This window comes from Lactuca serriola, chromosome 8 (genome assembly GCF_051521515.1).
Source record: "Lactuca serriola cultivar US96UC23 chromosome 8, Lser_US96UC23_V15, whole genome shotgun sequence".
Classification (NCBI taxonomy): Eukaryota; Viridiplantae; Streptophyta; class Magnoliopsida; order Asterales; family Asteraceae; genus Lactuca; species Lactuca serriola.
This window is the reverse complement of record NC_136415.1, coordinates 90,179,652-90,251,740: the sequence shown is the minus strand read 5'-3', so window position 1 is coordinate 90,251,740 and position 72,089 is coordinate 90,179,652. Positions and strand designations below refer to the sequence as shown.

The window sequence follows — 72,089 nt, the reverse complement described above, 5'->3', positions numbered from 1 at the left end:
TTGCAACATCCTAGGAGTATTGGGCTGAAGGATGATATTAGCATAGATTAGATAGTATTAGAAACGTGTAATAGATAAATGTAATTAACATTTGATGATTAAGTAAAGGAGTATTATTTATGAGTAATGTTACTGTCTTATGTTAATTGTTTAACTATTGTTTCACTTTGCATGTTTTGACTTCCAGAATAATTGAGTTTATTAAGAATAATCGAATTATTCAAACTATCCACAATCGTTCATATGTTGGAAGTAGGTATGAATGAAGATTGTCATGAATTGGTGTGTAGATTGTCTAAATGGTATTAGACATAGCAAAGGGTTGCTGCAACGTTCATGAGTGCTTATGAACTATTTTTGAGCATTGGAACAAACCCGCGCTTGCTGGAATCACCTTATGGAATGTGATAAAAGGGGTGATCGCAAGACGATAATATCATATGGTCTTAAAACCTAGATATATTGTTTGTTATTTGTTAATTGGTTGTACATTGATAATGCGAAACCGCATCAGTAACTTGATGTTATAAAACGCATTGTTGTGTATAAATGATTAATGAATAAGTAAATGCATATAATTCGAAGTTTATCTGTTACTTTTATCCTAAGAGGGTAAAAGCGATATGTCGGTCGCACGATGATTTGATTTGACTTATGTGCCGGGCCCGGTCAGAACTAAATTGATGTTTTCGATTAAGTTCTATGTCGAATAAATCTGAGATCGAGAAACCAACTGCTGGACAATTAATTCCATAAGAATTGTCTGCATGATATCTAAACAGAGGACTGTACGATCCCTTATCTAAAGGACAAGATTGATAAGATCAGAGTTTAACAGCGTCTTTGAGAGCTACGATTGCTAATCAAATTATAATTGTGTATATAGTTACTAGACTTATCCAAGTGGGAGACTGTTGGAATAGTGTCTAAGGCTGCAACTATATTTGGCAAGTATTTGACCCGATTGTGCATGGTCCTTTTAGGTTGCCTTCACCATAGCAACTTGACAGGATGATTTATAATGAGAGAAGAAAAATTATTAATATATTATGAGAATAATATAAGGAATAATAATATTGTTATTTGATTGATATAAGTCATAAATTAATTAGGAATTAATTTGGTGACTTAAAAAGATTAATTAAATAAAAGGGCATAAACTGTCAATTGTATGATAGTTGTACTTTGGGCTATAATCCCTTATGGATAAGGGGTGGACGATTTTAGGGTTAGGATAGGCCTAGAAATCGTCCAAGGCTTATCATAAGGAGATTGGATTGCTTAGGGCCTAAGTTATCCAATTAGGGTTTAAGGGTGAAACCCTAGGAGCCTCACAAGTATAAATAGACCCATGGGGTCAAGGAAATCGGCACTCTTGCCTTTGAAGAAACCCTGGCCGACTTCCTGCCCTCTTCCCTCTCTTTCTAATCATCCTCTTGCTAAGTTGGTGTTTGTAAGCCATTAGAGGAGTGACATTTGTGACTCTAAGCTCCAAGGACAAGAAGATTCAAGCAAGAAACTTAAGGTAATCTTTTAGATTTGTTTTTCCTTATGTTATTATACTAGATCGATTATAAAAGTCTTGGATACATTGCATGTTCAATTAGAGAAACCTAGATCCAAGCATTAGGGTTTGTATGTGCACATAGGAATGTTCTTATGGCTCAAACCCATCAGCTGTAACTGAAGAACTTGAGACTTTGAAAACTAAGTGTGGAAAAACAGATGTTTGTTTCAAAAATTATACCGCGTCAAGTCAGACAGTTGAGTCCTTATTTAAAACCCAATTAAAATTCAAAGATAATCAAAACAAGGGTCTAGGGTATGTTAGTGTTCCTCAACCTTTCAATCATAACTACACATCCATCCCTATGACATAGGAAGAAATTGACCGGGAGGCACATCTTCAATATGGAAAACCAGCTGGATTTGTGTCAGAAGGTATTCAGGTTGAAAATACTAATGTTTCTACTTCATGTGCAGGTAAAGTAGCAGAAGATGAGAACAAGGAGAACACTACTGAACAAACCAACGACTCCTTGAACTCAAAATTTGTTGCTTCGAATTCTGTTACTCCTAACAAACCTACCGTTGAGAAATACAAGCCACCAATTCCAACGCAACAGAGTGCTTGTTGCAAGTGTGCATGTGGGATCAACAAGAAACGAGGCAAGGATACGCCACCAGGGGCAGGAAGAAACAACTTCACAATGAAGAAAAATACATGTTTTCACTGTGGAACACCTGGACATATTGCCCGAAACTGTCCAAATCGTGCATACGTTCCCTACTACGCACAAGGATGGCAAAACGCGCCAAGTGGGAGATACTTCAAAAGAAACCCTTCTAGGTCACATTCAGACAATGGTTAATGGAATGCGCAGAAGGCCAAGAATCAAACCCACAAGGCAAAGAATCCAAATCCCAATGGCAAGAAGGAAATGTCAGCCAAGAAGCCCAATCTAAGAGATGCTCCAGTGAAACAAAGACCGGTTAGGTCAAATTCATTTCAACGGCCGACATCAAGATCAAAAGCAAGCGCTGAGCCACCCATCAGATCGAAAAATAAATGGGTTAAACCTAACTACAAATGGGTTCCAAAGGCTCACTCTCCCAAATCTTGTAATGCTTCTAATATTTCTACATCTTTTGTTTGTGATAACCAGGATATGTCATGGGAGATAGTACCCTACATTGATGACAAAGGTCGACCCAGTTTCAAAATGGACTGGGTTCCAAAGACCAACTAATCCCGCTCTATGCTAGAGCAGCTATCGAGGCATATCATCAGACTTCAGTTTATTAGTAGTGGCTATTCCAGGCATATGATAGGAGGTATCTCTCAACTGTACAACACTCGGAATTTTGTTTGAGAGTATGTGTCCTTTGCGGGAAGGGAAGAAAGGAAGGAGTCACTCATGGGGTTTGTGCTTAACAACCTGAAGAATTTTTGGATCTGTTCTGATATTATGTGTGCTGTTCTCAGACCTTCTGGATGCAAATTCAATCGGTGAATTATGGTTTGCGTTTTCTTCTCTATACTCCTGAGTTTATCTTACTTTGATTCGTTTTAAAAGAAAAAATTTCATTTTCTTAACAGTTTTTGTTTGTAAGTATTGTTTGGGAAGTGATATCAAGAAAGTGATAGCGGGCAGTCTAAAACATGTGTAAGGGACTGAATCTGAATTGTCTAGACTCTGTGTTCAATGTGCTGGTAGGCACAAAGGATTTGATAGTGTGGATTTAGATAGGATTGTTTGGACTGACCATACGACGCTCGGGTAGATTGGGAAGTGAGATAGACATGGGAACCTACAGGATACACTAAATTAATACGCATCTAGAATAGTGGTTCAAATTTTCCTTGATGTTCGAACTTATGTCCTTAATTCTGGTTCTGATAGGGCAGCCGGGGGGTGCTGATAAAGTAGGTCTGTAGGAAATTATTTTTTGCTTTCTATCTGTTAGTCATAAGTTGCTTCCTTTGCGTGATTGGAAGAGATCCGACCTGGAATGCAACATATGCAACTCTATTTCTACGCACCTCCTTATCTATGAAATTCTTTCTATCTGTTAGCCATATGATGTCCCCTTTACGTGATCGGAAGATCGGACCTAGGACACAACATATGCAACATTCTACCTCTCAATCCCTCTATCCTAGTTAGCCATATGTTGTCCCCTCTGCGTGATTGAAATATATCCGACCTGGGGCACAACATATGCATCTATCTCTAAATCTGACTTCCTCCTTAATAATTGTTTATACACCTAAAGTAAGGAGTTCTTTGGAAGTTCTTGATAACCAGGGTATATCGGGAAGTGAGGAACACATTCTAGTGAAACTAAAATTGAACCATTTAGAGGTTGTCCGTAGATCTCGTTGCTTAATTTAAGTGGACAACAATACTCGTGGTCGTTGTCAGCTAAATGGTATATTTGGAAAATTTTGTCAGTATACTTCATTTTTAAATGGACCACAATACCAGCAATTGACCATATCTATTCACGAAGGTGAAGGTTCTGATAAACAAGTTCAGGCTGTCTCATAACTTTGATCCCAAATATTTTTGTTTTTGTTAAATTTGTTCATAGTTTTCCTCTATGCACAAATTTAGGGGGAGAATTAAAAAAATCAAAAATCAAACAAAAATCAGAAAATAAAAAAATAGTGTTATTTCTGTTTTATTTCTTGTTCAGAAAAATCAAAAATCCAAAAATATTTTTGTTTCTGTTTTATTTTTCCAGAAAATATGAAAAATCCAAAAATATTTGTGTGCTAAGTTTTCTTTTTGTTTTGTTTTTGTCTTGAAAAGTGATTTCATGTATAGATAAGACTCATGGAGACTGTATTGAATATTTTCTGAGCCAAGGCTTCATCCGTGATCATCGAAGAATTCTCATTTGAAGGAGCAAGAAACGAAGATTATTCTTTTAACATTCAATCTTCCAACCCCAGAAGCAAGGTGAAGCTGTTCTTGAAGACTATGTGATAGATTGCATTGAAGCCTCCTCAATCAGTCTGCTGCTATCTTGAATCTGTTGAAGTGATCTAGAAGATTTTTTCTCTCTTATGTTCTCTCTGAAGATTCTCAAGCTGAAAGCGCTATCTTTCAAGAATTTTTTTTCAAGAAGCCTCCTCACCCAATGCACGTTCAATATCAAATTCTACAGAAAATCCCATCTGTTTAAGATGAAGTCATTCATTGAAGATTCATCAAGTTCATCTTGAAGTCATGAAGAATTTGTAGATTAATGTTGAAGCCAAGCTCTCGATGAAGATTGACAAGAAAAGCCAGCTACTTTTGTTGGGTCAAAAATATGTTTATACTTTACTTTTCTAGAAAAATTTATTTTTGTGTCTTGGACCATAAACAGCTTGGTATTTACGGTCGTATACGTGTTTACGGTTGTGTTTACGGCCGTGAACAGGTTTATGGCCGTAAACCCATTCACGACCCATGTTCACCAAGCCCATGTTTCTTATGTATAAATATAGGTGTAAGGGGTGAGGAGTAGAGTGATGATTGATGAACGTGAGAATAGAATAGAGGAGCTTAAGTGTGTGCATTTGAAGGTGTTCTAGAGAGAGAGAGAGAGAGAGAGAGAAAAGAGAGTGTGTGTTAGTGTTTGTGAATCTTGTATCCGGATCTTCATTCATCTCAATACATACAAGATTCATCATATTCTTCTTCTCCTTCTCTTTTATTTGATCTGACATCATCCGTTTGATTGGGATTTCGCACCATTAAACGGATCTGATTGATACACAAGCAGATTGGGGACTTACAAATTCTCATAACTGATGGGTTTTGGCCATATGAACATTCCTATATGCACATGCAAACCCTAATGCTTGGATCTAGGTTTCTCTAATTAAACATGCATTGGATCCAAGACTTCTAATAGCTAATGGAGCATAAGAACAATACAAAATCAGAGTTAGAAGCTTAACTTGAAACACTTGTTTGATCTTCGTGTTCTTGGAGCTTTAGAGTCACAAATATCACTCCTCTAATGGCTTACAAACACCAACTAGCAAGAGGATGATTTGAGAGAGAGGAGAGGGAATAAAAATCCGCCAGGGTTTCTTTGCTTTAGCAGAGGTGCCGATTTCCCTTGCCCCAAGGGTCTATTTATACTTGTAAGGCTCCTAGGGTTTCACCCTTAAAACCTAGTTGGATAATCTTTACTCAAAGCAATCCAAATCCTTTCCATGATAAGCCCTTGGACGATTTGTGGCTTATCCTAAGCCCTAGAAATCATCCAACCCTATCCAAGAAGGATTTACAGCCCAAAGTGTAACTATCAAACAATTGACAGTTTATACCCTCTTATTTAATTAATCTCTTTAAGTCACCAAATTAATTCTAATTAATTTATGACTTATATTAATCAAATAACAATATTGTTATTCCTTATATTATTCTCATAATATATTAATAATATTTATTCTCTCATAATAAATTATCCTGTCAAGTTGCTATGGTGAAGGCAACCGAAAAGGACAATGCACAATCGGGTCAAATACTTGCCTAATATAGTTGTAGCCTTAGACACAATTCCAACAGTCTCCCACTTGGATAAGTCTAGTAACTATATGCACAAGTACAATTCGATTTGCAATCGTAGCTCTCAAAGACGCTGTCAAACTCTGATCTAATCAATCTTGTCCTTTAGATAAGGGATCGTACAGTCCTCTGTTAGATATCATGCTGACAATTCTATGGAATAATTTGTCTAGCATTTGGTTTCTCGATCTCTGATTTATTTGACATAGAACTTAATTGAACACATCAATTCAGTTCTGACCGGGCCTGGCACATAAGTCAAATCAAATCATCGAGCGGCTGAGATATCGCTTTTACCCTCTTGGGATAAAAGTTACAGATAAACTTCGACTTATATGCATTTACTTATTCATTAATCAACTATACACAACAATACGTTTTATAACACCGAGTTACTGATGCGTTTTCGCATTATCAATGTATAACCAATTAACAAATAACAAACCATATATCTAGGTTTTAAGACCATATGATATTATCGTCTTGCGATCACCCTTTTATATCATATTCCATAAGGTGATTCCAGCAAGCGTGGCTTTGTTCCAATGCTCAAAACTAGTTCATAAGCACTCATGAACGTTGCAGCTACCCTTTGCTATGTCTAATACCATTTAGACAATCTACACACCAATTCATGACAATCTTCATTCATATCTACTTCCAACATCTGAACGATTGTGGACAATTTGAATAATTTGATTATTCTCAATAAACTCAATTATTCTGGAAGTCAAAACATGCAAAATGAAACAATGGTTAAATAATTAACATAAGACAGTAACATTACTTATAAATAATACTCTTTTATTTAATCATCAAATGTGAATTACATTTATCTATTACACGTTTCTAATACTATCTAATCTATGCTAATATCATCCTTCAGCCCAATACTCCTAGCATGCTGCAAGTGTTTAACCCTACTCAGTCCCTTCGTAAGCGGATCTGCTGGGTTATCTTCTAATGATATCCTCTTCACTACGAGTTGTCCTTCTTCTACACGATGTCTAATAAAGTGATATTTTCTGTCGATATGTCGTGATCTACCATGATCTCTCGGTTCCTTGGTCAAGGCAACCGCTTCTTCATTATCACAGAAAATCTCCATGGGCTCCTTTATGGCAGGTACAACTCCAAGATCACCGATGAATTTCTTCAACCATATTGCCTCCTTCGACGCTTCGCTCGCTGCAATGTACTCTGATTCGCACGTTGAATCAGCTACGGTTTCCTGCTTGGAACTTTTCCAAGTTACTGCTCCTCCATTTAGGGTAAAGACCCAGCCCGACTGCGAACGTTAGTTGTCCCTATTGGTTTGAAAGTTGGTGTCATTATACCCTCGCACCTTCAAGTCATCACTTTGTCCGAGGACTAAGAACCATTCCTTTGTTCCCCGAAGGTACTTAAGGATATTCTTGACCGCAATCCAATGGGCTCTGCCAGGGTTCCCTTGATATCTACCACTCATGCTCAAAGCAAAGGCTACATCAGGGCGAGTACAAGTCATAGCATACATGATTGAGCCAACTGCGGAAGCGTATGGTACTCGGCTCATTTATGCTGTTTCAGCTTCGGTACTCGGACTTTGAGTCTTACTCAACTTGGCATTACTTTGTATCAGTAATTCTCCCTTCTTCGAGTTTTCTATACTAAAACGTTTTAGTACTTTATCTAAGTAAGTGTTCTGACTAAGTCCTATTAGTCTCTTACTTCTCTCTCTTACTATCCTTATTCCCAAAATATAGGAAGCCTCTCCGAGGTCCTTCATAGCGAAGCACTTCCCGAGCCAGGACTTAACCTCCTGCAGAGTCGGGATGTCGTTTCCTATGAGTAGTATGTCATCGACATACAAAACAAGGAAGCTAACTATGCTCCCACTGGCTTTGACATATACACACGATTCATCTTCGCTTCGTACAAATCCAAACTTTTTGACTTTCTCATCGAAGCAAAGATTCCATGTGCGAGACGCTTGCTTAAGCGGTCTTGACATCCATTTGCCAAATCTCATAATCATGAAATGCGGCAATAACTAGCATCACTCTAATAGACTTTATCTTCGCAACTGGTGAGAAGGTCTCATCATAGTCAACTCCGAGAGTTTGAGTAAAGCCCTTCGCGGCCAATCGCGCCTTATATGTGTGTACGATTCCATCCACGTCGGTCTTCTTCTTGAAGATCCATTTGCACCCAACGGTCTTACGTCCGGGCACATTATCAACCAAATTCCAAACTTGATTATCATACATGGATTGGATCTCGCTATCCATTGCCTCTTTCCATTTCGCAGACTTCGGGCCTGCCATGGCTTCCTTATAGCTATTAGGTTCATCAAGGTTTATTAGTGTACCATCACTAATATACATGTCCCCTTCGGTAGTAATATGAAAACCATAAAACTGGGGTTGAACTCTAACTCTTTCGGAATGTCTAAGAGGTAAGGATTCGTCAATCGGTTCAACCGGAGTTTCCTCCTCGGGTTGAGTACCAGCGGTATAGGTTCCTTCATCTATTGACTCTTGAATCTCTTCAAGCTCGATTTGCCTCCCACTGTCTCCTAGGCTTATGAGTTCTCACTCTCGGAAAACTCCTATCCTCGCAATGAAGACAACATTGTCCTTCGGTCTATAGAAGAGATATCCAAAGGATTTCTGCGGGTAGCCGATGAAAATACATCGCTCACTACGAGGTTCGAGCTTGTCGTGAGTATCTCGTCTTACGAAAACCTCACGACCCCAAACCTTGATATGTGCCAACAAGGGAGCTTTCCCTGTCCACATCTTGTGAGGTGTTTTAGCAACCTTCTTAGTAGGGACTCGGTTAAGGATATGGGCGGCAGTCTCTAAGGCATAACCCCAAAAAGAGATTGATAGTGAAGCACGACTCATCATAGAGCGAACCATGTCCAACAAGGTTTGATTACGCCTTTTTACCACACCATTCAATTGTGGTGTCCTAGGTGGCGTCAATTGTGAAACTATTCCACACTCCTTGAGATAATCGTAGAATTCAAGACTTAGGTACTCTCCTCCTCGATCGGATCGAAGCATCTTGATTTTTCTGCCCAATTGATTCTCCACTTCATTCTTAAACTCTTTGAACTTTTCAAAAGTTTCTGACTTTTGCTTGATTAAGTAGATATACCCATATCTACTATAGTCATCGATAAAAGTCACATAGAAGCGGTTCCCATCCTTCGTGGTTGATCTAAACGGTCCACATACATCGGTATGTATTAGGTCCAATAGACCCTCGCCCCTTTCACACGTACTTGTGAAGGGTGAGTTAGTCATCTTTCCAAGTAAACAAGATTCGCATGTGTCATCTTCCCTAAGGTCGAATGACTCCAACACTCCATCCTTTTGGAGTTGGGCTATGCGTTTCTTGTTGACATGTCCAAGACGACAATGCCATAAGGATGCTTTATCCATACTATTGGAAGAATCCATGCATAAAACATCATTTCCTAAGTTATCTACAATCATAACGGTTTCATAAATTCCATTACATGGTATAGCTTCAAAATAAAAGACACCATTTAGATAAGCCAAAATAGAACCATTCTCATTATTAAAAGAAAATCTAAAACCTTGTCTAAACAAACCATGAAATGAAATGATGTTTCTAGCCATTTCTGGCGAATAGCAACAATTGTTCAAATCTAAAGACAAACCATTCCTAAGCACTAAAGAATACACTCCAATCTTGGTCACAGGCGACGATCTTCTATTCCCCATGATTAGATTTATTCTTCCATGCTCCACGTCTCTATTTCTTCTTAGTCCCTGCACATTAGAAGAAATGTGGTAACCACAACCGGTATCAAGAACCCAAGAAATATCATGAGATGAATCGTTAGATTTAATTATGTATATACCTGCGAAAGATGGCTTGATCTTTCCTTCCTTGATGGCTTGTAGGTACTCTGGGCAGCTTCTCTTCCAATGTCCTATCTTGTGGCAGTGGTGGCACTCTGCCTCCTTTGGGTTAGGGCAGGGTTTAGTAGGATCAACTTTGGTCCCACTAGAAGAGGCACCATCTCGGGGCTTAACCTTGCGATGGTTCTTAGACGAAGTCTTCCTCTTCTTTCCCCTTCCTTGTCCAATAGCCAAAACAGGAGCAGCGGGTGGATTGGGAGTTGATTCAACAGACTTGTCCTTGAAGTTGCTCTCAGCGACCCTCAAGAGACCTTGGAGTTTGCTAAGGGTGACCTCTTCTTTGTTCATGTGGTAGGTCATCCTAAATTGATTGTAACTTGGAGGCAAAGAGTGAAGCACCATGTCGATTGCTAATTCTTCCCCAAAGTCAACATTCAACTTGCAAAGACGGTCGACATACCTTTGCATCTTTTGCAGGTGCATAGTAAGAGACTCTCCATGACCCATTTTAGCGGAAATCATGTTAGTGAAAATCTCATAACACTCTTGTCTCGCGTTTTGGTGGTATCTCTCCAACAAGTCTTGGTGCATCTCGTACGGGTACATGTCCTCATAGGACTTTTGGAATTCGGAGTTCATAGTGGCTATCATGATGCAGTGTACCTTCATTGCATCACGCTCGTGAGTTTCAAAAGCGGTCATTTCAGCCGGAGTAGCAATTTCAGGGTTGATTTTCTCGAGCTTCTCATCGAGGACATACTCTTTGTCCTCATAGCGAGCAATAGTGCGAATGTATCTTATCCATTCGCTAGAGTTCGTCCCATCGAAAGTGACCTTTTGACAAAGGCTCATCAATGTGAATGAACTAGCAGTAACTTTGTTTGCGTTCGACATCTACAAATAGAAAGGACAAAGATAGATTAGAATATGAATCCCTAATTATAACCCAATAAGAAAATTAGGGCTAGGATCCAACAACAATATTTACATATTAGAAAATGGATGCCGTAATCTAACATGCAAACAATTTAAAGGTAAGTGAATGACGATTCACTAATTCTCCACCATGAAAACCTAACTTTAAGTTCTAAATGTATTTGAGAATTCCTAGGTTTAGATAAGATTCATTGAAACATTTCAATGGCATGTTTAAATCTCGATATGCCCCTCTTGTTTGTGATTGGGATACCGAGGATCACAAAGCGGGTGTGAATTACCATGCAAATTTACATGGTGCATTCATTGTAACGATCACCTATTCGATGTGCCGGTAAACCACACACGCTCCATCGAAGTATGATAAACAATGAATCACCCTTTGCCACCTTCGCTTATAACCAATTAGTGTGCCGGTAAACCAAACACGCTCCACTAACTTCTTAGCAAGGTGCTAAGTGTAATTTCATGGGATTGCATCAATTCACTTTTCCTAAAGTAACTAAGATTGGGAAATTTTTGAAATACATGTAGTTACTTTGTATTTCATATTATACTTTTAATGAGAGGATGAGGTTGCCCTATCCTACCCGTTCGGCTAACGACCCTCCACCGATCAAGCAAGCGGTGGGTGTGAGTGTACACCCATTAAGCGCCATTTTATAGGCCGCAACCTTATACCCACCTTATAGATCGGCTTCGTGAATGAGGCCTACTAACGGTAAGACTAGCATTTTAGTTATACATATATATACATATTAATCTTGTAATATTATATTAGTATTGGGTTGAATTTTTAAACTTGTAAAATTCTAGGGTTTGAAATTTAAATTGTCTAAATTAAGCTTTTAATCACAAAACATAAATTTCAAAACTTGAGGGCAAGTTTTAAACATTTAAAACATGGAGGATCAAATAACAAATAATCTTAATTAACAATTAATTCCATAATTATCCATATTTGATTTATTTAATGATTTCTTGCAAAATAATTTACCAATTTAATCAAATAATTAATTAATTATCACATAAGGAAATTAAATATTTTATTAATTGATAAATATCTTTAATTAGATCATGATTATAGCCATATATACCAAAAAATCGGATTAGGGTTGATCTAATATGATAAAGGCAAGTTTCCATAAGATAAATATCAAAAAATCCAGATTTTGGCCCTTCCTGACGCTCGGACTCGCCGAGTTCCCAACTGGACTCGTCGAGTCAGGCCAACTCGTCGAGTTCATGACACAGAAACACAAAATTCGAATTTTGCAAGTAAGAAATAAACAATCAAGCATCAATTTAATAGAAACCAATCTAGGCTCTGATACCACTGATGGGTTTAAGCCATATGAACATTCCTATGTGCACATGCAAACCCTAATGCTTGGATCTAGGTTTCTCTAATTTAACATGCATTGGATCCAAGACTTCTAATAGCTAATGGAGCATAAGAACAATACAAAATCAGAGTTATAAGCTTACCTTGAAACACTTGTTTGATCTTCGTGTTCTTGGAGCTTTAGAGTCACAAATGTCACTCCTCTAATGGCTTACAAACACCAACTAGCAAGAGGATGATTTGAGAGAGATGAGAGGGAATAAAAATCGGCCAGGGTTTCTTTGCTTTAGCAGAGGTGCCGATTTCCCTTGCTCCAAGGGTCTATTTATACTTGTAAGGCTCCTAGGGTTTCACCCTTAAAACCTAGTTGGATAATCTTTACTCAAAGCAATCCAAATCCTTTCCATGATAAGCCCTTGGACGATTTGTGGCTTATCCTAAGCCCTAGAAATCGTCCAACCCTATCCAAGAAGGATTTACAGCTCAAAGTGTAACTATCAAACAATTGATAGTTTATACCCTCTTATTTAATTAATCTCTTTAAGTCGCCAAATTAATTCTAATTAATTTATGACTTATATTAATCAAATAACAATATTGTTATTCCTTATATTATTCTCATAATATATTAATAATATTTATTCTCTCATAATAAATCATCCTGTCAAGTTGCTATGGTGAAGGCAACCCAAAAGGAACATGCACAATCGGGTCAAATACTTGCCTAATATAGTTGTAGCCTTAGACACTATTCCAACAATAACATACTATCATAAAAGACATGTATGGGTATTCTGGGAATCACTAACTTGAGCTTGACCGATTGCACGCATCATACCCCATTTTTCTTTACAAAAATCCTTTTAGAATTTTCTTTCCTTTTACAAAAATATTTTTTATCGTTTTCTTTTTAAGAAAAAGTACCAATTCCTTAGTTTGAGTTCAGTCACACTCGAGGGTGTACCCGAATCCCTCAAACCAAGGCTCTGATACCAACTTGTAACATCCAAAAAATTATGAGGTAAAAAATTGCATTTTTAATTCAACCAAAAGATTAGTTATCTTTAAGTCAACATTCAATATCTGCATATCCAAATATTCAAAATTACTTTTATAAGAAAACACTTATCCGAGTACAATCCCAAAATTATCATGATGCAGAAACATGGGTGGATATGATGCGATCATCCCGGGCCCTTCGCTTTTAAACCATAAATACTTGAAACCATAACCATAAAAAAAACGTAAGCACAAACCTTAGTGAGTTCCCCAAAATACCACATACCAAAACATACGTGTGTCGTGGGTTACCCCACAGTCTTTCCTTGCAATGTCGAGGGCCAAATCCCGGTCTTACATACAAGTACCATGGGCCAGATCATGGTCTTTCATACAACTGCCAGGTGCTAGATCCTAGTCTTTCATACAATTTCCAAGGGCCAAATCTTGGTCTTTCGTACAATTACCTGTGGCCAAATCCTGGTCTTTCATGCAAGTATCACTGTCACAACTGGAAATTTTGTGTCATGTAATCTATACAATCAAGTTAATGTGAATCAAAAACTTAAGAGCATGTGTGATACCTACTATTATGACATCAAAAACTTCAATCAAATACATCATACAAGTACTACAAATAGTCATCAAACAATTGGAAACCCTAGAAGTTCTTGTTTAGGTCCACTTTGGACTAGGACTTCCTTATTGGACCCAAATGGACCAATAAGCTTCCAATTCGACTATCATGGGCTTAGAACCCTAATTGGGCTCTAATTGGACCCACAATCATTTATTTCAACATTTTGGGCCATTTTGGGCCTAGAATGAAATGAATTAAAAGCTTTGATCCATAATTAACCTAATCTAGCTTAATGAAGCATAAAAATCACAATTTTATTTTAAAAAGGCCAATGATCACCCAAACTAACTCTAATATTGGGCCTAGAGGCAAAAAGCCCAAAAATCCTTCTTCCCTCTCCATTTTCGGCCCAAGCCCAAGGATAAAGGAGGAGTTGACTTTGGATTGCCACCTCATTTTTATTCATTGGATATCCATGCATGGAACTCATACTTCCAAGCACCTATCTCATCAAGGATCACTTCTCCTTTTCCCTAACTCACTCTCGGCCGAAACGCACACACACATACACAAATATCTCTCAAAGTCTCTCAAGAACACTCAAGAACACATCCTCCCTCTTCACTCAAAAATCTCGAAATTTAGGAAGCTTTCAAGAGGATATTTCCACAAATTCTTCATCTAAGGTAAGATTATGCTTGGATCTATGACTTAGATTCTTTTTGTTATCAAAATCTTTTCCTAATCCATGCAAAAAACGTGATCTTACATCCTAGAAGCACCTCAAACTCGAGATCTTCAAGGAAAGAGTGCTAAGGCCAAAAATCACCAAGTTTTCTTCCATCTTTTCTTCAAAAACCGAAACCACACCCTAAGGTGAGCTTCATACCCCCTATTTTCTGTTTTTATGAGTTTTGTGAGGGGGGGGGGGGGGGGGAATACAAGTGAAAGTGTAGATCTATATGTGTTTTTGTATGCCTTGTATGATTCTATGCTTATGTGGGTGTTTTTGTGTGTTTATAATGTTGGATCTAGCCATAAACCCCTAAAAATCGAGATATACTTTATGTTAAATGATACTAGCATCAAATATATTTCTACATACCAAGTGTTCCAAGAAAAATAGCTAAATGGCTTAATAACATTTTATTTGGGCTAAAAACTCAATTTTTGGACATAAAAGGTTAAAAATATAAAGTTAAAGGGCCCAAAATGACATATCACGAATTCTGATGGATGAGGAGTGTCAAAACAGTTTCAATAAAATATTTTCTGGAAATATACTCATTTGGAGGATTAAAAATATAAATTTCAAGCTTAATGGGCTAAAAATGACAATTTCGGCCCAATAGGGCCCATTATGCGAAATTTTCTGTTTTGGAGGGCCAAAACTGTGTTTTTCTGTAAAACAGTGGACTACTAGTGTTCCACGTACTTTTCAAAGGTTTAAAATGCTTTTCAAATTTAAAAAGGACCAAAGTTGCAAAAATTTTCCAATTTGGGCCAAAATTGTAAAAACTGAGAAAAAGAGGGGTTATAACCAAGAAAACTGCATTTTCAGGGACTTAAACTGTTTTCAATGAAAAATATGCTGAAAAATATTAATTTCAATAATTTTTGGTGTTAAAATGTCTAGAAAAATGATTTAAGGACCAAACCGGAAAGTTATTTAATTAGAGGGTTGAAAAAGTAAATTTTACAAACAATGAGGGGCTGAAAACAGAAAACTTTCAAGGCTAATTCAATACACGCAACTTGATCAAATATTGGCACCGCGACTACCGACAAAATACAATACACAACAATACCAAAAATCGTTGTTAAACGAATTGGTTCGGTCTCGAACCAATAAAAATTCGAAACTACTAACGCGACGATACCTCGATTCATACAAGTAACATTTGGGAATTTAATACACACGTGAGAGTGCACAGACGTCTACGCACCATCTTTGGGCCCCAAAGTGTAAAATCTTGTTTGTTGGGCCTAGCTAGCCCAATGACCTGATCTTAAGGCCCGAAGACTTCTACCTTACGAGTTGTTGGGTCTTACACGATCTAACACAGCATAAAAGGACTTTCAATGGCTTTTATACTATTGGTCCCCAAGGTTCCTTTGGTATTGCTAGTAAAGTCGGTATTTTATGCGAGGCGGGTCAAGGGCCCCTCGTACTCTTTTTTTTATCCCCAACCGGCTAATGGAGTCATCGAGGTCTTCGTGCCCTCTTTCTCTTCGGATGTGGGATTACTCGAAGTTAGGGAGGTTGGATAACGTGATTAGTACGGACAACGCCTACGGGATCGTTAGTATAGTTATAAACTGGTCGTTTGTGTAACGCGTGTTTATAGCAATTAATCATGCGCAAAAATAATCCGACGTCGCCTGGAATTAATGACTTCACGCGCTGCAATGGTTTGATTTTTAACTTCATGGAATTCAAAGAATTAGGGAAACATCGGGTTTTCCTAGGGTTTTTCAATACATACGATTTCAAGGCGTACACAATTTTGATGAACATTTTCTTTACAACTATAGAAACAAACAAGCATACTTATGGATCTTCACAAATGTTTTCAAGAACTCTTTTCAGAAAATATCGGATTTTCTGGTGGTTTTCAAAATGATACAAAACGTTGCTTTTCAAACACTGTTATGAACTCACCAACATTTCACATGTTGACGTTTTTCAAAATACTTGTATTCTCAGGTAACCAGTAAATCAAAGGAAAATGTACTCAGTGATGGCTTGCAGTTTACTTATTAAGGAATCGAACAATTTATTTTTGGGAATGTAATGTTTAAACAATGTACTTCATGTAAACTTTATCGGTTGTACTATATTAATGCATGGTGACGAATGTTGTTACGATTCATATATATTCAATGTTATGGTATTCAATTAAGTCACGACAGCCCTCAGACGTTTCCGCCGTCTGGTTCGGGGGTGTGACAATCACAGACACAACTATCATTCTACATAACAAGTAATGGGTCGGCATTGGTGCCTTTGACCCATGGATACAGTGAGAAGACTCACGGTAATCCGCTGATAATCAAATAACTACTCAGACCGTAGAACTGGATACCCTCGCATCAACTATCAACAGATACAAACTTAATCAATAATTAATCCAATAACCCAAAATATGAGGCCCACTCCATAAACCAACTTCCTAAAGGTTAAAAGACCATTAAACCCTTTTCCTACTTGTTCTATAACCAAGGCCCAGCCCAAAATGCGTAAAAAGCCCAAAACCCAAAATGGCAATCTAAAGCCCAATATGTCCCAATTTCCTAATTGGGCCCAAAAACTATCATGAGACCAATACTGTCACACCCCCAAACCAGACGGCGAATACGTTCCGGGGCTCGTGTGACTAATGATTGAATAATCATCACAATGAATATACAAGAAACATAACACATTTATCACTAACATTACATAATACAACCAGCATTGTTCACATCAAGTACATTGTTAAAATACATAAGTTTCAAGTTTTAAAAGTACGATAAATGATGTTACACAAAACAATTCCATGCATTCTTGCAAATCCTTCCTGCTTAACGATTTCCTGAGAATACAAGTTATTTTTAAAACGGTCAACATATATAATGTTGGTGAATTCATAAGTATGGTTGAATAAAAGCCTTTGTATCTTTCGTAAAAAAAACCCAGAAAATCCGATATTTTTCTGTAAATAATCTGAAAATGTTGTGAAAATCATGTATAAATGCATGTGTGAATTTCATAGTTACAACTTGTATGAGTGTAGTTTAAGTTCATTGTATTGTGAATAAATGGTAAATGTGTATGAATAATCTCTCAAAAAAATCCGATATTTTCTGTTTTATAACAACACCTAGATTCTTGTTTTGTTAAATAAGTCGTTTTGAATTTACACATTCGAAGAGTTTAGATTCGAAAGGTTAAATTTTTGGTATTGAATCCCTATATGAGTCGTTATAACCATGCATGATAATGACTAGCTTGCCCATATTGGCATTTTTTCAAACGCCGGTATTACTCAAGACTTTGTTGCCTTAGACTGGCCTAGTCTAGCTATAGCAAACAACTAAGGCATGGTGGTCACCCCGTATAGATCTATACACAAACTCTCGCTTTCCTACCAGGAAATTCTGATTATAACTACAGGCTACGATTGTACACTCAGAGGTGCCAACCGACATGTCTCACTAGATTCTCAACCCCTTTTTGTACCATGTTTAATGTTTACGTATATGTGGTATGTTTTTGTATTCGAAAGGTACATATATAAGTATACGAAGTTTAATGATTAAGCAAAGGTATAGTTACAGTCTACTAGCATGTGAAATTTCCATTCCAGACCCTATTAGCTTGTAAGTAAACCACAAAGGCCCAATAACATGTAAGATGGTAATTTAGGCCCAATAGGCATGTAAATGGGCCACAAAAGCCCAATAGGCATGTAATCCATAACTTAGGCCCAAATTAACATGTAATTGGGTCGCAAGGCCCAATAAACACGTCATGGAAAACATTAGGCTCAATATACACTTAAATGGGACCTTAGGGCCTAATGGCCAAATAACGTGAATATTACGTCCAATAAATAGTTATCGACGTAATTCGTTCATTTGTTTTGTTCTGTTGTTTGTTTTAGCTCGAGGTTTACTTGATTGATGATAAGAAGCTTTCTTTTTATAAAAATGTCATTTTAGTCCATAATTTATAAAATTTGCAATTTTGTCCCAAATGTTTTATAAATTCACAAATTTAATCCAAAATTTTATATTTTGACATTTATGGCCTAGTTTTGCAGAAAATTGCATTTTCAGCCCTTTGTTTGTAACAATTTACACTTTTGGCCCAATTTTGGAAAAATTTACATTTTTGGTACAATTAGAAAATAAATGTTATTTTCACCCCTAAATTTGGTTTATTTACATTATGACCCAAATTTTATTCAAATAACATTTTCAATCCTAAAACTTCATTTTTTTTCCGTAAGTTTGGGCCCAAACCGTGAGGCCCAAAAGTTTTGGCCCATTAAGCCCAAATTTGCATTTTTGGTCCTTTTTAAAGTATATTTAACATAAAAATGCCTTTTTATACACGTAGGACCTGTTTGGTCCCTATAAAAACATAAATGTCACTTTTGCCCTTATCTTTTGTTTTCTTGACAATTTTTGACCTTTAACAAGGTTTTTGTTGAAATCTTTTGTTTTTCAAACATATAATCACTTTTGGCTTGTTAATGTGATGTCTATAATGTCATAGTTCATAGATCTTTGCTAATTAATACTTAAAATTTCGAGATTTGCTAAGATCTAACACACTTTTACCAAATAAACTAAGAATTCACACAAAACATGCATATAACAAATAGATCTACACATTTTACTTGCATTCTCCCCCAAAAATCATATGAAAACCGAAAATAAGGGGGTATGAACCCACCTTTGATTGATGCTTCGGTTTTTGAAGAAGAAATGGAGAGATTTTTTTCTCTTAGCAAGCTTCTTGAGTAAATTTCGAACTTAAGGAGTTCTAGGAAGTAAAATCACAAAATAGTTGTTGATATGGAGTGATTTATCTAAAGAATGAAGTAATCAAACTTAGGTGTACAAGATCTTACCAAGGATTGATGAGATTAGTGAAGGATCTTCTTGGAACACTTGCAAAACGTCAGAAATCTTCGTGGTAGGAGGAGGATGATTTTAGAGATGTTTGGAGAGGATTTTTGATTGTGTGTGTGTGTGTTTTGGCTCTCGGCCGAGAGTAGAAGAAGAGAGGGGGGAGAGAGAGAGGTGGTGAGGTGACTAGCATGGGAACATGAGAGACCATGCCTTGATACATGGTGTATATTATAGAGGTAACACCTCCAAAGTCAACCCCCCCCCCTAACTCATTTCTCTTTTTTTGTTAAACGGTGTTGGGTCGAGAGTTTGGGCCAAGAAGGGTAGGGATGGAATAGTTTGAGCCCATTAACATTTAGTTAGGATTTTTGGAACTTAAACATAAAATTTTCGGCCCAATAGGCCTTTCAAGTAGTTCACAGCCCATTAGCATAAAAGAGTGGGAGTTTATGGCCCATTTGGGAAAATTAATTCATCAATGGACCAATAAGGCCCATTAAGGGTAAACTAATTTGTTTTGGACCTAGAATGGCCCAAAATGCTAGGTTTTATGGAAGTGGGTCCAATTAGACTCCAAATAGGGTTTCCAAGCCCAAAATGGTTGAATTGGATGCTTATTGGTTCATTAGGCCCAATAAGGAAGTCCTAGTCCATTATGGACTTAAACCATGGATCTTAGGGCTTCAGACTCTTTGATGAACATAATTGATGAATCTAAATAAGCATTGAGTGAGATTTACATAGAGTATATGTTTTACAATAGATGAACGGTTACATAGGAATAGAGTTTCCTAGCTAAAATTCCAGTTGTGACAAATACCAAGAAATCCCACAATCTAACCATCGCCCAAAGCCAGAAGCTCAATGGCCTAACAAGGCCCAACCCTCAAAAAGCCTAAAATGACATGTTGGGGAGTACGCCCCGCGTACTCACCCTCGAAGCAGAAAGTACAAGTCGATTATGCATAAAGAAAGCAATATGTTGAGCGTACACTTAGGTACGCCCAACGTACATCTCAGGGACCCAAAAATCCGAAATAAACTGTTAATGGTTAATACAATGACTTCCAAACCCAGATATGACCCTAATAAGATGTCTTAACCCATAAAGTTGGCAACTTTACTTACTTTTTATGGCTTAATGGGACCAAAACCTTAATAACATCCAAAATAAATATCCAAAATCATGCATGATCCAACATAATTCATCAAGATAACATTTTTATGAGCAAGGGACCTTCCAAAGGCCAAGATCCAACATTTTAAGCTCTTGAAGTAGCTCATACTCACAAGGATGACTCTAAGGACCAAAATAAACCCAAAATACTCTTTAAACTAGATCAAACACCTAGATTCATCAAGATAGAAACTTTATACCTCCAAAATGTAGATCAAGATGCAACATGTCTGGATTAAAAAGCTTCAAGCAATCCATCACTTCTTTACGAAGTTCCTTCTTCTTCTACGAGCACCAAAACGTATGAAATACCACCAAAAGCTCAAAAACCACTCAAATGGGGGCTAGGGTTTCGATTCTAGGGTTTAGAGGGACAGAGGCTGAAGATAATAGGGTTCGGTGGTGAGTTAAGGAGTCCAAGACCCTAAATTAGAGTTTTGGTTTGACTGAAGTACGTCCTACGTAATTCTGGTACGCCCATCATACTCCATAAGGCATGTGTAATCATTTTCCTTAGTATACCCTGTGTAAGCCAATGTAAGCCCCGCGTACTGGCCTTCTCACTAGTATGCCATGCGTACACTTGTGTACGTCCTGCGTACTTAGTTGAACCCTAAAACCACCAAAGTTCTGAAGGTCATAACTTCTTCATTATAAGTCAATTTCCGACGATCCTTATATCCACAAAAAGGTAACGAGAAGCTCTATGCTTCTATAAACTCATACTTTCCTTAAAAGTTCCCCGAACTAAAATCCAATTTCTATAAAAGCCTAAACTAACACTTTCCTGAAATACCCCTTAACTCCAAAACACAAACTGAACTCACAGATCATCGAAATTACATTAACCAAACTCAAATGAGTCTAAATCCCGCATTCGGAAACGATTCAGAATAGGGTGCTAGAATTTATTAAGAGTTATCTTCTTTTATGATTCATGTATATGTTATTCTTTTGATGTTTGCTTTTGAAACATGATATAATTTATGTATGTATTAAACCGTGAATGGTATATGAGATTATACTTTTAAATGAGCTGTGAATGTATTGTACTAAAATATGAATTTTGTGCATTAAGCTATGTATTTTATTAACGACTTAATATATGAAATTCAAAATTGAATACATAAAATGCATCCATACATGAATTTATGGCTATGAATATATATTGTGCGTATTAAACTATGAATTTATTGTATTAAGTTATGAACTTTTTGTATTAATCTGTAAATTGACTGCATTAAGAGTTTTAAGTCTATAATATAATTGTGAATACATAATTTTTGTGTATTAAACTACAAATTATTGTATTAAGCTATGAATTTTGTATATTAAGTTGTGATTTTTTTTTGTTTTAAACTATGAATTGACTGCATTAAGCAATGAATTTTTTGTTTAAACTGTGAATCGACTTTATTAAGCTGTGAATTTTGTATATTAAATTGTGGTTTTATGATATAAACTATGAATTAACTGTATTAAACTGTGAATTTTGTGAATTGACTGAGTTTTTAATGAATTTTTTGTTAAGTTATGAATGATTTATGTATGAATGTTTGTATTAATTTCTTGTGAATATATCTATTTTTTGTTGTATAAATATGTAAAAATGAATTAGTTTTTATAAATATTTTGCATTAAACTTTGAATAAGTGAATTAATTAATTTATTAAATTATGAATATAATATTTAAGCTATCAATCAATGAATTTATATACAATTTTGATTTGGAGTGAATGATGATTGCAAGAGTGACATGTGTTGTTGACGATGACGTATGGTAGTTGGTCGTGGTGTTAGGATAGTTTGAGTTTGACTTCTTGAAATATGTGAATTAGTGTACAATGAATTGTATTGTGAATTTTATGTATTAAACTAAAAATAGACTGTATTAAGTTGTATATTTTATATAAATCTTGTTTTAAAATATGAAACTAAAGGTATGCATTAAAATATTAGATTGCGTATTAATGTATTATTATATTTATTAAACTGTGAATATTTCATTTTAAACTATGAATATATTTTTTATACACAATATACTTTTTAAATAAATCTACAATTTAGAAAAAGGAAAATTGATTTTTTTCAAAGCAATTCCATTTTTTTACTAATATTTTGTATATTTTGACTAGAAAAATAAAATGTGTTACCAAAAAATAGGAGATAAAATGTTTGTTCTATTAAGCTATGAACCCGATTAGAAAATTACTACATAATTAAATATTAGTATGACGACGGTAGTTTGGAATTATCGTTATAGTACATAAAAATTGTTTTCATGAAATTTGATTACATAATTTTTGTAGTAATTGTTTGGGTAAATTACACCAATCGTCCCTCGTGCATATGCTTGAAAACGTGTTTAGTCCCTATTTTCAAATTTTAACTCGAACCGTCCCTTGGTGTGTTTTTTCTTGCGCGTTTAGTCCCTCCACACATAAAAAGACCGTTTTTCCCTTAATTATTTATTTTTTTATTCATTTGTTATTTATTATTTATTTATTGATTTTTTTTATCATAAAAATAATTATTTGTTGCCTTTAAAAAAGGAAATAGATCCTAAACCTAAGCACCTTCATAACATGTCTCTTCCCCCATCACCACCATCATGATCAACACCAATCACCGACGTCACCATCAACTCCAATACTCCGGCAAATCGAAGATATCTCTGGCCACTCCAAGCCATCTCCAACGACAGAATAAAACCCACATCACCACACCACACCCAATCCACTCCTCCCCCTTCCATTTCCCCTTTTCCTTCTGCCTTCACTGGAAACCAGGTCACTAGACCACCTCTCCATCTCTTTATGTAGTCTTTTTTTTGCGTTCACTACATGTGCGCCGCCATCATAGATCTGCACACTTGCGATCTGCCATCGTAACCTGTGCGACCATCGTTGCACCAAACTCTAGCCATTTCTTATTTTCATAGCGAGAGGGTAGCAGATCTACAAAAAGGAAGTCTACTGGTGGTATTTGGGTGGTAATGGTGATGATTCGAGATTCAACAATTCTTGTTTGATGTTCTTGCAGGTGGGGTTTCCAGTGGAGGTTGTTGGGGTGATTATGTTACTGGTTGGATGGTTTTCGAAGGGGGGTTGTTATCAGCTGGTGTTTGTACAGAAAGATGTTGTTGGTGAAGGAGGTGGTGGTTTATGGTTATTTTCCAAGAAATAGGTGGTAAAGAGGAGGTGAAACAGGTGCTCGATGGAAGGAAGGTGGTGGTCTTAAGCTTTAAAACGGAGACTAGGGTAGGTGAGGTGAGGGTCGATTTTCGTGGTGGTGTAGTTTTCTAGTGGGAAACGAGGCATGGATCCGACAACAACCACCGTAGCCAGAAACTAGAAGGTGGTTGTGGTATTTTGCAGGTGTTGAAGAAGAGAGAGAGAGAGAGAGAGAGAGAGAGAGAGAGAGAGAGAGAGAGAGAGACATCGAAGGTGGTTGTGATATTTTGCAGCGTAAATAAGAGAGAGATATAGATTAGAGAGTTGTTTTTTTAAGTTATAAATAATAATAAATAATATTAGATTAATTAAAAAATAAATATCCAAAGGCATTTTAGTCATTTCAAATGGGGTGTGGACTACATTTGCAACAAAAACGCATTTAAGGGACGAAACGTGTAAGTTTTAGACAAACGAGGGACAGTCCGAATTAATTTTTTTAAAATAGGGACTAAACACGCTTTCTGGCATGTGCACGAGGGACTATTTGTGTAATTTACCCTAATTGTTTCTTCATATATTATTATCTTTATATAAATCATAGTAAATTACTTGAATCGTCCCTATGACTTGGTCAAATTGCACGTTTGATCCCTAAATCGTTTTTGCACTCGGATTGTTCCTGTGGTTTGATTTTGTTGTGTTTTTGTCCCTTACATACAAAAAGTTGGGACCCAAATGTGCAATTTTAACCAAACCATAGGACGAAAAACACAACAAAGTCAAACCATAAGGACGATCCGAATGCAAAAAATAATTAGGGACAAAACGTGTATTTTGACCTAACCATATGGACGATTTCAGTAATTTACTCTATAAAATGAATATAATATTGTTTACTACTGTTATACTTAACCTCTTTATCGAATTTATAGATGTATAATGTTTAACATAATCAGTTAATCACGTAGGATACTTAATTAATAATAAAATTTACTTATAGACACTTTATACACGATAAAAAGTTTTAATTTTTAATAATAAAATTTACTTAATAGAAACTTAGTACACCATAAAAGTAAATATTTTAATTTTCGCCGGACATGTTTTATGTATCCATAAATTGATTGGCCCAAATTAATGGATGTATTATAAATAAAAACAAAAAAACAATCTTGTGTTACAGGGTAGCACTTGGAAACACCAGCTGGAATATTTTGTTTTTTATCGAGGAATTATGTGCTGTTTAGTCACTTGATTAATCTTATTTTCTTAGATCTGAAATCCAACCTGTTTGCTGTAGAGTGATGGGAGCACTTTAAATAATTATGCTTGCTTCTTTTTAACCGATTAATAATCAAAAGATTCGAATTATTGGTTTAAAGGTTAAATATCTCAAAAGTTGAGAGTTTTCTTTGTAACATTATTTAAATATTAACTTTTACGCTTGTGTTTCTGTCTTCTTATTTGAATTAAAGGATATATAAACCGGATGCAAAATAATTTCAATAAGAACTAATTTAACTTCTAATTGTCAAAATCGGTTAAGGAGAATGAAGTCGATCTCTGGTTGGACCTTTTTTATGGGGCATTATTGTTGGTACCGCCATGTTAGGATCACGTCAAACAGCAGGTTAAGCAGGTGTGGAGATATGTAGGTTAAGCAACCCGTTCAACCATTCTATCCTTGAGCATTTATTATATGTAATTTTTTCTTTAAGACTTGTATCAAAAACATTTGGTATGTTTTGAAATTAGTTTGTATATTTTTAATATTTTTTAATTTAGTTTTTGTATAATTTTTATTAGTTTGTATTTATTTTAAAATTAAAAATTAAGTGAGTTGAATGGATTGAAAAAAAAAATAGTTTTCAGGATTAGAAAAGATAAAAGAGATATGATGGATAAAAAACGGATGTGATACGTATATATTGATTAAATTGAGAAAGAATGACTCATATATATATATATATATATATATATATATATATATATATATATATATATATATATATATATATATATATATATATATATATATATATATATATATATCTATATATATATATATATATATATATATATATATATATATATATATATATATATTAAATTCTAACCAAATTTACAAATTTACTTTATGGGGTGTAATACTGTTGGATTAAAGCAAAACATGTATCCTTTAATTTAAATTTAGAGATCACCTTTAGTGCTATCATTCATGTCAAAAGTTGACCTTTTTCTTAAAAAAAAAATTAAATCTTTAAATTGGTGTTTGATCATCTCCAAAGTGATAGAAAAGTTAAGATCGGGAGGCATGTGTTTCTGCTTTGCATACATGTGATGATAATTAATGTTCTTTTGTGTAATTAACAAATTTATTTTAGAAAAACAAAAGTTGATTTGGACCAATCAAGAATCTTTGTCTTGATTTGGCTGTCTCCTTAATTTTGTTACCATTTAATTGTGTTAATATCTTTTATTTAATTCATACATGAAAGAATTTCATCGTGAGTTAATGATCATGTATAACGCATTGAATATAAACATATAAAGAGATAACCAACTATCTTAAATATAAGGAAAACCAACTTTTACAAAAATAGAAATTAAATATCTTTTTATATTTTTTTCCTATGTATCCTTCTAGTCATCTTAAATATGACATGTCTCATATTTAATGAAAAAACAAATAATATTTTAATATATTTGTATGACACATGTCACCATTTAAGATTGGTAGGAGGATATGTATGTAGGAATAAATGAAGGATGATATTCAATTTCTCTTACAAAAACTATACACTAAGTATTTATAGTTATCTATTAAGCCTACCATAATGACCAATTTTTACAAAAAATATACAATATGCATTTATAGTTATCTATTAAGCCTACCATAATCGTAAACACAAGAAAACCCGACATATAAATATAAAGTATCTCGAAAATTATAAAAAATATTTTTCTATGGTCCTTCTAAAAATATTATAGGTCCGTTCATATTGAGGACACTTCTGTAAAAAATGAATTTTGGATCCATAAATATAAAAAATCAAATATAAGCAAAATTTATTAATACTATTTAAATGTGGTTAAACTAAAAAAAATATAAAAAATAAAAAATCTAGTTAACTAAAATAACAATTGATTAAGATTAAGATAGATAAAGGTGAATATTTTTTTTAGAAAAAACATGGTTAAGAAAAAAAAGACTATAATAACCTTATTCATAAAAAAAAAATAACTATTAAAATATGAAACAAGAATTGAACTGCCAATGACTCCTAAAATTGTTTAAGTAAGCCTGTAAAATTATATATATATATATATATATATATATATATATATATATATATATATATATATATATATATATATATATATATATATATATATATATATATGAAAAGAAAAGTTTCATTGTTCTCGAATAATTACCAAAAAGTCATAAATTAATTTATTTGAAGAGAAAACTTAAGAAAAGCTAAATGTTTTACTTTAGTCTTTTTTGACCGATTTAACTTGTCACTTGCATATGTTACACTTGACATTGAAAGCACAGTTGACATGGCAGTTGATGTGGCATGCCACATCATTTCCGTTTCCGTTCTTAAGAATAAAATAAAATAGATTTTTAGAAAATATAGACTAGTGATAGTAACATGGGTCTACCCTCCCACCAAAGCCAACAACTTACCATTTGGGTGTGAGACTTTTTGTTAATCTATTCATTCACTTATATATATATATATATATATATATATATATATATATATATATATATATATATATATATATATATATATATATATATATATATATATATATATAAAATAAACCGAAGCTTTGTAAAGAAAAAAAAAGGAAGAATGGAGGTTTCGAACCTAAGTCGTCCTTGTACTAAGATGTAAGGATGAGTTATAAAACCGAAAAACCTGACCGGAACTGGAAACAACCCGGAATCGAAACTGGTATAGTTGGAAATCACATAAACGGTTGGGTATTGGGTCTAAAAAATAGCTTTATCCAGGTTCTAGGTATTTTGGGTCTAGGTCAAATGGGTTCGAGTATTTCAGGTTTTAGAACCAGATTTGGAAAAAAAACGAAACCAAGTTTAATGAACAAAACCAATTTAGTGGTCCTTAAACCGGAATTTTAAGGGTTACTTAACCAATACATCTAGTGATGAATTAATATTGATATACTATTAAAAAAAAAATCAGTCCACTCCTGTAATCGACATTCTCTTACGAAATCTACATCAGTAACAATCAATTCAATCTTTTTTATTCTTCTACCATTCTCTGTAATCACATCCACCAAATTCGAATTTCTCATACTAGTGCAATGTATCCTTCAAACTTCAAAGTTGAACTACTGTTAATCAAAATCCAAATGTACATTTTCCTTTTTCAAAAAAGAATGTCATGTTAATAAAAAATTTAAAATATGCAACAAATTACTTTTTTCTTTGATTCATTTTCTTAAAAACATTCCAATTTCTTACATTAGTCCAAGTTTTTGATTTATTTTTTCAAATAGATTATTTTTTTTCTTTTGTTCCAAAATTTCCTAGTTTTCGATCCATTTTCGAGTTTTGAGTTATATTTCTGGGTTTTCGGTTATTTTCTACTCTAATACACATATGCGGTTCCAATTATCATACTCCGGTTCGAAACGGTTCTATACCCAATTTATCCGGTTAGTTATACGGAACCGAATCGGAATCCGTTCACGTATACCGGTCCGGTTCTCGATTCTTATAAATCGTCAATTTCGGGTTTTGGGTTATCCAGTTCCCGATACACCGGTCCGGATTTAGACCCATTTCATCCTACTAAGAAGTGTCTCTTATCGATTGAGCTCGAGAATTTATTTGATTTTCTTCCATCACTATTATAAAAATTTATTTTATGCAGAAGCTTGAAATACATTATTTATTATTATTATTATTATTATTATTATTATTATTGTTATAAATGAAAATCAATAGACAAATTTTAAATTTATTTTTACAAATATTAATAAATAATTAAATGTATACATTTTAAATATGTATTTATGTGCAAAAACGTATTTTTTATATTTTAAAAACTGTTTTTAAACTTTTCTTTTCCCATTAAATTGTATTTATAGATATTTTTTCCTAATATTCCTTAATATTAGTATTATTAATCAAAATATGTATAAATACATTTAACTGGAAAAATAAGTTTAAAAACATTTTTTAAATATAAAAATATATAAAAAAAATTATATATATATATATATATATATATATATATATATATATATATATATATATATATATATATAATTCAAAAAAATTATATGTTGATTTTCACTTATAATAATAATAATAATAGTAGTAGTAGTAGTAGTAATAATAATAATAATAATAATAATAATAATAATGTATTTCGAGTTACAGCGTATAATATATAACTATATGAGAATCATGCGCGCCATTGGCGCTGGGTTACTGTATTTTTTCTTCTTTCAGGTTTTATGATGTACTACAACATAATATTATATTGATAAAGACATATTTAACATATACGAGGTCTTTGGATAGGGCTTACATAGAAATTTAGGAAAGAAAGTATTTTAACGCAGCAACATATATTTAGAGAAAAAGATTATAAACAAACAAACAAAAGTAATACTTTTTTTTCAATCAAACCAGAAAAGTTTCATATATTTTTCCAAAATAACCGGTTTTACTTGTTATATCAGCTTTTAAAGTATAGTAAGGGTACTTTGGTCTTTCAATGAAAAGGCAGGATGGAATGGAATTCTTTCTATACTCCCATGGAAATAATGAAATCCATCAAACAAAAAAACTAAATTATTTTATATCTGTTATTAGGTCTGAATATATGGGCTTATTAAGAGAAAAAGCAGTTGTTATCACAGCTGACAAGTCTCTGAATTGGAGTTCAAGAGCTTCAAACACTGCTGACTGCTGAGTCACCTGGACCAGATAAATAAAAACAAAAGATTTATTTTTCTTTTTAACATAAATAATAGGCATTTAAGATATTTGATCAATACTGAGGGAAGGAAATTACAATATTGCCCTCGGCGCCTTGTTCTCTAGCAAGGTCTTGTTATGAAATATTTTTCCAAAAAATAGTAGTAGTAAATATATTAAACAACCAAATATCAAGGGTAGTTATGAAAATTCACAATTCCACAACTGTCACACCCCCAAACCAAGGATGGCGGAAACGTCCGGGGGTGGAGGACTTCATGTAGAGTATCATAACAACGAGTATAATAGTGCTCAAAGTAAATACAACCATCATAAATATAATTGAAAAAGTTACACCAAAGTATATGTTTACATGATTCAAATCAATTACATTATGATACAAAATGAACTGTTCGACGATTTATCGTCCCATCCTCAAAACATGGTTGGTTTCCTGTTTCACTGAATTCCTGAGAATACAAGTAGTTTTGAAAAGTGTCAACACAAAGGTTGGTGAGTTCATAAGCTTTTGACAGTAAGAGTTTGAAAATCGATCTTTGTAAAGAGATGTATGATACCAAGAAAAATCCAATATTTTCCTTACAAAAGTTATGTAGTCCTAAATACCAGGACCGAAAATGAACAACTATTTGTCATACTTAAAGATATAAAAGTGGTTTTAAATCGGCATAAAACCCTTTCTGATGTGAGAAAAATCCCGTAATGAATGATGTGTAGTCTTAAATACCAAGACCGAAAGTATATAATAAAGTATGTAATTGTTGATGTAAAAAGTGATTTTAAATCGACATAAAACCCTTTTTGATATGAAGGCGTATAAGTATTTTTCCATACTTAAAGTAATTTCAGTGAGCTAAATAGACATAACTCGCTAATTTAAAGTTAGAACCCGTAAATCTTATGATTGTTAATACCACATGTGAGCTATCATAACCATACTTGGCATAGACGGCCTCGTAATACGACGTTCTTCAGGCGTCGCCGTTAAATGACACTTGTCACCACAGACCTGCCGGTCTAGCTGTTGCAAGCAGCTCTGGTGTGGGTTTGTCAAACCCAATATAGATCATTACACAACTATCACGTTCTCCCTACACGAGACTCTGGTTACAATTTACAGGACTTTTTGACTTTGTTACTTTGGAAGTAACCCGAAGGGAATGATTCACAAATTTATTCATTAACAGATTTACGTGAACTAAACTGAAAACCTTTGGTAAATAAGTTTGAGAAGTAAATGATACATAAACTATACCTATTATAGTTTATCCAAAACGTTTGTAATGTATAAGAATTCTTTTATGAAAATGCCTTAATGCTATGAATCCATATACTATGCTCATTATAGCTTAATATACGTGCTCTAAATGAATGAATAATCTTATCATGAATGACTATATTTCAGTTTATGATGATAAACTAACAAGGAAACACATTCAATATTTAGAACTTATTGTTATACACTTTTCTCAACATAATACAAAGTGTTATGAAAGTTATAAGCTGTTAACAAATTTTCAACCTTTCTACACTGTTTTTGAAATGTCATAGAAAAATCATACAAAGTTGAAAACTAAATCCGTAAATTCTGAGAGTTCCCAAAATGTGTCTAGTTTACTCATAATTTTTATCATGATTTTTAATGACCTCCAACTTGGGTGAAAAAGTCCATAATCACAGACTGGTCCGGATTGGTGTTTGAAATGATAGGCAGTTTTGTAAAAATCACCATAAATTGTAGAAATATCGTATGGAGATGTGCAAGTAGTCATTTTAAAGCTAAGAACTGGAACTACTTACACCTAAAACAGTTTTTCAAACAAAAATGTTTAAGTTGTCCAAAACAGTCCGTGAATGGAGTCCAACTTTTCTGATGAAAGCTGTTAGAAAAATTTAGTTATGTTCTTGGTGTTTTAACTTGTATCCCCCCCCCCCCCCCTAAAAACTTAAGAAAACATAAAAATGTAGGGGTATGAACTCACCTTGAGTGATTTCAGTAGGTAAGTGTTGAAGAAGAGAAGTTTTCAACCCAAGAACACTTGAAGAATCACTTGAAGATTCGAAGATCTAACAAGAATGTGATGATGTTTGTGTAAGCAATCTTTGATTTTTGAGTAGGAGGATGTGTAATAATCATAAGAAAGATGATGATACTTACTAATTATAGGAGAAGAGTCTTGGAGTATGCCTTGAAATTCTCGAATTAGAGAGAAAAAGATGAGAGAGTTTGGAGTGTGATTCTTGATAAAAATGAGAGAATGATTAAAGTGTGAGGAGAGAGGATGGATGTTCCAGCCCTAAGGACGTGGGAATAGTTGAAAATAGTGAGAAAGGACCTATGAAGTGACTAGGGATGGGCTGGTGGTGAATAGTGACATGGAGTGGGTATGGGAGTGGTTGCTTGTGTCATAGAAATAAGTAAAGTCAACACTCTACCTTTGTACTTCACCCACTCTCTTTTGGATAAGGTTTTATCCTTAAAAATGTGATTAATTAATAGTTAAGGGTCCTTATATGTTAAAATAAAGTTTTGGGTAAAAATCCCGTGTTAAAACAATTAAAAACAGGCCTAAAACACGAATTTAGTCGAAAACTGGGAGAAAAAACATTCCCAGCGAGACCTCTCGGTCCTAGGCCGAGGTTCGGTCCCTAGGCCGAGGTTCGGTCAGGCTGGTGCAGAGCCGGAAGCGAATGCGAGCCAGAAGAAGAAGGCGAAGGCGAGGCTTAGCCCGAGGGCTCGGTCCGAAGGTCAGAAGCGAGGGTTCGGCAGGCCATCAGAAGAGAAGGTTCGGTAGCCATTAGAAGAGAAGAGGTCAGATCCGAAATGTGCCGAACGTTCGGGTTCGGTTGAGGCATGCGAGGTTCGGGCCCGAGAGGACCTTTCGGGTTCGGTTCAGCAGCCTTCGGCTCAGAAGGGTTCGGTTCCTAAGAGGGGTTTCGGGTCCTAAGAGAGGTTTCGGCTCCTTAAGTCCGTTTTTCGCGTAGACTTCCGTTTTTGGGCTGTTTTCGCCAAATTCGAGGGTTGGGATGCCCCGAGTGATTATCGAAAGTTAGGAGAGATTTCGAGAGAGATTTGAGAGAGATTCCACATACTTAGAGAGATTTGACATACTTGGAGAGATTTCACATACAAAGAGATATTTGGGAGAGATTTCACATTCGAAGAGAGATTTGGGAGAGATTTGACATTCTTGGAGAGATTTCTCATACAAAGAGAGATTTGGGAGAGATTTCACATACTTAGAGAGATTTGGGAGAGATTTGACATTCTTGGAGAGATTTCTCATACAAAGAGAGATTTGGGAGAGATTTGACATTCTTGGAGAGATTTCTCATACAAAGAGAGATTTGGGAGAGATTTCACATACTTAGAGAGATTCGGGAGAGATTTCTCATACAAAGAGAGATTTAGGAGAGATTTCACATACTTAGAGAGATTCAGGAGAGATTTGACATACTTGGAGAGATTTCTCATACAAAGAGAGATTTGGGAGAGATTTGACATTCTTGGAGAGGTTTCTCATACAAAGAGAGATTTGGGAGAGATTTCACATTCGTAGAGAGATTTGGGAGAGATTTGACATTCTTGGAGAGATTTCTCATACAAAGAGATGGAGTGAAAACGATTGAGAGAGGTTTCACTGGTAACCTTTTTGAGTGTCCGGCTTCGCAATGCAAGGTCCGTGAACCCCGTTAAGCCTTGTTTAAGGATCTTGCATACTCCTGATGAGTATGTAACATTGTTTTATCGGTTTGGCTCTCCACGTACCACCGTTTTAGGTTAAGGAGATCTAGATGTACGCACTTTTCGATTTATGATCTCTCATTAGAATAGAGAGTTGTTTAGAAATTACATAACGTAAACTCTAGTACCTACGGGGAAATTGGGTTGACCGGTTTGACTTGTTGACTTTAGTTGACTTTGACTTGACCGAAAATTGGCAGTTGTCACAACAACCATATACAAAAACTAAGAAACATGTGGGCGCCTCCTGTTAGGTAAGTAATGCACTTTCATTTCTTTATATTATGCTGGTGTAAATAAAAGTGGATGAATGAAAATGTAAAAGAGACATACCTCAATAGTAAGACACAACAGCACTGCAATTCGTTTTACTGTGATCCGTACATAGTACTTTGAGACAACCCGAATATTCTACATATATATAATGAACAAACTGAGATTAACCAACTGACATTTATATTATACCAAATAGCAATATAAGAGAAAAATAAATTATATGTAAATAACAGCAAAGTAAAATATAAATATAATTACATGCTCAATTATTCTCTCCTGAAGATCCTCATCAGCTTTGTCGCCTAAAGAACCACATAGCATATTCTTTTTGTTTTGAAAATCCTCTTTGCATGTATTCCACAAAAGCAGTCCACTGAACAGCTTCCATTGTGGTCAATTGTTTTAACACAGACCTTTCAAACCACAAAAATAATCATCATAATTAATACTTTTTAGATGAGAGCATTAATGTCTTTTGGGTATTGCCCAAATCCTAAGTTAAACATCTATATAACCTTCTTTGTCATTCTTTTCACTAAATCTTCATGTTGAGGAAAGTATAATAAAATAACAGAAAGAAAAAATTGGTCACCAAGTTTTAACATTTTTTATGACCTCCAACCATATTGAGCAACAATTACATCATTTTAAAGACTCTTTTAAAAATCTTTCATTGCCATTGACTGAGGTTCGATCATTACCTAACGGAAAGATGAAAAACTTATGACGGTCTAACAAAGTTACATGTATACCTTTTATTCTATTATATATTACATATAAATAGATAGAAGATTATTGGGCATGAGTCTTTACAATTTTTTTGTTGTAGCACATTGACTAAAATCTGAATATCTCATTAGAATAGATAGAATTTTGTAAACTATTATATAAATGAAATTTATGTACCTTTCCAACGATAACATGTGAATTCCCAATAGGATCAATATTGGTAAACGGTAATTGGCCCTTTTTCTGCAACACCATCAATATCATCTCTAAATCTTGTTATTCTAAAAATCATCCTTCCAATTCTTCATCAAACCTGTAAGAGACATTTCAACAAACATATAATGGGCATACTATGAAGCTAATAAAATAACAGATACCATAGATTTGTAAAGGTTGTTACCAATGTCACAAACTCCAAGAAGTAACGTCTACGAAACTTGTACCTGGGATTCAAAAACAAAAACCAATGTTTCATTGAGTAAATCTCATAAACCAATAGATGACCAGTTTCAGTTAGAAACTACATAAAAATGTGAAAATTCACTAAATTTTTTAATAAATAGTTGGTGGGCAAATGTTTCAGCATCTAATAAAAGTTACCATACTATTCCAAACTCCATCAACTGCCCTCTTTGATTTTGAAATGTCGATGCTTGACTTGGAAACCACAAATTTAGAGATCCACCACCCTTGAGAACAAATATGTTTAGTCAATAGAAACTGTAAGTATTTTACACTCAAAAGAAAGACTTAAATAAGGAAACTCTTAAACAAATAAACTCCTAATTAGATATTCATTCTGATTCCTTTTCTTATAGACAGTTCCACTCAAGCATAACATCAAACAGGTAGTGTGCAATTATGTAAAAGACATAAAGTTTAACAAAAAAACATGTACCCCTTCAGATTGAAATTTGATTGACGAACTCTAGATAAAAAGACGTAGGCGGTGGTGACTGGTCCGACGATGAGTACATCTGAAACATCTATCAACAATTTTTTACTGAACAGAAGAAGAAGAAGAAGAAGAAAAATTAATATGAATAGTAAGAACATATTTAAGAAAATCATCCTAAATTGTTTGGATTTTGTTGAACAGCTGCCACTTCTTGGGTTCTGGTATGCCTTCGATCTTCATAGCGGTGAAGGAAGGTGATGGTGGCAGTTGTAAACATCAAGCGTGATATGTAAGCAGCAGTTAATAAGAAAAAGGAGAGGGAAGAAGGAAAAATTAAAAAAAATAGGATTCAAACCTTTTACACATCAACGAAACCCTAGACTAACACCTAAACCCTCAATCTCAATTTCAGAGTCGAAATTATGCTCCCTCACTACAGATGCTCCTCACCACCGCAGCCTCTTGACACCGATTTCAGGTGTGTACTTCGATTTCATAAACCCGGAAACCACCACAATAGATCCATCTTCTTCATCTGAACGGAAGAAGAAGCTGATTAAAGAGCAATAACGGTGGTTGCGGTGGAATATGATAGAGTAATTTGAGACCTACGTGGATAAGAACGCAGTAACGGATAAGGGTTTCTTGCATTGGTGAGGGAAGGTGGTGGTAAAAAAATCTTAATAGGAAGTATGAGAAAAATGAAGATAACAATGGAAAAATGTATGGCGGTTTGTGTATGGGGATTTGTGCGAGAGAAAAAGAGAAATAGAAGTTTAGTGGCAAAATAAGGAAGTCAAAAAAGTTGCGTGTGATAATAACAAAGAAAAAAAAGCGGAACGTCTGTGGCCAAAGAAGTAAATGAAGGAAAAAAAGTGGTAGAAATGAGAATTAGCAAAGTTTCCTGTTCCTCAAGATTTAACAATTAATAGTATATATAATTGTGACATAATAGAATGAAAAAAATTCTCCAGCACAATTGATTAGGGGCATGTTCCTATACAGGAGAAGCGTAGGCTTATATATATATATATATATATATATATATATATATATATATATATATATATATATATATATATATATATAACCCGTGACACTACATATGAGAATTTTAAAAATAATTAGCTAAATTTTAACTTATTTATTGAAAATTGATAATAAAATCTTTAACAATTAATAAATGTGTATGTTTTGCTAGTAATATGATAATGACATAATTATTGGTTGAAATTTGTAACATCCCAAAAATATGAACAAAAAATTTCAAGTGGAGTTCCGAATCGATCTGGTTCCTGGTGCGGCTCCAATAGCCAAGGCACCATATCGATTAGCTCCACCAAAGATGTAGGAGTTGTCTACATAGCTGTTGGAGCTGTTAAACGAGGGATTTATCTAGCCTAGTAGTTCATCTTGGGTTGCACCGATCCTGTTTGTAAAGAAAAAGAAAGTGTCATACCGAATGTGTATTGAATATCGGGAGTTGAACAAGCTAACAGTGAAGAGCCCTTATCCATTCCCGATGATTGATGATTTGTTTGATCAGCTTCAGGGGGCGTCTTGTTTTTCCAAGATTCATTTGCGCTCGGGATACCACCAGATGAGGGTCAGGGAGGATGATGTGCAGAAGACAGTCTTTCATACTCGTTATGGTCATTACGAGTTCATGGTGATGCCTTTTGGGCTCACCAATGCTCCAGCCGTGTTCATGGACCTCGTGAACCCTATGTGGAGACCAATGCTGGATCGGTTGATGATAGTATTTATTGATGATATCCTGATTTCTTCCAAGACCCAGGAGGAGCATGAGGAGAACTTGAGAGAGGTATTGGATATCTTAAGAAGGGAGAGGTTATACACGAAGTTCTCCAAGTGTGAGTTTTAGTTGCGCGAGGTGCAGTTTCTTGGGCACCTTGTCAACCAAAACGGTATTCTGGTCGATCCGGCCAAAGTGGAGGCCGCGATGAGATGGGAAGTTCCGAGGTCTCCATCTGAGATTCGAAGTTTACTTGGGTTAGCTGGATACTATCAAAGATTTATTCAGGATTTCTCCAAGATAGTGGTACCCCTGACTTGATTAAAGAAGAAGATTGTTATTTTCTACTGGGGCCTGAGCAGCAGGCAACGTTTGAGACTTTGAGGCAAAAGTTGTCCGAGGCGCCTATTTTGACCCTTCCAGAGCGTTTCGAGGATTTTTTAGATTATTGTGATGCATCTATTTTGGGCTTAGGCGCGGTCTTGAAGTAGAGAGGGTACGTCATCGCTTACGCCTCAAGGCAGTTGAAGCCTCACGAGGCAAACTACCCAACACACGATTTAGAGCTAGGAGTAGTGGTTTTTTCCCTCTAGATTTGGCGACATTACCTCCATGGGGTCCTTTGTACTATTTACACGGACCACAAGAGTCTGTGGAATTTGATGGATCAGTCAAATTTGAACATGAGGCAGCGTTGGTGGTCGTACGTGGTGAAGGAATATGATTGCGAGATACTTTTCCACCCGGGGAAGGCCAATGTAGTGGCCAATGCTCTTACTCGCAAGACAGTAGCGGCCCCAATCAGGGATATCTGTTTGAGGATGGCAGTGGTGACTCTGCTTCTGGAGCGAATTCGGGAGGAATAGTTGGTGGCTACGAAGGAGGAGTACTAGAAGAGTGAGCGTATCGTGGGTCAGATTGCCTCTTTCGATTATGATAGTCGAGGTTTATTGACACTCCATCGGAGAGTCTGGGTTCCATACTTGGGCGGTGCGTTCCAGATCCTGATGGAGGAGGCGCACAAATCCTGATTACTTTTGGCCCTGCATGAAGCGGGATGTAGCCTGGTATGTAAAGAGGTGCTTGACTTACATGAAAGTCAAGGCAGAGCTCCAGAGACATCACAACAAGGTGCAACCGTTAGATATCCCCGTGTGGAAATGGGAGGAGATTACCATGGACTGCATTATGAAGTTACCATAGTCAGTGTGAGGATTCGATGTGATATGGGTCATCGTAGATTGATTAAACAAGAGCACCCATTTTATTCCGATCCAAGAGAGTATTTATGTCGAGAAGTTGGCGAATATCTACATCAGGGAGGTCATGGCTCGGCATGGGGTTTCGGTTTTTGTGATTTTCGACAGAGACGTGCGGTTCACTTCCATATTTTGGAAGAAATTTCATGAGGAGTAGGGTACTCGTCTACACTTCAACACGACCTTCTACCCGCATATGGATGGTCAGAGCGAGCGCACCATCTAGACATTAGAGGATATGTTGCAGGCGTGTGTTATGGATTTCAATGGTAGATGGGATACATATCTCATGTTGATATAGTTTTCTTATAACAATAGATACCACGCCAGCATCGACCGACCTCCTGTTGAGATGCTTTATAGGAGGAAATGCAGAACCCCGATTTGTTGAGGTGAGGTTGGTCAACAAGTTATGGGGAGTACCGAGGTAGTGCTCAAGACGACCGAGTTAATCTAGCAGGTCCGGAGTAGACTCAGACAGCTCAGATTCGGTAGAAGAGATACGCCGACAGATGCCAATTGGACCTAGAGTTCCGGGTCGGGGTAATGGTCCTCCGGAAAGTGCCACCTTGGAAGGGTGTCATTCGCTTCAGGAAGCAGGGCAAGCTGGCCCCAGGTATATCAGACCCTTCATGATTATAGCCCGGGTGGGCAAGGTGGCATACCGTCTAGATCTTCCGGAGGAGCTTAGATAGATCCACAATACTTTTCATTTTTCGCAGTTGCAGAAATATTTAGTTGATAATTCTGTGGTGGTTCCTTTGGAGGACATTCAGGTGAATGATCGCATGAACTACGTCGAGAGACCAGTAGCGATTCTCGACAGGAAGACAAAGGATTTGAGGAACAAAAGGGTCGAGCTGGTGAAGGTGTAGTAGCAGCACCATAAGGGCTCAAAATGGACGCGGGAACCGGAAGACTAGATGAAGGAGCATCACTTGGAGTTATTCCCAGTAGCAACATATTTTGAGGACGAAGTCTAAGTCAAGTGGGGGAAATTTGTAACGCTCGAGTCGCCAGGTACAATGCATACACTGTGGGTTATGGCCTATGGGCCTAGGGCTATGAGAGATGGTATTTGGTCCTTATTGGGCCTTAAAGTTTATTTGATTGGGCTTGGACACATTGGTTTGTTTAGAAATTTCTCCTTGTCAAGAAGAGGCCCAATAAAGCAAGGATTAGGGAAACTTTTGCCTTAAGACATGAATTGGGTTTGGATCTTGGAGTCATAATGTAATCTAATGGGTAATTAGAAATTTATGTTGTACGATAGGGGGAGGAGCTCATGAGTCATTCAATGAGTACGATTTGACACCCACAGTTTGAGGTGAGTCTCCTTTTGTAGAATTTGTGGGTCGAAGGCACCAAGGCCGACCCACTAGTTATGACATATCATGATTATTGTCTTTGTGATAATTATCAGTTGTGCATGTATTGTTTGATGATTTTTTGAATTATGTGTGATATTATGTGGTAGTGGTAGGGGTGAAGTACACCCGGTATCCGGTTGAAATAAACCGAAGGGGCATGTCGAATACCCAGATATGCTCGACATTATCCGGTTGAAATAGACCAAAGGGGCAGGTTGAGCACCCAGATATGCTTGGCAATATCCAGTTGACATAGACAGAAGGGGTAGGAAAACACCCGAATATGCTTGGCAATATGTTTATTTTGTATGTGGTATGGTGGGGGAAACTCACAAAGCTTTGTGCTTATAGTTTCAGTTTGTGTTTCAGGTACTTCCAGCTCGAAGGGAAAGGTCCCGACATGATCGCATCGTATCACACTATGATTTTTCGCAGTAGAGATTTTGGGACTTATGATCTAATAATACCTTTCTATGTTTTGTTTTGATTACATACTATGATGATCGTATGTTCACATTGCTTTTGAAATTGATGATATTTTGGGCTATGGGTTTAGTAACATTGAAAATGAAATTTTTGGGTTGTATTTTTGGGATGTTACAAGTTGGTATCAGAGCCATGGTTTTAAGGATTCAGGTACACTCTCAGATGCGTTTGAACTCAAATCGAGGGATTAGTTGGTTTTTGTAAGAAAACTATTTTTTTAACTAAGGATTTTAATGAAAAACAAGGAGTGTGATGCATGCAATCGGCCGAGCTCAAGTAAGTTTCCCCCAAGATACCCATAAATGTTATCTGTTATGATTTGGTTTATGAATATGTGAATCATTTGGTACTTAGGGCTAGAGATCTGCTCAATGTTTGCATGATAGAATGCTAGGATAGATGCCTTAAATGCCTACTGTATGAGCTCATAAACTTGCATGTTGGTGCTGATCAGTCAGTGTTAGGATGTCCTGATTAGGATGTGTTTGTTTCTTGTTACCCGAAGCCCGAATGTTGCTTGCTTTGTGCTTATAGGAGCTCTAACTAAATTCAGTTAACTAATAAGAGAATACACCAACTTACATGTTATGAAAAGCAAATAATTTTAGAAGGATAGGTTTGACTCTATTGCGCAGCTCTTGTTTAAGTCCAACCGTTGTAGGGTAAGACCTCTTATTCGAAGAATTATCTGGTTTTAGTGATATGTAATTGTATTCGTGAACTACTTGGAGGGAGCTAGTGGAAGTTCCTTCGACAGCCGATGGTAGTGACTGGTGTGAGAGAGAGAGAGAGAGAAAGAGAGAGAGATAGAGAGAGAGTTGCCCTAGGAAATGCATAGGAAAAGATTAGTTCCATGAGCCTTATCTAATTGCGAATTGTATGTATAGATAGGAAGGAACTTGGAAGATTCAATGTGATCCTTAAGGAAAGTAAAGATAGATGTGGAAGGTAGTATGGGCCCATACTACTGAAAGCAGAGGATCCATACTCGATTTGGGGAGAGCTGCGAGGAAACCAGGGGGCTTGTAGAATGTGAAATCTCTCAATTTGTATTCACGATCCTGATAGTTGTATGGTTTGTTTCGGAATGGTGATGACACATCAGGGAGTAGGATGTTCACGATCTGGGTCTAGTTTGGGTATGAGCTCCAAGCCAATTGATGAGGGCTTGCGAGAGTTCATTGCATCTGAGATTACTAGAGGCATTGTTGATGCGACCCCGGTGATTTTCGGGTTGGTCAAGGAGGGCATTATCGAGCTGATGGAGGATCGCTTTATGGCTGTCAGAAGTGATATGGAAACTAGCCAGTCTGGGACCCGCAAACTCTCCTTCAAGGATTTCAGGGGATGTGGAGCACCAGACTTCTTCGGGGTGAAGGACCCCGTCGCAACTAGATGATGGATAGCATACATTGAGTGTGCCTAGTTGACTAGCATATTGAGAAGAGGAAGGCAGAGCCTAGGCAGACAGTTAGGGTTTCAGCAAAGAAACCCAAGGCATTCGACTCGAGGTTGAAGGGCCAGCAGGGCCGGAGCCACTGTGGGAAATGCGACAGGTCACATAAGGAAGTTTGTAGAGTGGGGGGCTGAGGCTGCTACAAGTATGGAAAGACCTGGCACTTTATCAAGGATTATACTGCCCATACTCCCACAATTCAGACATCAGACATGATTTTCTTTCATTGCAATCAGAGGGGGAACAAGAAGGCCCACTGCCTGAGTCTAGCATCGTGAGCACCAATGATAGCGCCAGCTCCAGTGACACTGCGGATCACAGATGGCCGCCTGGGCAAGACGGATGTTCCAGTGGTGAGGAGTTGGGTTGGTCAGTTAACCGTTGAGGGGGCGCGGGCCGCACCAGATGTGGTGACGGGAATGTTTCTTTTCCTTAACTCTTATTTTATTTTGCTTTTGATACTTATATTTTATGTGTTTTGTTTTAGGATCGCTCCTTGTGAATGATATCCCTGTTTTGGTGTTATTCGACTCGGGGGCCACCCGATCTTACGTGTATCTTGCACTTAGCAAGAAGTTTTCCGGATCTCCGAGCATGTTAGAATACCCCTTAGAGGTTGAGAGCACTATTGATTGATATGTCCAAGCATTGAGGGTCCATCAGGATTGCACTTTGAGGATGTGCGGCGAATGTTATTCTATTGACTTGGTTACCATTCCTCTGTGCACGAACAAGATCATAGTAGAGATGGATTAGTTGAGCCCTAATAGGGAAATGATTGATTGAGAGCACCAGCTAGTGCAAGTAGGGACCCCAAGTGGGGGAGAGTTGGTGGCCCAGGGAGAGGGAGCTCAGCACGGCCCTGTTTTATGTTCAACCGCTAGGGCCAGACGCTATCTCCATCAAGGTTGCTCTGGGTTTGTTGCTTACATTATGATACTCGTAAGCGGGATAGTGAGACGGTTGATGAGGTGCCAGTTATTCGAAATTGATGATACTCTATGTTTTGTTTTGATTACATACTATGATCATCGTATGTTCACATTGCTTTTGAAATTGATGATATTTTGGGCTATGGATTTAGTAACTTTGAAAATGAAATTTTTGGGTCGTATTTTTGGGATGTTACAAGTTGGTATCAGAGCCTTGGTTTTAGGGATTTGGGCACACTCTCAGGTGCGACTCCAATAATGTGTCGGCCTTGGTGCCTTCGACCCATGAATTCTACGAAGCGAGAGTCACCTCAAACTGTGGGTGTCAAATCGTACTCAACGAATGATTCGTGAACTCTTCCCCCTATCCCACAACGTAAATTTCTAATTACCCGTTAGATTACATTATGACTCCTAGATCCAAGCCCAATTAATGTCTTAATGTAAAAGGTTCCCTAATCCTTGCCTTATTGCGCCTCTTCCTCCTAAGACCCAAGTTCAAAACAACCCAAGGTGTCCAAGACCAATCAAATAAACTCTAAGGCCTAATAAGGCCAAATACCACCCATCATAGCCCTAGGCACATAGGCCTTAATCCGTAGGTAGGCTTGACGCCCAACAATCCATGGCCCAATAACCTAGAGCATGAAAATCATTTTTGTCCACTGCATGCATACGTGCAACATACTCTGCATGTACGCCCCAAGTACGATGGCCTTGACCAAATACGGGTGGTTGACCCAGTATACGCAACGTATAGCCAGCAAACCCAAAATGCTTCTAGTGACTTATTTCATTAAGCCCTAACGTCCAAAACATTGATCCAAGTCCCTAAAACTTCCAAAGCCATAAAGTTATAAACTTTATAATTTTGCACGCATGAATGGGGATTAAGACATAAATTAAGTCCATACACACACTTAGTTGATATCTATCACTTGCATGGTTGAGGCTAAACCATCAAGGTCCGATTTTTATGGCTCCTAACACTTCCAAGAGCTTAAAAGGACAACTCATATGGACTGAAACTCCTCTAACTGAAAGAATCTCAACTATGGGACAAAATTATAACATTAATCACCCCAAAACTAGATCTAAGCATGCAATGGCCAATGTTTAAGCTTTATACCTCAAATCGGCCAGAAATGATGCCAAACTTCTGGATCTACAAGCTCTCTTCACGTCCTTGCTTCTTCTCCAAACACATTCTTCTTCAAAACCACCAAATAACACCAAAAATGCACAAGGTAAGCTCAAAATGCATGCAAGAAGTTTAGGGTTCGATTCTAACACTCTAAGGGCGATGGAGGCTGAGAGGATGAGGGTTATGAGAGACTTAAGTTCTTTAAATAGGGTGCAAACCCTAAAAAGTTAGGGTTTGCTTGTAGTCAGACTACGTATGTCGTATTCATGGCTACGCCCATCGTACGCAGGAACTTCCTCGATCCACGTCTCACCATGTGTATGTCGTACATACAGTATGTACGGCCAACATATGACCCTCACCCATAAAATACACACACACACACACACACACATATATATATATATATATATATATATATATATATATATATATATATTGCATAAGAAAAGTACCATCCGACTCGAGCGTTACAAAATTATGAAAGGATAGTGGTCTAAATATGCGATTGGCATTTTGTATTTTTAGATATGCTAAAAAATTATAATTTTATTGAATAAAACATAAATTTAACTAAAAAAATATTTAAATTTATATAAATAATAAAATTTTACAAACTTTTTTATAAATTTCTAAAACTTCTTTGTACACAACATTGTATGTTTTACTTGTGACTCTACCATCGTTATCTAAAATCAACAATTTTAATCCTTATCTACTTTGAACTCTAGATAAAGCAACATAAAATTGGCCATGTGTAATAATGGGATCCTTGAAATACAAGCTAACATTTGATAAAGATTGTTCGTCACTCTTATTAATTTTCATTGCAAAACACACAACCAATGAAAATTGTCTTCTTTTGAATTTGAACAGGATTTTGTCTTTAGAAGTAGTTAAATACATTCTTGGAATAAAAGTCTGGTTTCCAATATTACTTCCAGATATGATAACTGCCTTAATAACATGTTTGTCCAAATATTTAACCTATAGTCTAGTACCATTACATAAGCCATTTTTCTGATCAATGTTTCTAAATAACATAACTTGAACACCAACTTTTAAAGTAAGCTTATTGTTTGGAAGACTTGAGATTTTAAGACTGTTAAAAACATAAGGTGAATATAAAAATGCATCGAACTGATCATGAACAAACTCGGATCGACATAAGCTATCTGAACATAAGTATTCTGTTTGTTCTCCAAGAAACAATGACAATAAACGATCGTTTATTTCTTGGAAAACTTCATTCTTGGGAGCAAGTATTGCTCTTTCTTGTAAATAATTAGTAATGTTGAAGTTTTCCAGAACAGAAGGATATACAAAACTGATTAATGAACCTATAGGATCTCATGGATTATTAATGACAATATCTTCTGGAATATCAACCATCTCTTCACCATCATTCGGACCACCAAGATTGCCGTCTCCGATGTCCAAAAGCCAATTTTCAAAACCCCTTATTTGTTCAATAATAGATGGATCGCTTCCAACAGTTAACCTTTTGTTCATTGTTAATTTATGAACTTTGCGTTGTTTCCATAAATAGGAAGAACATAAAGAAGCATGAACAATGTTTTGTCTACTGGCACCTGGAACAACAGGTAGAATTTGTCTGAAATCACCTCCAAAAACAATCACTTTCCTTACAAATGGAATATTTGAGTTCGTAGGATTGACACACCTTAATATATCCTTCAAATTTCGATCTAAAACTTCAAATGCATGCTTGTGTACTGTAGGTGCTTCATCCGAAATGATCAATGAGGGTTTTCTACCTAACCTGGCAAGATCAATCTTTGGATTTATGCTACAAATAGAATCCTTGAGAAGATTTATGGGAATTATAAACTGAGAGTGTGTTGTCCTGTCTCCAGTCAATAATAATGAAGCGATCCCACTTGAAGCAACATTTTAAAACAATCTCACATTGAGCTCCAATTGTTGCAGAAATTGTATTCCAAAGAAATGTCTCACCCGTTCCATCATAATCATAAACAAAGAAGACACCTCCCTTATGATCTTTAACTACATCCATGATATCAAGAAAAATGTCTTGTTGCTTGTTTGTTAATGCAACAAATAGCCGATCAAACTCGTTCTTTAAAATTGGTATGTCATAGTATAGCTCCATAATAATAAGACGATTGTTTGAAGATGAAACAGAATCAACATTCGGGTAAGGCATCTTTGTATATTTTTGATGTCTAGAATTGTTACAGAGTAAAATTTGTTCTATCTCAGACAAAGTCATGTTTTTAAGTTGATCTTCATTTAGTGATAAGCCTATATGAAACATAGAGTTGATAAAAACGAATTTAAAAAAAAATATGTGTTGATTTTTGCTTATAATAATAATAATAATAATAATAATAATAATAATAATAATAATAACAATAATGTATTTCAAGTTACAACCTATAATAGTGTTATATAATGGTTACATAATAGAATAAAATAAATTTTCTGGCACAAATTAAAAGGGGCATGTTTCTGTATAGGAGAAGCGTAAGTTCGAAACTACTGCTTTTTGTTAAAAGCTTCAATGTGTCACGCCCCAAAACCGGAACAACGGAAACGTTCAGAGGTGGTTGACGTCATGTACACTATCACAATAATTGAATAATAGTAATCAAAGCAACATCCATGGTATTAATAATATAGAGTTTTATATTGTGTTTGTAACATTGTTCGTATGACACCAAAAGTGTATAGCAAAAACTATAAGACGTGACACTATGATGCTCCGTCTTCTCAAAACCTGTAAGTGTACTTGTCTACTGGTTCCCTGAGAATACAAGTGATTTTGAAAGTGTATCAACATTAAAGTTGTTGAGTTCATACACATTTTAGTATTAGAAGTCTGTCTTCGTTCTTTGAAAATGTTAGTGTGTTCCTCCAGAAAATCCAATATTCTTTTTTGTAAATGAAATGTAGTCTTAGGCCTTAAGACCAAAATGTATATGATTTATGGTACTCTGAAATAGTATACTATAGTCTTATTATCAAATAAAACTACATAAATGAATGCTTCCCAAAAATGTATGTTGTACTGTATTTGGAAAATAGTGCACTGTATTGCATTTGTATGAAAACCCTTTGTATGTATGCGCCTGGAATCCAACAGTTGTACTGTATAGTAGTGTAACGTAGTTCTATTATTAAAAAAAACTTTGAAGTTGTGTTCGTCATGTAAACCAAAATGTTTAGTTAATGCTTATTGTGACTGATATTATAGCCATGCTAAAATGACTAGTGGCCTGCACGACGTTCTTCAGGCGTCGGAATGTTATGACATTTACTATCAGTTTTTGTGCGGGGTTGTCAGTCCTGTATATATCTATACATAAATTCACGCTCTCCCACCAGGAGAGTCTGGTTATAATTCAGGACTTTAGCATGTACTCTAGTAGGTACAATGAAGTAGTGGCTCAGAAACATGTATTAACTTGTTTACGTATAGTGTGTAAATCTTCTCTTGTTCTTGTAAATGTACGTATTCTTCTTTTGTAGTGTAATCGTAGTGTAAAATAATTATACTTAAATAATTATTTTAGTATTGTATCTTTGAACTTAATAAAATAGTGTAAGTGTTCCATAAACTATACCTATTATAGTTTAATATGTATGTTCCTATATTGTTTCTTGAACTAGTAGAGTAAAATGTATGTTCCATAAACTCTACCTATTATAGTTTATAACTATGTTCTGTATGTAATGAAAATATTTATGAAAATACCCATTTGCTCGGCATGTTACAAATGGGTTAAACTTTTATTTAAATAAGTTTTATACTCATATATGTATAAGGCATATATATAAATGAGATTAAAAAGGTAGTCGAACAAGTGATTCCACCCTAAGCCCACAACCAAACAAGGAACAAGAGTTAAGGCGAAAACACCAGTCCGAAGCCTATTGAATCATATATATATATATATATATATATATATATATATATATATATATATATACATATATATATATATATATATATATATATATATATATATATATAGCTTGAAACAACAGTTGAAGTAATTTAGAATAGCTTGAAACAGTTTAAAAATAGTTTCAAATCGTTTGAATGTTTAACAGAAGATTCCTTGTGTTTTACTTGTATCCCCCCCTAAAACATTGAAAAATAGTGAAAACGTAGGGGTATGAACTCCTCTCGAATGTGTGTTCTTGTTTGGATACAAAATGGTAGCGATGATCCTTAGGCTAGAACTCTTGTGAATAGTCGTATCCTAATAATATTTATACCCTATATTGTATTTAAATTAGAGAATTAATACTTTAAATAATAATTTCAAGTGTTAGACAACATTGTATTATGTAAGAAATACTAAAATTCCTAAGGATTTTTGAAGGTGTTCTTGGGTGTTCTTGGTGTTCTTGGGAGTTCTTGGTGTCCTTGGGAGTTCTTGGTGTTCTTGGTTGAAAACTTGAAGATTTGAAGGAAAGTATGAATGTTCTTGAGGAAAATTAGGAGATTTGAAGGAATCTGGGCAACATCTTATGAAGATATGATGTTTACGGATTATTTTTGAGAGCAAATTAAGAAGGATTTTGGTCTAGGAAATGATAAATGAGGCTGGTTTTCGGTTATACACTTATATATCGTAGGAGTTTTCAGCCTTAATTGGCCTTAACAAGGAGATTTCGGTCCTAATTTGATTCCCAATTGGGATTTCAGTCATGGCTATTCACAAGGAAGTGATTTCTGTTATTGGCTTCCATAAAGCAAGTGTTTTCAGTTTTGGTATGGGATTAGATTCCCTAAACCAAATACTATATATATAATATGAAATTTCATGATTTATTTTAAGTGTTAGACTTTTATTTGAACAAGTGAGACCTTTATCGACTTTTATTGACCCGAAATAAACGGTTGTTACATTATCCCCCCCCCCCCTTAAAGGGAATTTCGTCCCGAAATTATTTCTATAGTGAGCACTCATGGACAGGGGAAAAGATGCATGTACTTACACTGCATTTGGTCTTTTCGCTCCCAAGTGAAATCGGGTCCTCGCTTGGCATTCCAGCGGACCTTCACTATCGGTATGCGACTTTGTTTTGTACTCTTGACTTCCCTATCCATGATTTCTAATGGTTCATCCACGAAGTGTAGGCTGTCGTTTATCTTGATTTCATCGAGTCGAATCACAAGAGTCTCGTTAAATAGACACTTCTTTAGGTTAGACACGTGCAACACAGGGTGTACGTTATTAAGTTCTTGAGGTAGCTAGATTTTGTAAGCTACTGGGCCGATTCTAGCAAGAATCTCGAACAACCCATTGTACCTAGGATTTAGTTTTCCACGTTTTACAAAATGTATCATGCCCTTCTAGGGTGAGACATTCAATAGAACGCGGTCACCAACTTGGAATTCCAAGGGTTTTCGTCTCTAATCTGCGTAGCTCTTTTGTTTGTCTCTAAGAGCTTTCAGTCATTCTCGGATTTTAACAATCTTCTCTGTCATTTCCCTGATGATCTTTGGTCGGTGAGACTGCTGTCAGGAACTTTCCCTCTAGCTAGTTGCGTGTCACCCACTTCAGCACAACACAGAGGTGATCTGCACTTGCAACCATAGAGGGTTTTGAACAGGGAAACCTTAATGCTAGTGTGATAGTTATTGTTGTATGAGAACTCGACAAGTGGCAAATGGGTATCCCATGCTTTACCAACATCGATCACACAAGCTCTCAACATGTCTTCTAAGGTTTGAATATTTCTCTCACTCTGCCCGTAAGTTTGTGGGTGGTAGGCTGTACTCATGTCCATCCTAGTTCCCAGAGATTTTTGTAGTGACTGCCAGAATCGTGAGGTGAATCTACTGTCTCTATTAGAGATAATAGATATTGGCACCCCATGTAGTCGTACTATCTCTCTAATGTAAGTTCTGGTCAGTTTCTCCATCTTGCATATTTCCTTTATTGGTAGGAAGTGTGCAGATTTGGTTAATCTGTCGACGATTACCCAAATGGTGTCATGACCATCCTTGGTCTTGGGCAACTTGGTTTTAAAATCCATTGTAATCCGCTCCCACTTTTACTCATGTATCTCTGGTTGTTGTAGGAAACCTGAGGGCTTCTGATAATCTACCTTGACTTTGGCGCAAGTTAGGCACTTGCCTACATAAGTAGCAATTTCTGCTTTCATGTTCTACCACCAATAGAGTTTCAGAGATCCAGATACATCTTATCTGAACCTGGATGAACGGAGTATCGAGTCTTGTAGGCTTCGTTCATGAAAACATCTTTGTAGCCACCAAACATCGGTATCCAGATCCGATTCATGAGATAACGAACTCCGTTACCCTTGATTTCTAAGTTCTTCTCCATTCCTATTAAGCTTCACCTACCACCTTATCAAGCTTCAAGGCTTCCGGCTGAGCCTCTTTGATCTATGTGGACAGATGTGAATGGATGGTCATGCTTAGTGCTTTTACTCTGCGAACTGAGTTCTCCTTTCGACTGAGGGCATATGCTACTACATTGGCTTTGCCAGGATGGTAGCGAATCTCGCATTCACATTCATTACGTAGTTCTACCCATCGTCGTTGTCTCATGTTATGCTCCTTTTGGTCGAATATGTGTTGAAGACTTTTGTGGTCGGTGAATGTGGTGCACTTTGTACCGTAAAGGTAGTGCCTCTAGATCTTCAGAGCAAACACTACTGCTCCCAACTCAAGGTCATGAGTGGTGTAGTTAACCGCGTGTGTCTTTAGGTGTCTCAAGGCATAGGCAATAACCTTTCCTCGTTGCATAAGTACACAGCCTAGTCCCTGAATGGATGCATCGCAGTATACTACAAAGTCTTATGTCCCTTATGGAAGAGACAAGATAGGTGTGTTATATAGGGATTGCTTTAGCGTTTGGAACGTAGTGTCTTGTTTCTCTCCCCATCTAAAGTTTGCACCCTTCCGAGTCAGGGTGGTAAGTGGTTTATCGATTCTTGAGAAGTTTTGTATGAACCTGCGGTAGTAGCCAGTAAGTCCTAAAAATTGACGGATCTCTATTGGCGTTCTTGGTGCTGACCAGTTCTCGATTGCCTTAATTTTGGAGGGTCCACGTGTATTCCTTCTTCGCTGACCACATGAACAAGGAAATTTACCTTCTTAATCCAAAACTCGCACTTTGAGAAATTTGCATATAGCTTCTCCTCCTTTAATGTTTCTAGAACTTGTCTCAGGTACTGACTATGTTCTTCCTTACTCCGTGAGTAGATAAGTATATCATCTATGTATACTATCACGAAATTGTCTAGAAAAGGATGGCATACCCGATTCATTAAGTCCATGAACATAGTGGGTGCATTTGTTTGTCCGAAGGGCATCACTACAAACTCGTAGTGACCATAACGAGTTCGGAATGTTGTTTTTGGAACATCATTCTCCTGGACTCGTAATTGGTGATACCTCGATCTTAGGTCGATCTTTGAAAAGTAGCTTTCTCCTTGGAGTTGGTCAAAAAGATTGTCTATTCGAGGTAGAGGGTATCGGTTCTTAATGGTGAGCTTATCTAGTTTGCGGTAATATATGCACATGTGAAAAGATCCATCCTTCTTCTTCACGAATAGGACCGGTGCTCCCCAAGGTAAGAAGGTCGGTCTAATGAATTCTTTGCTAAGCAGTTCATTTAGTTGGCTGGATAATTCCTGCATCTCTGCTGGTGCTAGACGATAGGGGGATTTGGCTATGGGGGTAGATCCAGGGATCAAGTCGATTCGGAACTCGACTTGGCGTTCAGGAGGAACTCCTGGAAGATCTTCGGGAAAAATGTCCGTAAAATTACAAACTTCGGGAATGCTCTCGATGTCTTTTACTTCTTGCTTCTCATTCACTACATGTGCTAAGAATACGTGGTACTCCTTGTGTAGGTATTTTTGGGATTTGACGCAAGAGATGACGTGAATGTTCGTACCGGGATTGTCGCCATAACTGACGAGGTTTTCCCTAGTTGGAAGATTAAGGTGAAATTCCTTTTCATAGCATAGAATATCAGCACGGTGAGGACTTAACCAATCCATGCCAATGATGATGTCAAAGATTTTTGTTGAGACCGACATAAGGTCGATTTGAAAAGAACAGTCGTTTAGAGTGAGGGTACAACCTTTGTATATGTCATTAGTGCTTTATGTCTTCCTGTTTTCCATCTCAATGGTGAATGTTTTGTTTAGTGATTGTGGTTTTTGTTTGAGTAAATGTTTAAATTTGTGGCCCACAAAACTCCTCTCCACACCACTATCAAAGAGTATGCAAGCATAAGAGTTATCGAGAAGAAACGTACCCGTGACCACCGTGGGATCTGCTATTTCTTGTTCCTGCCCTATTGCTAGCACTCTTCCCACACTGCCAACATTCTTTCCTTTCGGTCAATCTATCTTGAAGTGTCTTGTTTCGCCACACACGTAACAAGAATAGCTTACTCGTCCGTCGGGGACCTGCGTGATGGTTTGTGCTGGTGCCTTACAGAAACGGGCAGTGTGCCGCTTCCTGCTGCATTTATTGCAATGCATCTCTCGTCAGGGTCCGTGGTGATGGAAATTCCACTGTTTCACTTTGGAAGGTTTCCAACATATCGACTGGGAGGTGCTGGAGCAGCAGGAACAACAACAGGAATAGTAGCTGCATGGTCTGCCATAGTTTGCTGCTTCTTTGAGGACTCATGTGATGATTGCCCCTTTCTTTTGTTCCAAATTTTCTTTTTGTTACCACTTTCTTTGGGTTGCTAAAGGCTGGCTGTCATGAAGCCTTGGCAAACTCCATCATCCCGAGTGTTTGTGCCAAACGCTTGGCACTATCTAAATTAAGTGGATTTTCAGCTATCACGTTTCTTTGGATTATAGGAGGTAGTCCCCATATGTACCTTTCCACTTTCTTACTTTCTGGGGCGACCATCCCGGGATATAGAATATCCACGTCACTAAATCTGGCAGTATAAGCAGCAATGTCAGAGTTCTTCATCGTCAGTCGCCAAAGTTCTTGTTCTAGCTTTTTCACCTCGCCCCTCGGGCAGTATTCTACTAGCATTTGGACCTTGAAGTCTTCCCAGCTCATGGAATTGGCCAATGGGAGAGTCAACGACTTGACATACCAGTTCCACTAAGAGAGGGCTCTGTCCATGAAAGTGCATGCAACAAAATTTCACTTTGCTCATTTAAGGGCATGCACAGATTTCAAACACCGATTTTTTCTTCTCGAATCAGCGTGTTAGAGCAATGAAACCTCTGGTGCCATCAAAGTATTTAGGTTTGGCATTCATGAAATCTTTATAGGAACACTCCCTCGGGTGTCCGTAGCGTTCTCCGTGATTCGAGTTGTTGGCACCACTACCCACCCCATTAGACCACGTGCGTTGATTTGCGTCATGGCGGCTGTTACTGCTGCTTGGAAAATAGTAGGGTCATACTGTGGAGGTAGTGCCCGTGGTGGAGTTGGTGGAGTTTTGTTGAAACGCCTGTCGGATTTACGTGGCGACATCTTTCTCTATAAGGTTTAATGAGGAACTGATGATAAGTCCTCTATAGTATTTATGAGTCAGGTGATTTTGAACAAGATATATATATTATTTCTAAACGCATCATATCCTGACTTTTATAGTGTTCTATCAGCGATTTACAATACAAGTCTACTAAAATTAGTAAACAATCGCAATTTCAGTTTATGAAATTTATAGAAACACCTATAATGAATTTGTATAGTATGACCCATACTGGGTCCTCCTATAATCACATAGTGTTTACAAATTATATATAACCATGTAACACCAGTCAAAATAGGTCAATAACAATCACATGTGTTATGCCAATCATGTAATGTGATTTTATTAAACTAGTAATGTGATAAACGTACTATGTAGTTCATGATAAACTCTAATACAAATGTAAACTTTCTTTATGATACAACTCAAAGTATACGTCCATATGATTCCAAAAATATAGAGAACGTCTGAATCTAACTTCGCATAAAGAAGTTATGATAAACCGAACATTATAAATCTCTATAATAAGAGGAATTTAAAATAGACTTAGAATTAACTATTGGAGTCAAAATGAGAGTTCTAGTACTTGTAAATACCTACTCGCAGATATAAAGAACGTCAAAAACAGAGTTCATATGGAAAAGTTACGACCTTCCGAAGATACAACTGTCAGAAACCCTAATCTGACTGAACTCACGACGTGAGCATAGAAACTCACGACGTGAGGAGTCAAATTGCCACATTTCGGACCTAGAAGGTACGTGGCGAGGCTACGAAGGGATAAGTTCTAAGCTCACGACATGGGCAAGGATATCTCACAACACGAGGAGTCATATGGCCACCTTCCGAAGCTAGGGACGCAAATGGCAAGTCTACGAGGTGAGCACGCTTGACTCACTACGTGAGTTTTATAAACTCACAAAGTGAGAGGCCAAAAACCTTCCTATAAATAGCAGTTTCGACTTCAGCTATTCCTACACCTGAACTTCTTCCCTTTTGCTCATTTGCTGAAGCCCTCTTGCATCTCGAGCTTGACGACCTCGTACCGCTGACCGTTTCTGCTTAGATTACATAAAATCACGCTACTAGGGTGAGTTTCACGGCCCCACTTTCTAATATTTTTGGGGGAAAACACATGCTAAGTATTTTATATACGTTACTATTATGTCTATATGATAGTATATTAATATGAATGTAGATAGTTGTATTAACCGGTATATAGTTGTTCTAAATATAATATTTTAAATATATACAACTATTATCAACTTGTTAGCATGTTCTTGTATTAATGTAGATCTTGAGTTATACTTATTATTATATATATCTATATATCTATCTATATATATATATATATATATATATATATATATATATATATATATATGCTGTGTGCAATATAGTTCCGAAGTTATATTCGGGAGTTCTATATGTAAAAGAAGTATGTTGCTATTATTGGTCTTACGTCAAGATAAAACTTGGTATGCTATATGTTGTTATTGTTGGCTTTTTGACAAGATAAAACATGGTATGTTATATATTGTTATTGTTGGTTTTATGTTAAGATAAAACCTGATTTTTCCTCAAGTTATAGTTGTTGTACTGCCGAAAGTAATATGAACTTAGGAGTAATGTTTAAAGGCATAGTCTAATAACTTAGGGTTTTAGACATGAAAATGCTTTTGTTGTTAGAGCTATAGGAAGCCGTCAGAGTCTACATGAGTAATTGTATTCGTTAACTAAGATTGGGGATCTTAGCAGACATCCTCTGAACTGTAAATGTTAATCCCGTGCGAATGAGGAAGTCGTGTATAATTAGTATACGGGTTAACAACCCCACTCGTGGTTGCTAGCTACAATCAAATGTAAGCGAGTGACGAACTATCTTTTTATTTGTTTATTGTTCCGACATTGATGAAGCGTGCGGTATTGTGTATATGTTGTCCTCATGGAAATCATGAGTGGGCTGTCCTCATGGAAATCATGAGTGGGTTGTCCTCATGGAAATCATGAGTGGGTTTTACCAAAGGTATTTTGTCATAGCAACGGTTACATGCTCGTGGTAGCAAATTGTTAGAAACAATATACTTTGTCGTATACAAGTATTAATGTTAAGTATAAGTTTCCCCATACTTATACCTTAGGTTCAAGGAACATTTAGGTATAACACTTAATTGATAAGCAGACTATTAAACCTAATATACATACTAAATGTTGGAGAGTCAAAATGATACTTTTAAAACTATACTTTTGAACTCAGAAAAAAATATTATTTTTAAATGGAGTCAAAACCTGTGAACTCACGAACTTTATGTTAAACCCTAGGTCAAAGTTAAGGTCAAAGAAAAGTAAACAATTCCATTTGGTCTGAGTATGCCTCTCAAGTCACAACATACCTACAGGTACGCCCAACGTACCCGAACTAAATCTCTATTTCTCCATTAAGTTCTTATTTCATTAATCCAAAGCACCAAACTTCAGACCCAGGTAAAAAGGGATGTCTTAATTAATAAAGTCTCTGACTTTATCCGTTTGCATGCATACAAGAGGGTAAAAACTTAAATCCTTGGTCCAAAAGTCAGCCATAGTCCCAAAACTCTTGCGTGGATTAATGAGAATACCAAAGCTCTCATTTTTATGAATCTATGAGCTCAAAACTATAGATAACTACATTTCAAGGAACCAAGTAGCTCATACTACACTACACCAAAGTATGGGACCAAAGCATACACAAACTCTAGACTAGCAAAATCTATGTAAATAACTCATCAAGATCTAAACTTTATACCTCCAAAGAATTCTTGAGGATGAGTTAATTCTTGATCTAAGTGGTCTTGAGCTTCCAAGATGATTTCCATTCCTTCTTCATCCTTCAAGAACACAAAAAATACACTCTCAAGCTCAAAATGCAATAGATTAGGGTTTACAAGGGACGATTTGGGAGATGGAGGCTGAGGAGAGAATAGGTATTGAGAAGTTAATGATGTTTAAATAGGACTTAAGCCCTAAAAATTAGGGTTTAGACATCAGTCACATAATCCTGGCGTACTCGTGAGTACACCCAATATACTCACGTGAAGGCCGTTTTCACTTAATGAGCCAAGGGACCAATTTTGCAATTTAATTTCATACCGAGGGAAAATAACTAAATCAAGGTGTTATAATTCTCCCCCACTTGAATCAGAATTTGTCCTCGAAGTCCAATGCTTGGAATAACTTAGGCTAGTGCTTTCTCATCACTACCTCAGGTTCCTATGTCCATTAAGAACTCTTCTGATGTTGCGATTGAACTTTGACCAATGGAGCCACGTTGTTGTGTAAGGCCCTTGTTTTCCTATACCAAATCACCACATTTCTTTCAAAATAATTCAGGCGATCATCAACCTGAATAACATCCAAAGGAATAACTACCGAGTCATCGGCCACACACTTCCGAAGCTGGTAAACATGGAAGGTGTTGTGAATCTGACTGAGCTCCACAGACAAATCCAACCAATAGGCTACCCTACCTACCCTGGCTAATACCCACAAGGCCCAATATATTGTGGCCCCAAATTTCTCCTCTTCCAGAAGCATATTACACCAGGATGATACCTTCAGTAAAACCATATCACCGATATGGAATTCTAGCTCAGATAGACCTCCGTCAACATAACTCTTTTGCCAACTATGACCTGTCTACAACCTCTGCTTGATCTGCTGGATTAACTCTATCGTCTGAAGAACTACCTCGATCTTTCCCATGACCCTGTGACTGACCTTTGCCCAACAAACTGGGATATGTCACTTCCTCCCTTAAAGAATCTTAGAAGGCGGTGCATCGATACTGGAGTTGATATTAGTTGTTGTAAGAAAATATAGCTAGAGGAAGGTAGGAATCCAAATGCCCACCTAAATATCTGACAGATGATCACAACATATCCTCAAGTATTTGAATGGTCCTCTCTCATTGGTTAGCAGTTTGCAGATGATAAGTAGTGTTGAAATGCAACCTTGTACCCAGTTCCTCGTGGAACCTCTGATAATATGAAGAAGTGAACATAACAACTTGTTTAGATACAATAGAAACTGTAACACCATGTCAAGCGATAATCTCGCTCACATAAGCATCAGTTAATTTCTCGGCCGAGGAGTTCTTCTGAATAGCTAGAAAGAGTGCACTCTTGGTCAAACGGACAACTATAACCCATATCGCATCAAATCCCTTATCCGTCCAAGGTAACTTGGTGATTAATTCCATGGTGATTTGTTCCCATTTCCACATGGGAACCTCCAAAGGATGAAGCTTGTCATGCAACCTTTGATGCTCAGCCTTGACCATCCGACATGTTAAGTACCTCTTAACATACCAGACTATCTCTCTCTACATGCGCGACAAACCAGTAACTAAGCCTAACATCCTGATATATCTTGGTGGCTCCAATGTGTATCGAAAATGTGGACTTGTGTGCCTCCTCCAACACAATCTTCTTGATTCTCACCCCTAATTCTCTCATGTTTCTAATTTTCGTTCTTGACTCCGTCTGCCTGTGCCTCCTTAATCAAATCGAGAAGTAGTGAATTGATCGAAATCCTCATACATAAACTTTCAACAGAAGAACTTGCCGACTAGTGACTTAAGGCATCAACAACCACAATCGCTTTCCACAGGTGATAAATAATTTCACAGTCATAATCCTTGACCACGTGAAGCCATATATGTTGTCTCATATTTAGATTCGGGTGATCCTGGTGATACCTGAAATTCTTATGGTCAGTCTAGATGGTACACATGACCCCATAAAGATAGTGCCGTCAAATATTGAAGGCAAAGAACACTGCCCCAACTCTAGATCATGCGTTAGATACCGAACTTCATGTGGCTTTAACTGCCTAGAAGCAAAAGCAATAACCCTCCCTCTCTGCATGAGTACTGCCCATAAACCGCTGATGGATGAATCACAATATACAAAAAAATCCTCCATACCATCACGGAGGGTCAACACTGTTGGATTAGATGTCTAAGCCCATAACTATTATTGGTATGTACTTGACCCGAGAGTAGCATGGTCTATTTGGGTTGCATATCAACAGGACAATTTGTTAGGATGGACTTTTGAGAGAAGGTTATTTATGGTTTATTAATATATTATAAGTTATAATATATTAATATGAAATCATATGTTTTAATTAGTATCGATCAAGAATTAATTTGGAATTAATTTAGTGATCAAAAGAGACTAGATAAATCTATGGGGACTAACTATGATAATTAGTTATATTTATATGTGTTGGGCTTATGACCCATGTTGGACCAAGTTTATGTATGGATACATAAAGAGTTAGGCCACATGAACCATGGATCATAAAACCCATGGGTATGGATTATGGGTTATACTCATGACCCTTGGAATCCTACATATAAATAGGTTACTCCATAGCCAAAATCACCACTTCTTTTCTTAGAGAAATATGGAGGTGTTTTGGTGCATGGAATTCTCTCTCAAAAGCCACCTTTGTCCTAGGTGTGTTGTGATTCCATTTGAGGCATTTCATATTATTGGTGCTAAACTCTTAAGGCCAAATACATCAAGACTTCAAGCCACATAAAAGGTATGTTTCCCTAACTAGTATATTATATGGTTTATGTCAAATACATGCTAGTTATAGGTTTAATGCCTTGGAAACCATTTTCATGTATAATTAGTGAAAACATAGATCCAAGGTATTTATGGTTGTATGTGCACCATAGGATGTTGTATTATACCAAAACCCAACAGTGGTATCAGAGCCATGGGTTGTTTTCTACTATATTTGATGCAAATGTATTTTTTTCAAGTTGATGAAAAAAAAAGAAGAAAAAAAATGAAGTTTGTCAAATTTAATGATAATTACTTGATTTTAGGAAAAACTAATTATTTGTAAAATTTGAGTCACTTTACTACAAGAGTTGAATTAGGTCAATCTATTAAAAGATAGAATGATATGATTATTTTATTTGTTTTACAAGTTTGATCTAAGTGGTTTTAAGGAGTTACAAATTTTTTCATAAAATTTTGGAGCTCAAAAGTTTTTTTTAAGTTATGATCTTAAGAGTTTTGAAACTTCAATAAGTTATGGATGTGAAATGTCTCAGTTATTGACTCTTTAGGTTATGAAGTCCAAGAGTCTTCAAAGGATAATTGTCAAAGTTTCAAGATTTGTATTAGTTTATATGATTATCTAATTTCTTGAAAATTGTTGATGTGAATTATCTTTACTAATGAGTTTAATCTAGATCATAGAAAAATTATTTGATTATTGTATTAATTGAAATATTTGATCTTAATGGTTTTTATGAACTCCATAACTTGTCCTCAAGTTATGGAAAGTGAATAGTTTTTCTTTTTAAAGTGTCATTAAGTCTCATAGGTTATGAAAAATAGAAGAGTCTCTATTTTTAATGTCGTCATTAAATGATTTAATGTCTTCCATAACTTGTCCTCAAGTTATGGAACTTGAATGTTTTTTTCATTAAACCTTAATTAAACTCATAAGTTATGAAAAAGCCAAGAGTTTTGAAAGGTTTCAAAACTTGTCCTCAAGTTTTGGAATTTGTAAAGTTACCCACTAGACCTTAGAATTTTAAAAGTTGAAATTCAACCCTTATACTTTATAATATTATAAGTTAATAATATATATATATATATATATATATATATATATATATATATATATATATAAGAGTAAATTCAGTCTTACCGTTAGTTGGCCTCATTCACGAAGCCGGTCTATAAGGGGGTATAAGGTTACTGCGTATAAAATGGCAGTTTAATGGGTGTCCACTCTCACCCACCGCTTCCTTGACCGGTGGAGGGTCGTTAGCCGAACGGGTAGGACAAGGACTATAATTCTCCCTTCATTAAAAGTATTAATGATAAATACTAAGTAACTAAACCTTTTATAAATACCCAATCTTAGTTACTTAGGAAAATGTGAATAAGGTGCTAATCCATGAAATTACACTTTGCACTTTGTTTAAGTCGGTTAGTGGAGCGTGTGTGGTTAACCGGCACACTAACTCATATTTAACAAGGTAGGAAAAGGGTAACTTAATGTTTATCATAGTATCGATGGAGCGTGTGTGGTTAACCGGCACATCGATTGAGGGGTAAACACTTAAGGGTGCCAAGTAATTTGCATGGTTACTTCACACCTTGTTTTGTGATCCTCGGCATCCCAGTCACAAAACCTGAAGGGCACACTCATGATTGAAAAATGCCATTGAAAAGTTCAATGAATCTAAAAAGATCTAGGAGTTTCAAATCCAATTAAAACCTAACAAATTATTTCGTTTTCATGGTGGAAATTGGTGAATCGTCATTCACCTACCTTCAAATATGCTATAGCTTGGATTACGGCATCCCTCTTCCAAGTTATCAAATAGTTTGTCGGGTCCTTGCCTTAATATTTCATATTGGGTGTTATATTAAGGACTTTAAGTCAACTATCTTGAATATCTCCCAAAAGATGTCTAGTTCAGACATCTATGATCTTCCCAAATATCTTGGAACTTCACTTCCTCCACCTCCTCCAGTTATTCTCCTTAACCTACAAGTTCAAGGTCACTCAAGCCCTTTTGGCAAGACAGGGTCTTGGTGTGATCACATCTTGGAGATGAAGTCACATACTGACAAGCCGGGAGAGTTGGGTGTCAAAGTCTTAAGAAAGTTAGTGGTTCAATCACTTTCTATGTTACATAGTGAGTTCCTTGGGACTCCTATGAAACAGACTATAACAAGACCCTTAATGATCTTATCTATTTGCTTGGTGATGCTAAATCAGAAATGATTTAGTGTACTAGTAAAGCAAATTTGATTAGGAGATCAACTTCCCAAAACTTTATGGACAAGGACAATAGTGACACAGGAAATCCAGAAAAGCATTCTCTTCCCAATGGAAAGGGATCGGCCATAGTCAACTCGGTTGACCAAATGGTAAAGAGAAAGGATAAGTCTGAGATAGTCCCATGTACTATTACCTAAGGGTCCATATGTTCCTATTGCCAAAAGGAAAGGGCATTGGTTGCGAAGCTGTCAATTTTACCTGAAAGATCATAAGCCTAGTAAATTCAATAAGTTTGACTCTATTTTAGGTAAGGTCCACTATCTAACTCGGTTAAGTTTCTATTCTGAGATTCTTATTACAAGATGTGACTGGGTCACATGTTGATGTTTAAGAATCAAAGAGAAAGTGAAGGAAACTTAAAGAAAGAGTATGTTGAATCTGATCGCGAAGATGGATTTCTATCTCTTGATTGAAGATTGGATTCTTGAGCTACTCTTAAGAGTTATGATAGATTGCTAGGAAACAAGTAATAACATAGTTTTCATTTCAAGTTACATTTTAAGGAAAAAGTTTTTTCTGCATTTTAAAATGAATAAAATTTTGTTGTACTTTATTTTTATCTCCTTATAATGGCATTCAGGAAAACTTGATGTTTGTATGTTTATAGCAATATTGGAAATATGAATTTGATTCGTTCATTTGTGGTAGTGTCTAAATTTACCAAATAAGGAAAGATTCTCATCACCCAAGTTTCAATTGGACCGAAACTTGGAATCATGCATGTTGTATAGTATGATGAATGAGAACTTTCGAGCATTGGAAAAATTAAGACTAACTACTTGTTCACATGGATGTGTGAGTCAAGAGAAGGACTAAGGGATCAAGTACACTTTCTTGTGCACTTGTCAAAGTCCACCACAAAAGATGGATAAGACTATTCGTCATGATTTACTAAGGTTTAGTATATATGATTAAGTATAATTCTGAAACATTGGAAAATTTTCAATGTATGACAGAACGAATAAGAAGAATCAAATTAGGCAGAAGGATAAAAGTTTCTCAAATCTGAAAAGATGGGAGAGTAATTTAGTATCATGTTTTAAGGTCATCTTAATGATTTTGAGACCTTATCACAATTCATCCTCTAAGTACATTCTGATAGTTAAGAAGAGGAGTTATGAATTGTTGAAGTGGTTAAATCAAGAAGATGATTCATACTTCATTCCAAAACAATTCATAGAGTTATACTCTAAGATGGTAACTTGAGTGACATGTCTTCAAGAAGGTTTAAAACACTTGTCAAATGTAAGAGTAAAAGTTTTCTACTCTTGTACATTTAAAATTGGTAAGTTGTGATGTTTTGGATAAAACAAAGACCAACTAAGGCTAATTGTGTTAAGTGTCTGTCTTGATTAGAATCCACACTATCTCTTGAATATTTGGCAAGAAAGTCGTATAGGTCAAGGAGACAGTGGGAGTCTAAAAGATCCTGAAAAAGGTTTCAAGAAGTAATCAAGAATAAAACCTGTATTTCATTGCTAGCACACAAGTAGAGGTTTATAAACTATCTTGCTGACATTTCTGTGCCCATTCCAGTTAAGTTGGCTATACATTTGAGTTCTACATGTTCTCAATTGTTTGCATAACTACTTGGAAGCAATGGCAGGCCCTTGAGCTGTCAGGTGACAAGAACTTAAGATTGCACAAGTTCAATCCATATGAGTTTGGATTTTTCATTATCCTTGTCTTGTGACTATGGTTTTGACAATTCACATGGATAATAACACATACACCATTAAATCTAAGTTTCATAAGATTTCTCTTCGATTCATGAAAATGATGGTAAGGAAACTCTTTCACTAAGTAGATTTTGAGTAGATAGCAATTGTGGGAATGACAAAAGTTCTAAACATTATGATTACGACATCCCTCTTCATAATTGTTTAGACACACATGTGAGCTATCTAAGAGAGGTGTATGATATTGATAAAGTCTTATCAAGGCAATCTAGTATCAGAAATCTGAACTTTGGAAAGAAAGTCAATAAAGTATTGATTTCTAGAAGTTCAGTTGATTTCTGGGTACATGTCAAAGCTAGTGGGAGCATAAGTGTTATGCTAATAATCATCATGTTAGTGGGAGCATGATAATTATGATAAGTATTGCAAGTTCTACATGTTCTCAATTGTTTGCATAACTACTTGGAAGCAATGGCAGGCCCTTGAGCTGTCAGGTGACAAGAACTTAAGATTGCACAAGTTCAATCCATATGAGTTTGGATTTTTCATTATCCTTGTCTTGTTACTATGGTTTTGACAATTCACATGGATAATAACACATACACCATTAAATCTAAGTTTCATAAGATTTCTCTTTGATTCATGAAAATGATGGTAAGGAAAGTCTTTCACTAAGTAGATTTTGAGTAGATAGCAATTGTGGGAATGACAAAAGTTCTAAACATTATGATTACGACATCCCTCTTCATAATTGTTTAGACACACATGTGAGCTATCTAAGAGAGGTGTATGATATTGATAAAGTCTTATCAAGGCAATCTAGTATCAGAAATCTGAACTTTGGAAAGAAAGTCAATAAAGTATTGATTTCTAGAAGTTCAGTTGATTTCTGGGTACATGTCAAAGCTAGTGGGAGCATAAGTGTTATGCTAATAATCATCATGTTAGTGGGAGCATGATAATTATGATAAGTATTGCAAGTTAGCAATGTTAATTATAGAAAACAAAAGTTTCAATTCGTGAGGTTGCAGGGGTTGAAAAAGTTGTTTTGCTATAATTAAGGGAGAGGAAATTATACTTCTTCTCAAATCTAAAAGCTTAGATTGAGGTCTTAATCGTATTTAGTCAAGAATATATATATGAATTTCATGTTGGGATGGCTCAACATAAGGAAATTCTATATATGGGTTCATTATTTGCGTTCTAAAATTTGATTATGATTATGGCATCCCTTTTCATAATCTGAATTATGAGAACTTGGCAAATAGAAATGGAAATATTATAGCAAAAGACTGGTTTAGTCTTTATGTGAGACATCATGAATCGTGTCCTATATGCTTCGGATATAGGATCGATTACATGTGCTATATTAACTCCTTCTAAGTTTTTCCAAATGCCTGGGGCATGAAGAAGGGAAAAAGGTCTAGAAATTGATATGACTAAAATGATTAAGCAATTGTCGAGGACAATCTTGATGGGTTATGGTCCTAAGAACATCCTATGTGCTCATACAAACCCTAATGCTTGGATCTAGGTTTCTCTATTGTACATGCAAGTTATCCAAGACTATAAACCCTAATTCTAGCATTCAAGTAATCATATTAACATGTGAATAGGTTTAAGATGTTACCTTGATTGTTATGTAGCAATCACAATCCCAAATCTCCTTGTATTCACTTTAGAAAGCTTAGAGTCACAATTGTCACTCCTCTAATGGTTCACAAACACCATAAGTAAGAGGATGAAGAGGAGAGAGGATGGAGGCTGCCTAAAACGTGTTCTAACCCTAGAAGGTTGCTTTTTCCACGTTTTTGGTCCTTTAGGGATCTATATATAGTGAGGCTATTAGGGTTATCTAACAAGGAAACCCTAATTTGGATGCTTAAGCCCTAAGCAACCCATAGACTCCTTTAATTAAGGCCTTGGACGATTTCCTTATGGGCTTCCCCATAAAATTCGTCCACTCCTTAATTTAAGACAATCCATAGCCCAAATTACAATTATCTTATAATTACAATTCCAGTCCCTTAAGTTTAATTAATCTCTTTTAGTCAAAAAACTAATTACCAATTAATTATTGACTAATATTAATTAAACAATATGATTTCTCCTTTAATATATTATTCTCATAATATATTAATAAACCATATTTAATCCTTTCTCTCCATAATTCATCCTATCAAGTTGCTTTGGTGAAGGCAACCTAAAAGGATCATGCACCATGAGGGGGATAGAGTACACCGGTGAACACATCGTTCACAACACCTACAGGTTATGAACCTGCTAGCGTTCCACTGGACTGTCTAGAAAGAGTCCGTGGTCGTTATCCATACTCCGCTGAATAACTAGATCAACAACAACAACAACATCGAGGCCTCTCATCTGTTTATTACACACCAACTATCTACCCATGTTCTACCCAACATATTAGTAGATAAAAATATACATTTGTATACATAGTTTAAAGAAAACCTGTATAGCATGCTTGAATCAACACATATATCACATAACAAACGACGCACACACACACATAACACATATCTCATAAAGGAATAAGCAGATCTATAAGATAGAAGAGAGTGAATACTCATTCACACATAACACAACCAAATATATACACATAGCACGTATTTTTATATAAAATACTTCGTATTATTGTATTAGAAGAAATAACTACACACTCACTTGATCAGAAGACGATCCGACAGCACTACGGCTTATAGAAGTAGTATTCCTCAGCAGATCTGGAAGATCTCCTCGAAAATCGAACTTCTCGCGGGCAGAGCTTCGACTCGAGAACCGCGCTTCTCGGGATCTTCGGGATCTCGGGACTTGCCTCGGGGCTAGAGTATGATACCGGGGCTTCGGGGTAGCTTCGGCACGAAAAACGATGCAAAAGACTAGAGAGAAGAGAAGAAAATGAACAAGAAATGAGGCTGTCTTCGGATCCTTTATATAGAGGCTGGAACCTCGGAGTACGCGGGGCGTACAGGCGTACGCAGCGCGTACGCGTCCGAAATCGTCATTGCATGCGTCATCCGAAGTGTCGACACTATCGGAGTTACGCGATAGCGTAACCTCGTACGCGGGGCGTACTCCGGATTACACCGGTGACACGGCTTCGGATAATACCTCCGATTTTGATTTAAATTTAAATACAAAAAGATTAACAAACTTCGGAAATTCATAACTTCTTCATACGAACTCCGTTTTCGACGTTCTTTATATCCACGAGAAGGTGAGACTACGCTCTACGACTTTCGTTTAGACTCCGTCGGCTAATTTTGACTTTATTTTTATTAATTATTTTTAATAGGCCGGGATAGAAACTTTCGTTATAAATTCATAACTTCTTCGTTTGACGTCCGTTCTCGCCTAACTTTTTATCGTTTCAATACCAATAATGAGATCTTCGATTCTCATTTAGATTGCTTCGGCTAACAACACTCGATCTCAATTCGAGTATAACAGGCTGTATACCGCTAAGCCGGAACTTCGATAAATCATAACTTCCTCATACGAAGTCAGATTTGGGCGTTCTATATATATTTGGAAACCTCGTTTCGACTACTACAACATTAACCAAAGATATTAAGTTTATTTTACACTTAAATTTTGACGCTTATTTTTATTCTTAATTAATCAGACCACATAATTAAGCAATTAAGCACAAAACACATAATACTCAAATAATACATTCTTATTATTTCAAAACGGGTTACAAAGGTTAACCTAGAGTATTACATTGCTAAAAACGGCAAGCCCGGAAACACAGGCGTTACAAAAGTGAAACACAAGAATAATACTAATCCCACATGGCCTCAAACCTTTGAGTATAAATAAAACTCCTTTTATTTATCACCATATCGATTACTCATTAGTTGTCGTTTCAGGTAATCAACTTCTTACTTGAATTAATACACTTGTCCCATGCTCCTAGAATGCACACAATGTTTACCTATGGTTCTTACTTTGTGAAATAGATCAAATTGAACACATTTCCAATCTTTCTCATTTCACAACCCAAATCCTTTTTCATAAGTGTAAGAATATCAAATTCTTGCCACTTATAGAATATGTTAGATTCTAACATTTTATGCAATGATCCTTTTGTAATGTCACTGCACCAAAGTCACAAAGACTATTGTCAATGATATTACAAAATTCCTCTATTGGAGATTGTTACAATACAATTCCTTAGATATGATGTCTCTCACTGAAAGTACATTCCTTTGAACATCCTTTTGCATAAAAGTTTCTAATCTAGTCATAGATTTTCAATGTTCAATTCCCAATATGGACACGTTTCCATATTTTCCATATGACAACTCATACTTAATAGAATCTTATCTATTCATAATAATGTCGACATGGTCCATCCAATACTATACTTCCAACTACTCACAAGCGACCAATCCTCGGCGAAGTTTGGATTGTCCTTTGATAGTTGTTTAATTATTTTAGTCAAAACCGATTCTAGTCCTTTTTCCATCTAAATGCGCTAAACATTTGGAAAATTTTAGAATGGTCAAATATTATAGCATTTGCCATCGATCCTATACCCGAAGCTTATGGGACACGACGCAAAATGTCTTACATAAAGATTTGATACTTTATCAATCTTCTGCCATAATATTTTATTTGCTATGTTCTCAAAATTCGAATTGTGAAGAGGAATGCCGTAATCATAATCGAAATTTTAAAAACACACTATATACCTTTGACTAAATTTATTAACATTCCACAACCTAAGACTTTAGATTTGAAATGAAGCATAATATTCTCTCCCTTAATTATAGCAAAACAACTATTCCATCCTTACAGCTTTGCAAAGAATGACTCTTGTTTTCTATAATTAATATTGCCAACTTGCAATACTTTCCTTAATAATCATACAATCATAACATTTATGCTCTCACTATCATGATGATTATTATGAACATATCACTAATGCTCCCACTAGCTTTGACATGTATTCAGAAACAGTTTAATTTTCAGAAAAACAATGGTTATTGAATTTTTTAAGTTCATGTTTCTAATACTTAGTGCTTTGATAATCTTTTATCAAGGCTTCTTGAACTTATACACCTTTGCCTTAGATAGTTCATATGTGTGTCTAAACAATTAAGACTAATTGCCAAACCTCACAATTCAAATCATGGAAAGGGATACCGTAACCATAATCGAATTCGAGAATGCAATTTTACAATCACTATCTTCTTCAAATCTTTCTTAGTGAAAGTATTTCCTCACAGTCATTTTCATGAAGGAGGGAATCTTATGACACTTAGATTTTAATGGTGTATGCGTTCCTATCCATGTGAATTTGTCAAAACCAAAGTTTACGACAAATTCAAACTCATATGGACCGAACTTTTTTAATCTTGATTTCTTGCCTTATGGTAGCACAGCTGCCCACCATGTCTTCCAAGTAGTTAAGAAGCTCACCCTTTCCTATCAACGTACCTTTCATTGATTAAGGTGCCTTGCCTTTTATGCGTTCAAAATGAGAACTCATAGAACTCACATGCATAATTAACTCAACTGGAATGGCACAGAAACAAAATAATGTCAACACGATAGGTTGTAAACCTCAACTCGTGTGCTAGTGATTATCGATAAGGTTTATTTGATTTGTTCTTGAAACCTTTCAAGACCATTAAGACTCCCACTGACTCCTTGACATATAAGATTCTCTTGTCAAAACATTTCTTGACAAACAAATATTCAAGAGTTAGTGTAGCATTTATCAAAACTCTTCTTAAATTGGTCCTAGTTGGTCTTTGTCTTATCCAAGACATCACAACTTTCCACATTTGATGAATGTTACAAACCTTCTTAATACTTTTCACTCAATGTCACAATCTTAACTTTAAGACTTGTTATTGGAACGAAGTATGATTGACTTGTTGATTTAACCACTTCTTCAATCCTTGATTCCTCTTCTTAAACATACAATTGTACTAAGACTCACTTAGAGGATCAATTGAGATATGGTTCTTAATCATTAAGACCTATCATAAAGCATAAAAGGTACTCTCCCTTCTTCTTAGAATGAAGAAACTTTTATCTTTCTGCCTACTTGATTCTTCTTATTCATTCTACTATTGATTTAAACCCTTTTCAATCAATCTAGAATTACACTTAATCTTGTAAGTATAATCACATTTACTAAACCTTTAGTAAATCATGACGAATATCTTTGTTACTCTTATGGTGGACTTTGACCAACACACAACTTTGTGTACTCGATCTCCTAGTCCTTCACTTGACACTTTGTCAATGAATTAGTCTAATTTCCAAATATGAAATTTCTCATTCATCGTGCAACCAAGTTGCATGATTCCAAGTTTCTATCCAATTGAAACTTGGGCGATGAGAAACTCTCCCTATTTGGTAATTCTCGACTTTCCATAAATAACATAATAAGAACCAAATCCATTATTGCTAATAATAGAAACATTTTAACATCAATTTTTCATACACGCCATTGTAAGGATAATATAAAATCAAATTTTATTTTATTGTGGAAAAATTTGTCCTTACAATGCAACTCATCGAAAAACTTATGCTAATACATCTTTCTTAGCAATCTAATTCTAACTCTAAGTAGTAGCTCAAGAATCTAATCTTCAAGTAATGCGATCGAAATCCATTTCTTCACGGTTAGATTCTGCTCACTTCTTCCCTTAAGCTTCCTTTCTTTTCTTCGATCCTACAAAAAATCAATTGTAATCTTATCACATTATGTATTAAGAATCTAGAATAGGAGCTTAAAAGAGTTAGTCAATAGATTTTACCTAAAGCAAAGCCATACGTTTCGACTCTCCCATCTCTTAGATCTCTTAGGTAAATGGGGCAGCTTCGTCTCCAATGCCCTTTCTTTTGGCAATAAAAGAAAATTGGCTCTTTTGGAACATGACATTGAACTACTTCAGACATTGCCTTTCACCTATGATCAAAATTTTCGATCATAGCATGTCTTTCGTTGCCATTGTCCATATCCATAGAGGTCTTGAAGGAAGATTCACCAATCAACTTTGCTTTTCTATTGCGCCAAACCATTGCTGATTCAGCAACAATAAGCATATAGGTGAGATCTATAAGGGTCACGTCGCGGTTTATCATATAGTACTCTCTTACGAACTCACTATATAAGTTAGGAAGTGACTAAAGAACCCAATCAACAGCCATCTCCTCACAGACAACGGATCCCATTATTCTTAACCTATCAATGTGTGACTTCATCCCTAGGACGTGTGCACACACCGACTTTCCTTCTTTATGTTTACTTGCCAAAAGGGCTTGAGTGATCTTGAACTTTTCAAGCCTTCGAACTTGTGGGTTAGGGAGAATAATTGGAGGAGGTGGAGGAAGTGAAGCATGATTTCTTGTTCCTCGATCGAATCGTGGAATATCAACTTCATGTGGAATGCTTGTTCCATGGGATTTGAGAAGACCATAGTTGTCGAACTTAGACATCTACAAAACGAGAGAAAACGAATTCAAGTTAGTTGATTAGTTGAGTCCTTAGTAAATCAACCAAATGAGATACTAAGGCTAGGACCCAACACAATATTCTACAACTCGGGAGAGGGATGCCGTAACCCAAATTCCAGAACATTTGAAGGTAAGTGAATGACGATTCACTAATTTCCACCATGAAAACGAAAAAGAAATTTAAGTTTTAAATCTATGAAAACTCCTAGATCCTTTGAGATTCATTGAACACTTCAATGACATGTTTAAATCTCGATATGCCCCTCTCGTTTGTGACTGGGATGCCGAGGATCACAAAGCGGGTGTGAATAACCATGAAAACTTACATGGTGCCCCCACATGTTATAGTCACCTATTCGATGTGCCGGTAAACCACACCCGCTCCACCGAACTATGAAAAACATTGAGTCACCCTATGCTACCTTTGCTTAGAACCATTTAGCGTGCCGATAAACCACACACGCTCCACTAACGTTTTCGCAAGGGCACAAAGTGTAATTTAATGGAATTGCATCAATTCACTTTTTCCTAAGTAACTAAGATTGGGAATTTATAAAACATTTAGTTACTTTTTTATATCATTATACTTATAATGGATGGTTTTTTCCTATCCTACCCGTTCGGCTAACAACTCTCCACTAGTCAAGAGTGCGGTGGGTAAAAGTGGATACCCATTCAATCGCCATTTTATAGGCAATTTCCTTAAACACCCCTTATAGACCAGCTTCGTGAATGAGGCCTACTAATGATTAGACTGACTTTTACTCATACATATATATAATGTTAGACTTTTAATGTTATATATAGTATAGGGTGTATTTTACACTTTTAAAATACTAGGTGGTTAAATTTAACAATTATACTTTTAATTCAATTAAATTGTAAACCTAAACTTTTATGGATTTATTAAACTTCTTTTAATTATACACCTTAATTAATTAATAAAATCATAAGGGTGTGATTTAACTTTTCAAAACAATACTAGGGTTTTAGAATTTAACATTCCTAATTAAACTTTTAATCAACTTTTAAATTCCAAAACTTGAGGGCAAGTTTTGAAACATTTCAAAACATTCGGGTTTAGAATTTAAATCTACATTAAACTATTAATCAAAATTTAAATTCCAAAACTTGAGGGCAAGTATTTGAAACATTTTTCAAAACATTAGGGTTTCAACTATTTAAATTTCAAAACAACAAAACTTTTGGGTTCAAATTTAAACTATAAAACCTAAAGGGGAAAATATGAAACATTTCAAAGCACAAGGATCAAATAACAAATAATATAAATTAACATTTAATCGCATAATTATCCATATTTGATTTAATTAATGATTTCTTGCAAAACAATTTACCAATTTAATCAAAATAATTAATCAATTATCACATAAGGAAACAAATATTTTATTAATTGATAAATATCTTCAATTAGATCAAGAATATAGTCAAATATATCATAAAATCGGATTTATATTGATCTAATATGATAAGGAAACTATCCTTTAGCAAAAACAGCAAGAAATCCCGGTTTTCCCTCCTTCTGACAAGTCGATTCGCCGAGTCAGGCATGGACTCGTCGAGTCAACTTGGACTCGGCGAGTTAATCTATGGACTCGGCGAGTCCAGCCTCCAGAATCACAAAAATCGAATTTTTTAATCATACAATGCATCAATACAATAGAAACCAGTCTAGGCTCTGATACGACTGATGGGTTATGGTCCTAAGAAC

At 36.0% G+C, this 72,089-nt stretch overlaps 1 protein-coding gene across 1 annotated transcript; it reads right to left on the bottom strand.

The window, feature by feature from the left end:
• Nucleotides 1-34,817: 34,817 nt before the first annotated feature.
• Nucleotides 34,818-46,018, bottom strand: LOC145067149 (uncharacterized). The gene is made up of 5 exons (XM_079014350.1): nucleotides 45,732-46,018; nucleotides 45,199-45,640; nucleotides 35,130-35,249; nucleotides 34,973-35,049; nucleotides 34,818-34,842 (listed from the first exon to the last, which is right to left on the bottom strand). The coding sequence occupies exons 1-5, from the start codon at nucleotides 46,016-46,018 to the stop codon at nucleotides 34,818-34,820; spliced, it is 951 nt and encodes a 316-aa protein (XP_078870476.1).
• Between the last annotated feature and the right edge of the window lie 26,071 nt (nucleotides 46,019-72,089).

Coding starts and splice junctions, on each gene's coding strand:
- LOC145067149 (XM_079014350.1), bottom strand. CDS start 46,018: ATGCCTTACCCGAATGTTGATTCTGTTTCATCTTCAAACAATCGTCTT. Junction 35,050..35,129: donor ATGGAGTTTGGAATAGTATG/GTAACTTTTATT, acceptor ATTTTTATGTAG/TTTCTAACTGAAACTGGTCA. Junction 34,843..34,972: donor TTTTTGTTTTTGAATCCCAG/GTACAAGTTTCG, acceptor TGTCTCTTACAG/GTTTGATGAAGAATTGGAAG.